Below are 72,089 nucleotides of genomic sequence, written 5' to 3' on the forward strand. Positions count from 1 at the left end.
GTGCCTGGTCCTGTTTTTATTATTCGATCAGACTTTAGGGTCTGAGAAAACCCACGTGGGGTGTTAATGGGTTTGTTTTCACATTTCAGCCCTTGTACTCTGGCACCAGTTTATCCAGTTCTTTAACGTTTAACATATGCATTCATCAGAATTGTAGTGAAGAGTTTTTGGAAACTGGCTGCTCTGGCTGCTAATGGAAACCTGGCCTGCCACAGAAAGTCAGAGTCAGAAAGAGCTTAGGAAGCCACAATAAGTAACCTTTGTGTGGTATCTTGGATGGGATCCTGGGACAGAAAAAGGAGGTTAAAAACTAAGGAAATCTGGATAAACTATGGAGTTTAGATAATAATATATCAATATTGATTCGTTAGTTTTGACACATGTACTATAGTAATATAAGATGTTACAACAGAGGAAGCTGAATATATGGGAACATTCTTTCCTATCTTCAAAACTTTTCTGTAAATGAAAAAAAAACCTATTCTATACTATTCCATAATAGTTTACAAAAAAATTTAAAGTCTATACTTCCTTAATATTGATAAAATATTTTGCTACAAATTTAAAAGCTTAAGGACCAATATTGTTATATAATAACAAATTATTAAATATTTTCATTGTCTCAGAATTTTATACACATGTAGGTACTATTGCCAAATTAACCTTAAATTATGCCACCATGTAACATGACCCTGCGGTGCCTAACTGGTAAACAGCACCCACGGGTGACATACTACATGAGTTTTGCAGTTCCCAAACTAGCCTATCTCCTATGCACTTGTTACTGATGGCGAAGCCATAGGGGTCTGCAGCAACCTCAGTTCTTGCCTCCTCAGAAGAAAGAATTTGACTGAGGGGCATAAGGCAGAAGAAGAGGCAGAGGCAAGTTTTAGAGCAGGAGTAAAAGTTTATTAGAAAGCTTTATAGCAGTGAAGATTAAATTCTGATTTTTCTTATATTGCCCCAGTTCTTATCTAGGGGTTTGGGTAGTCATGTCCTACAAACCTTAAATTATCATCAGATGGTTTTTATTTTACCTTATATATTGTGACTTACTTTCCAATCTGACTCTGGCATAACATTATGTAACAGAAAAAGAAAATCAATCTATTTTACTGTAAAACATGTTTCTTTGCCATATACTGAAATGGCCCTTGAAAGCCATCATTTATGGGGAAAATTTTACATCTGTAAGGAATTTCTATCAATCATAGCTAGATCTTTTTCTTCGAGGCCCTCCCAATCATGAAGATATTAATAGAGAGCCCAGAGCCTTTTAAAAATCTGAATAGGAAATATTTGCCATCTATTTTCTCTAAGGGCAGTGGCTATGAGACTTCAAAAGAATCTTGTTCTCCACAATCTTTTATCTTAACCTGAACATGTCCTTTCTATTGATCCTGAGTCTTTAGACAAATTCAACCAATTGTCAACCAGACAACGTTTAAATTTACCTATTACCTGGAAGTCCCTGCTTCGAATTGTCCTGCCTTTCTGGACCAAACCAATGTATTTCTCAATTGTATTTAATTGATGCCTCATGCCTCCTTAAAATGTATAAAACCAAGTTGTACCCTGACCACCTCGGGCACAAGTTCTCAGGACCTCCTGAGGACTGTGTCCTGGGCCATGGTCACTCACATTTGGCTCAGAATAAATATCTTCATATACTGTACAGAGTTTGACTCTTTTTATCAACAGCAGTAATGAAAAGAAAATAAAGTACATGTGGAAGAGGAGCAGGCAGGCAATTTGAGAGATCAAGATGGCAGTTTGACCTTTTGACTTGAGATTTTATACGTTGACATACTTCTGCCGTTTTGTATTTCTTCCCCCCTGAGTCTTCCCTTGGGGTGGGCTGTTCACATGTGCAGTGGCCTCTGCTAGCATTTGGGAGGGAAGCATGCACAGTGTGTTTACTGGAGTTGCACACAAACTCACTTGAGGTGTTCTTCCCTTATCAGCTGAATGTCTCTAGGAATTATACATCTGTTAAATTCCGCCATTTTTGCCTCTTAGCGCGTGTGGGTGAGCCCACTCACCCAATTCCTGAAGTCTTACAGGGAAGCTACTGATAACCAGCTTTGGATATTTCCTATCTTTTTGGGGGACTACCGTTCCCTGGTGCCAGCTGCGAGCAATTATTATTTTAGATAGACAGTTAACAACCCCTTGACCATCACCTGATCATCACCTGACATTTCTGTTTGTGGAAGGGGCAGCAGGAGGGGGTTTCTCTATTGCCTTGTTCCTGTCTAATTAGCTACCTACTCTAATACACCGAGAGGAATTTTGTGACATCACATTTGAATTTTGAGTCAATGTAAAATTTCCATAAAAGTTTACAAACGAAGTTAACAGAAATCTGATAATTTATTGTCAAGCATCCCCCCACAAAGCCACATTTTGTGACCTAGAAGTAACATATATGACAGAACTGTGAGAGCCAGGTTGGAGGATGTTCCTGGGAAAACTCCAATCTGCCTGCACTCTGGGGTGGAGTCTCAGGAAGTTCATGCCCTTTAAAGCAGGAAAGAGCCTGGCCCCGCCTTTTCCTGTGTAGAACCTGGGATTCGAATGACTAGTCAGGAAGCCCTCTAGCAGGAACTCTGGCCTTGTGAGAGTCCCTGGCTCTCCCCAACAACACCCTGTCTTTCTCACCATTGAAATTGTCTGTGAGGCTAAATTTTCATGGTCATGGCACAAAGGACCTCATCTTTAGCTGAACTAAAAAAAAAGTCCTGCAACAGAACCACCAGGGATAATTTTTTAGTTGTAGGGATCTTCCTGGAAACTTGAATTTGCTTTCTGAACAGTCCCTAGACAAAGGGGTAAAAGGCCCAGATAAGTAGTTAGGCAAGATGGAAAAAATACAGATCCTGTTTTCTACCGGAGTTGATGTTCATGGCAAATCTTAAAGGACTTGCAGTTACTATGGGCATGGGGACCTATGTTTTGGAACAAGATTAGGCAGGAAAAATGCAAAAGTTTAAATTGAAAAAAAATCTTATTGAAGTTGTTCTTCAGAATCTCTGGTTCCTTCTATGGTCTTTAGAGTCTTCCTTCTATTATCATGTCCTCACTGTTCTCCCAGCAAAACTCCAGGTATCAGCACAGAGCCAGGATATGAATAAGTGCTTTCACATGGTAATTGCTTTGCCCTGAGAGGAATCCTAGGAAATGACCATGAAATTTTGTATTTCTGTGTTCCGAATAAATTTTCACTTCTATCTAATCTGGTATTCTATCTTTTAAAATAGAACTGAAGTGTCATTGTGCTGCTTCAGAGAGCTGAACACAATGTAAAAATCATTTGGATACACAACTAGTCATGTTTTGTAATGTAAAAACAAAGCAAAAGGCCCTTTTCCTTCTATTTCTGAGTTTGAGCATTTCGTTGCTCACTGTCAGTGACAGTAATAACATTGTTTATTTTTAAAACTGAAAATAGTTTTAAAAAGTTTTAGGAAAGTGTCACTTATACTACACATCACTAGAATAAATATTACTTTCATGTACAATGGTTTCTAAGCTTCTGATGGATTAGTTAATTGTGCAAATCATCTGAGGAAAAGAGTTAAGATATTTTGAGCACATTGAGCACTTGCATTTATTGTGACTTAAGACAGACACGTGAGGGTTAAAAAAAAAGAATATTATGTTGGTTGGAATTTCAAGTTTTTTTTTTTTTTAATGCTTTGAAAAACCCAATCCCTTTGTCAGGTTCACAACTATGCCAAATGTCATGCTTGGGGTCAGATTTGAGACCTAGCTGAGGTCCGAGGGGAGTGAGTGGATGGGCAGATAGCTGAAAGAAAACTTGGGATATCGTAGGCAGGTGAAATGTAGTTTTATGCAGTAGCTCTCTCATCAGCAGCTCTCTCACACTGTCCACCTTTATCCCAGCTGTCTGCTCAAGCTCTGTGGCTCCTCTCAGCAGCTAGCTTTGTGGCTTCTCCTGCCCCCATGCCTGCAGCTGTACTCCCTGGTTTACAAGGCCAGCTACAAGGTCAGTAACTTAACTCTCTCTGGGCACAAGCTGGTTCCTGGCTCCCCTCTGCTCACCTCCAAGGCAACCAGCTCTCCCTTACAGGAGTCAGTAGCATTACTCTCTCTCTGGGCACCAGCACACACACCATGTTGAGCCCATGCACAGCATCAGCAGGACAGTTATATCTTTTCAAACAATAGTGGCTCCAAGTCAAGTATGAGCTTACACAAACAGGTTACATAACATGTGGAGGTATGCACCTGCACCCTAAACTTGTTGAGTCACTCTGGCCCGAATGTCCACCTTGGCCTATTCCTTGACCAGGTACATCCATGTACCTTACATTCTACCCCCTATGCCAAGGAAGACATAAGTTTCAGGCACACAGGCCAATACACAGGCTTGGGCACACAGGTCTGACGCATAAGCTTTGGGCATGCAGGCCTAATACATACACATAGGCTTGACACATAAGCTTTGGGCATGCAGGCCTGATTCATAAGCATCTGGGTACATATAGGCTTGACACATAAGCTTTGGGCATGCAGGCCTGATTCATAAACATCTGGGTACACATAGGCTTGACACATAAGCCTGACACATAAACTTTGGGCACACAGGCCTGATTCATAAGCCTCTGGGTACACAAGCAGGTGTCACCTCCTTGGTGATCACTATTCACATTGCCCTGAGTTCAGCTCATTAGCTATATTGCCTACACTTTGTTTCAAACCATATGGTTTCAGTGCTAAGTTGAACTGCGACAATCCAGGCAATAGTAGTACCTCAGCTAGACCCACCTATTTGGGTCCCCATTAGGAAAAAAAGGACACCCTTCCCTAAACAGTGAAGGCTCAGTGTCTAGGGGTGCCTCAGACTCCATGGCCTTATGCCCTATGGTCTTATCTTGCATTAGGACTAGAGGTCCCAAGACCTCTTGCAATTCTGATGCTAAGGGACTTGTATGAAGTGTACTCCACTGCTTCAAGTAGGCACCCCGCTCCACTAAAGTAGATGTCTGTGCCACCCCATTCTGGGGGGTCATTACCCATGAACACACTCATCCCACTATTGGCTAAGTCATCCGCACGATGACTGTAATCCATCCTGCCATACTCTTATGAGTCTAAAGAGCAGCATATGCAGTTACTAACAGTTTTCCCAGTCCGAAGGGTCATTATCCGTGAATGCACCCATCCCACCATCGGGCAAATCATCCACACAATGACTGTAACCCATCCTTTCATGCTCTTATGAGCTAAAGAGCAGCATATGCAGTTACTAACTGCATTCCCAGTCCAAGGCTTTGTCATCCATGAACGCACACATCCTGCTATTACTAACTGCTTCTCTATTAAGGAATACCAGAGCTCGACTCCTTTCCATAGTTGGGACTAAAAGCCCGTTGGCATACTCAGATGCTCTGTGTCCTGCTATAGGCCCTAAATAAAAATATTTGTGGTCGCATGAACATCTAGCTTAAATGGGCACCTCCAATCAACTACCCATAGGACCTGTGCCTGCTGAGTAGCCTGCTTGGCTGCCAGGAAAGGCTGTCTCAGCCTCACCATCCAATCCCAGGCAAGGGGCCATTGCCACTCCTAAATCTGACGGAGAATCAGATTTAACATCATTAACAAGGCTACAACATATGGTGGGGCTATGCATATAGTCCTGCGGCAACACTGTGAAAGTCCATTGTCACCCTCCTATGAAGACAAACTGTTCCTGGCTCTCTGGAATGATGTCGATTCAGAGGGATGCATTGGCCAAATCCACCAAACAGTGGCACCCTCCAGTTCTGTTGTTAAATGGTCCATTAAGTCCATGACAGACAGCACAGCTGCCAAGCTGTGCAAAACATCCACCCCCAGAATGTCTTCAGGTACGGGAGAGAAAGACATAGTGCATAAGTGGAGCGCCGAGCAGCCGATGCCAAGATGCAAAGATACAGGTTTTACTTTTACTGACCAATCTTCGTAACAGTTAATAAATGCAGCTATGCCCAGAAACTTATCTGGGCTCAGGGCCCAGTGGATTGCCAAATCCACAGGCAGCCTTTGGTTGTCCAGTGCCCCACCAAGTCAGGCACCTCGGCCATTCTCTCTTCAATCAGAAAAGGCTTTACACTTCCACCAGACTGCAGTAGGTAATCTGTGAACTGGAACACCCTGGCGGGCCCTCACTGTGCAGCAAAGTCCTTCTCCCAATCTTGGAGGCAGGGCAAGAAATGCGTTAGCTACTTCATTCCAGAGAGGGAGTATTCAGGCAGAGGGCTTCCCCAAACACTGCCAACATTACTTGCTTAACTCCTGCAACTCAGCAAGGGCACAGGCACCAAAGGAAGTGTGTTCCACCACAGTAGGGTGTCTCTGGACCACCCTTGGGGCCCAACAGCTGCTCATGTTCTATTTTCTGAAGGACCAGGGGTCAAGACTGCAAGAGAGGTTCTTCCTCCTCCTTGTGCCGCATCCTGCAGGGACTGGGCATGCACTTCCCCCAGCATAGTCACAAACACCCATCTGACTCTGCCAGCAAAGGCATGCTTCCTCCTAGGCGTTGTACACTTCCAGGTACATCAGTGCCATCTCCACACTTGCGAGAGACACATCTATTGCCTTTCATGTTTTTATTGCAGTCCATCCTCACAGCACAGCGGCCACCAGGTACCACAGCTCATGCTGTGGCCACATAGTGGACACAAAAGCCTTGGGTGCTGAAAATCCACTCACTTCATCTTGCGGATGTCGCCAATTGTCAGGATCATGACTACACCAAATGTCCCGCTCAGGGTCAGATTCCAACCCCAGCTGAGGTCTGACGGGAGTGGGTGCATGGGCAGACAGCTGAAAGAACACTTGAGTGGGGGCATAGGCAGGTGAAATGTAGTTTTATTCAGCAGCTCTCTCACCAGCAGCTCTCTCACCAGCAGCTCTTTCACATTGTCTGCCTTTATCTCGGCTATTTGCTCTGCACTGCAGCTCCTCTCTGCCACCCCCACACCTGCAGCTACGTTCTCTGGCTTACAAGGCCAGCTACAGCACAGCAGTTTAACTCTTTCCCTCTGGGCACAAGCCGATGATAAAACTGGAAATGTATATTTGTTTTAGTCTAAAAAAATACGTGAGATTGGCTTTTTAAAGAACAAAAATATATTAGTTCTGGAGAGTAAGAATCCAAGAACAAGTTCCCTGCAGGTTAGTGTTCAGTGAGGACCCAGTCTCTGTTTCCAAGATGGTGCCTTGTTGCATCCTGAGGATGGGACAAACATTGAGACATGACTTGGTGGAAGGCACAGAAGAGCAAATGGGCCTGGTTAGTTCCCTCTATCCATTTACGACACTAATTTCAACCACGGGAGTGGAGCCCTATGACCTAATCACCCTAAAGGCCCTACCTCTTAATACTGTTCACTGAGGATAAAGTTTCAACATGAATTTTGGAGATGACACAAACATGTAAACCATAGCAATAATGCATCTATAGTGCTGATAATGCTGAATTGGAGACAAGAGTATGTATTTTATTGTGAAGTAGCATGAATCAGCCATATCTGGCCACAACCTGGTTTTCTTTTTCTGGCCTAGGCTAATAGGTTCCAAAATTTTGTAAAGTTTTTAAAAATATCAAAAAGAGAAACTCTTCAAGACATAACATTTATATCAAATTAAAATTTTAGTGTTCATAAATAAAGTTTTATTGGAGTACAATCACACTCATTTCTTTGCATATTGTCTCTGGCTGCTTACAAGCCACGATAGCAGAATGGAGTAGATTTGATAGGGGCTGTGTATATTTCTCTATGGCTAAAGTATTTACTATTTGGCTCTTATAAAAAAGGAAAAAGAAAAAAAATTTCTGCCCCTGTCCTAGACTATGTGGACTTATTAAAGATCATTGTCTTAGTTTTGATTCTGGTTCTTTTTTTTTTTTTTTTTTTTTTGGCTATGGCCTAGACTAAATTATTTGGACTTCTCCTCTCCCAGGCTGGAGTGCAGTGGTGCAATCATAACTCACTGTAACCTCAAACTTCTGGGCTCAAGCATCCTCCTGTGTCACCTTTCTGGGTAGCTAGGACTACAAGTGTGTGCCACCATGCCCTGCTAAATTTTTATTTATTTGTTTATTTATTTTTTGTAGAGAGGGGAGTCTCACTACGTTGCTCAGGCTGGTGTTGAACTCCTGACCTACAAATAATCCTCCTGCCTCAGCCTCCCAAGGTGCTGGGGTTACAGGTGTGAACCACCATGACTAACCTTCTCTTTTTCATAATAATAACATAGGGGCATCATTTCCTTAATTTCACTCTTCAATAGTCATAGAAACTTCTTGTTTCTCCTTCTGAAATTATCGAAAGATTTAAAATGTTTAAAGCCTAAGGCTAGGAAATTATATCATTAGTATTCCCAGAGGATTGCTTTCGATAGATCTTCAAAGATGTTTGTGATGTGCTTGAAGCATCTGGCTGCCACAATTTTATTTTATCATTATTTAGAATTATCTTAGTGCATAGAACAATTGGAATTTTCCTTATTTGGCAGAATTGTCAAGAAGCTGGTTTAATTTTAGAGTTCCATGGCTTTCTACAAAGATAAAACACAAACTTTTACTTTATTAGTGTATCTGTACAGCATTTGTAGTCCATTATATTTATTTGCTTACATGTGTTTGGGGAAGGCATGTAATTGCCCCCAAATCCCCATTCTTCGTTTTCTGTACAATGATATGACTTCTAATTTTTAGCTGCCCAGAATAAAGACGACATACCTCTGTCTCTTTTAATGTTAGATGTGACTTAGCTCTGGTCAATGGGATGCAACTGAAAATTGTACGTGCAATTGTCAGGATGTAATGTATCTTTAAGGGAGAGGAGCTTCTTCTTTAAGTTCATAGTTCTGACTACCTATTAGGTCCAATGTGATGTAATGGTTGGAACTCCAGGTATTACCTTGGACTGTATTATACTCTTGGTAATAAAACCCATACTAGACCAATAAAAGACATAAGCCTGAATTTCTTAAATTGTTTATGTTATTGGTTGGGGACTGATTACCTTTTAGTTGTGATGGTCAGAGAGAAATAAGCTCTTGTGTTCTTTAAAGTGCTTGCTATTTTGAGGTATTCTTTTGCCACTTTCAAACATAATTCTAAATCTTACATCCTGTATTGTATTTAAAAAATTCTAAGCATGCTTTGATTATTCTTAATAAAATTCTACCCTAATTATACTCTTTTAAATCTAAATGTTTTGAATAAGGCTGACTTTATTTCCAGAGTTCTTGGATGAGCACCTGACCTTGTCCTGGTCAAACATCACTCCATCCCCTGAGCCAGAGTGATTACTTTGTGAATGTTCCTAAAATCTAAACCATAATAGTGGTTCACATTCTTGGGTCTTTTGCTGAAACTTTTGGAAAAGAAAGGCTCTCTTGCTTTTATAATTGCTAAACTATGAGGGTATATGTTTGGACCTACCCAATAGCTGATAGCACAGCAAAGTGGAATCACACTGGGAAAGAAGTCAACACGTTATCAAAGAGAAAACTCAGCTGAAACAGAGATGGCACAGGGTGAGATACAGACTGTAGCCTCTGGATCTTAAGCCTCTGTATCTAGCCAAGCCCTATGAAGCACTATGTATCTTACTATTCCACTCTCTCCCACTTTTTTATAACAATCCCATGAATTTGGGGATTTATGGGTTGACCTTATTAAATTACAGAGCCCACAACTATATTGTGAGGAGAAGAATTGCTTAACATATGTTTGCAGAATTCAGTTGAGGTAAAACCCAGGGCTGATTGATCATTATCTGATATTTCACTAATTTTATTCAAATAATTCAGAATTTATACAACAAAATGCCTATTGTCTTCATAAATCTTCCAATAAATGATGCTTCTATTGACATCGGGGATTCCATTGACATCTTGTCCTTTGGGACAAGGGAAATCTGCTGTTCTGAAGTTATCTTCAGTCAGTGCTATTTATAACTGATAAAGCTTGTTATATGAAAGATAATGTGAGTTCTGAAAATAGCCAAAATATGGTTGGAGTCAGGGTTGGAAATTGAAAGTACTAAAGGGTATGAAATAATAACGTTGGAAGTGAGTGGGGGGAATATATATTTTTTAAAAGTACCTACAGTGTGCTAGGTCTTTTGCCAAACACTTCACAAACATAACTGCTAATATTACTTAAGTACATGCTGGGCCCAACCATGATGCTAAATGCTGTACATGACGTTTCTTATTTAATCCTCATGTAAGCTTACCTGAAAGACATTATTATTCCATTTACACTTGAGAAATTAATAAATTGTCTGAGTTTGCCCAATTAAGAAGGCATGACAAGTAAGCATCCCATAAAAAAGTCAACAAAGTGTTTTCCTTCACCCCACTCATGGTTCTACCCAACCCTATTTACTGCACAAAAATCAATATGATCTCTACTTTTAGATATCCAGGGCTCCTAGGTCTCTTACTGTTCAGTACAAAGAGGTGCTTGGACACAGCTAGATGTACTATAGAAAATTCTCCCAGAGAAGTAGTTCACTTCTGTGCCACTTAGTATATTTACTAAGAGCTGGCAAGAAACAGAAAATATTAGGCTACAGGAGCTTCCTGTTTATTAAAAAAGTAGGCTTTATAGGGACAATGGAGTGTTCAAAGCCCAGATGGCAATAACTTAGGGAATTTCTATACTAGCAGCAGTGTGGGTTACTGACCTTTTAGCCATTCAGTTCATCTAGCTCCATCTTGCAGTAGAGGCAACAGGGTTATTCAGCAAAAAAAATGGTTTAACATTTTGTTAATAAGTATTTAGCTCCTGAGGTGAAAGCTTTATTTGAAAGAATATGGCTTTGTTTTGTTTTGTTTTGGGCTCATTGGTTCATAGCCTTGCTTCTTCTGTTATTATCTCACTAAATCTAGGATATTCTTTGATGTGCCCTCAAACAGTAACCGATTCAACTTTCCTTTGAAATGGGCTTCTTGAGAGTGCCGTGGGCATATACTCGCTAGGACTCTCATTCTTTCGATCTATTTCTTTCTTTTTCTTTCTTTCTTTCTTTTTTTTTTTTAGGGTTAAAGTAGCAATATTTTTTATTTCTCATTTATATGAAATGAAACAAAAATTTCAACTACATTGCTATTGTAACTGTTCACAAAATCTGTTGGTTTGCCCTCAGATTTTTCAGCAGACTTAAGACACTCTTTTCCCCTTTTTATTAGAGGAATCTATCACTTAAATAGTAGGAAAAAATGGCTAAATCAAAACTCCCACATCCAATTAAAAAAAAATGCCTGATGAACATCGATCTATTTCAATGAAAGTCTCCTATAAGTTTTAACTGAGAAAACAAGCAAGTAGCTGATTGTTACCTTGTGCATCAGTGGTAATAATCAGTATCCTAAACATTACAGGGTCACAGAAAAAGGGCTCCCTGATGGTATTGTATTTTCTCTATTTGCTTCTCTGAAACCAATCCAGATATTGGAGTAGAGGCAATGAGTCATGAGGCTTGATGGATGTACATGCTGTGGTCTGTAAATAGAGGTTGATGTTGTTGTTTAAAAGGGCATCTAACACTTTTGGCAGCAGGCTTTCATTTTATCCACTTCTTCTCTATATCTCAATAGAATTAGTTTTGTAGCAATGACTATATAGGAACACTGTCACATTCTGTAACTCTGTGTGACTGCCTGCTCAAGAAGCGGCTTAAAATTTCCTACCATTACAGCAGATAAAAGTCAGCTCTGTTGTAGTGCTGCAAAAGATAGGATGGACCAGGCTTGCTTCTGGCTTTTAATGAGATCACAGAAAACAATGCCAAGAGCATAATGAGGTGAGGGGTCCAGACACAGAAAATGGGGAAACAAAGGGAGATTAGCCTTATGTGCTCACACACAACTGTTCTTACCTTTGGCAAAACATTTAATCTCTTTATGCCTCATTTTGCTATTGATAAACTTGGAATACAGTAATATAATAGAGAATTTGGGGGAGGATTAAATAATTGAATAAGTATTTCTAGAGTTTCTCTATGAATATTCACCCTATTACCAAGCACCTAATATCAGCTTTGAGGATGATGATGAAGAGGAGGAGGATTATGATTATCTTTAAATGTAAACATGGAAGGGGTTATTTTGAAGTAAAAGTGCCTAAGAGAAGTTGATTCTTTTTTCTTTAATGTTCCGTTAAAATGTAACAATGGTAGCGATACTATGTTCATTTTTCTCCCTGTGAAGTAATCAAGCAGGTTTGTATTATTATATTTACATGTGAGGAATATGGGGCTCAGATAAGAAATATGACTTCCATTACTCACAAAGCTTGTGAGTGTGGAAATAGTATTTATCTCAGATGATGTGACTGTGAGTGCTATCATAAAGGAAGCAAGAAAATGTGAGAAATGATTTAATTTTTTATTATGGGAGTTGAAATGAGGGGTGCCTAGGGGAAATGCACTGTTTCCCAAGAAAGGAGAGTTAGGATGAGACACCAGATTGTGGGTATATTCTGGAGTCTAGGAAATGCAGGGACTGGACACCTCAGAGTGACAAGATAGTCACCTGGCTGATTCCTGCTCACACTACAAGACTCAGCTGCCAACATGTCACTTCTTCTGAGAAGCCTTTTCTGATTCTTCAGTCCAGGTTTGACCACTTCCTCCTTTCACAGCAGCCTCTGCTTCTCCTTGCAGCATTTTCATGTTTATAGTTGGTCTCCCAATGGATTGTCAACTCTGGGAGCAGATGTCCTCACGACTGTGCCTTAGGCTAAGTGCTATACCTGGATTACAGCTGGGACTCAGTGCACACGGTTGCTGAATGAATGAGAAAGAGGGAGGCTGGGGCTCCCAGAAAGGCAGGTTATGCCACGTTATCTCTCAGCTCTCATGCTTCTGTGGTCTTTTGAGGGACCTCCAGATTTAAATATCAGTTTGATTATAGTAAAAAGGGGTCAAATGAGGTACTCAGTCCCCAAGGGAACCAAAGGTGAACAGAAATGGCAAATTTACCACCTTAAAAATGTCATTGGGGTCTTTACAATTCAAGACAGAAGATGGATGACAATGGTCAAAAATTAAGATATGCAGTTTAACATCAATTTCCAAGACACTGAGATGCAGGAAATATTTAGAAGTCTGCAGACCACAGAACAGAGCACGAGGAAATTATTTTCGGTGAAAGCTTTCAGGGCCAGGGAAGCAAAGAAGCATGATGTGTCAGGCAAACACTTCTGCAAATAAGAGCAACCTATGACTGGTGATGAAACAGGTCAAGTCTGTTTGTAAAGACTCTTCAGCTCCTCTTCTGGATCGCTAGACAAGCATTTGGTAGCCTGCCCTGCTTGCCCCTGTGAAAGTAGATCATACAAACTGGGTCATTCTTGTCATACCCAACTGAAGCAGAGTTGAGAAACCAGGGGAAAAAACACTCAAGGTATGAAACATTGCTCCAAAAACTGTAATTTTTTGCAGCTGAAGCTGCCTGCAGTAACCTGAAACCAATTTTATCAAATGACTACTGAAAATACCATCTTTAACTATCAAACTTGTTTTGTTCCACATCATCGCTTACCAATCAGAGCTTGCCAGCTCCTCAAACATTACTAGTACCAATGAAGTTTATCAAAGATCAGTACATAACATTTTTCCATTTTTATAAAACCTCTAATATTCTCTTTCTTCTTTGGAAATAACACTTTCACTTGTACCGGAGACTGTGCCTCCCCAATATGCAGATTGTTTCTTGGTGGCTCATTCATGACTCACTACAGCCTTGACCTCCAGGCTTAAGCAATCTTCCTGCCTTCGCCTCCCAAGTAGCTGGGTCTACAGGTGCATGCCAAGACTCCTAGCTATTTTTTTTTAATTTTTTGTAATATGGGGTCTCAACATGTTGCCCAACTTTTTTTTTAATAGATAATAAATTTCTCCTTTTTTTTTCTCCACAGATCTCATGGTCTTTTGTTAACATCATTTAGTCCAAATAAGTTTGTTGATTTATTTTTAACCCCAGTACATAGATACAATTCACAGAACTCATATTTTTATAAAGTTTTTTTAGTGTAACACTGCCTAGAACTTATCTTTCTTTATTTACTAAATCTTACCCTCATTCATTTATACTACATCTGACATCTTATTTATCTCCATCAATTCAATTTATATAATTCATTTTGATTTTTGTCTGCACCGTTGTGTAGCTTGTTCTTATGTTCTTTGTTAGGTACCATTTGGCAGTTTTATTACTTGATGTTATATTTCAAGTTTCGTATGTATTTTAGTTTTGCCTCTTTTTTTCTTTGCTCCTCTTACAGCCTCTTTAGATTTAAATGCAAATATTTGTGCATAGATGTTTTAGACATATGTATTATACAAGGAATTTAGTACTTTATATCTTCCATATCATGACCTTCCTTCTGTTTCTCATAAGAATTCACATACAGAATGATGTGGAAGAAAATGGATATGGAATAAATGGAAGTGGGTCCTTGTACCCAGAGATTATTAAGCTATGGCTCTGTGTGCATTGTCTCCATTTAGCTTTTCTGAGTGTTGAGGGTACTAATGTTTCAGCACATCCTAGACTCATGTGCAGTACATCTTATGTCTCAGATTGGAAAATTCTGATCTACGTGAACTGCCAAGTAAATATTGCACAGAGTTGAATAGATAAGGAAGACTTCATTCAAGACTATTGCAGTAAGGGAGAGAGTTGAATTCAACTCTACCAAAAATAAAAAATTGAGAGGATTTTTAATTACTAGGATGAGCTATGGAAAATTACTGGAGGATATTAGTAGGGAGATTGGTCAATGTCATTAGGCCATCTGTGTTTGCTAATTAGTGCTTATCAAAGTTAGAATTCTGTCCTCCAAACGTTCAAAAGGATGCTTCCAGGGTCTTGAGAGAGACATTCCTGGGTTGTGAAACTGGCAAGAGGTTAGGAGAAGATTTACACTAGAGGAAGAAAACAAATTTACAATGTAAAGTTTTTTAATGTAAATGCTTTAAGAAAAAGGAGGTCAGAAGCCATAGTCAGAAATAAACTTCTCTAAAGGTTAATAGAAATTAGGGTAATGCTAATTAGGTCCATCTTGCTGAAAACCCATTGTAATAGTACTCCAATGGGGAGACTGTATTCTTGCCCTGGGCTCATCTTGATGTTGGACTTAGCTTGACATATACCCTAAATGAATCCAAATGTCTCTCACATTAATGAGAATCAAATAATTTACTGATGATACATGGACAAGGATTGACATGGAGGAAACACAACCGTCTACTCAAAGTTGTCATTTCGATCTCTGTCTTTGTCTTATTCCTTGTGTGACAACCATTTTTTCCCTTTCCCCTCATAAGCCATCAGAAGCCCTGGTGTTGTCTGAGACAATTCATTTTAATTCACTGTATGAATAATCCCTTCAATAAAACAAGACCTTTGAGTTACCTGGACAACCACTATCTACTGGTATACAAATATGCACCTTGGGGAACTTAGTTTATCTACAGATGAGATTCCTGGGTTTCTTCTGTTTTCTATTGGTCCCATTTTTCTGAGGAGAACTTTACGGCAACTCTATATGTTATTATTTAATTTGTCCTCTGCACAAATGTATGTATATTAGATGGTATCCACATTCTCTCTCATGCTAGCTGGCTGATCTAAGGGCGATTTTAATATTTGACTTTGTTTAAGGTTAGAATACCATTTGTATCTTTGAGCAAGCCACTTATTTTCTATGATGGTCAGTTTTATATGACAACTTGGCTAGGCTATAGTTCCTAATTATTCAATCAAACACTAATTTCAGTGTTGCTGTGAAAATATTTTGTAGTTTTTTTTAATGTTCATAATCAGTTGACTTTGAGTAAAGCAGTTTATTTTAGAAAATGTGGGTGGCCTAATTCAATTAATTGAAAGTCCTTAAAAAAAGAATTGAGGGTTCCTGGATGAGGAAGTTCCACCCGTGGGCTGCAACTTCAGCACGTTCTCAAGAATGACAGCTTGCTCTTTCTGATGGCTCATCCTATATTAATTTTATAGGGCAGCTGTAACAAATTACTACAAACTCACTGACTTGAAACAACAGAAATGTATATTCTCACAATTCTGCAGGCCAGAAATATGAAATCAAGATATTGGCAGGACCATACTCCCTCTGAAGGCCCAGCAGAGAACTATTTTTTTTGCCTTTTCTAGCTTCTGAGAACTCTAGGTATTCCTTGGTTTGGGCCTGAAAAACTCCAATCTCTGCCTTCATCTTCACATGGCCTTTTCCTCTTCTTCCTGTTGTCTCTTTTCTGTGCAATTCTTATAAGGATATACATTATGTAGGGTGTGTCTAGATAATCCAGGATGATCTCACTCTAGGTCATTAACTTAATCACATCCACGAATACCTTTTTTGCAGATAAGGTTACATTCACACTTACTGGGAGGGATGTAGGACTTCAACATCTCTTAAGAGGACACAATTCACCCCATAACATCCCTCAACACATGTCTTCTGCTTGTTCTGTTTCTCTGACTGAATCTTGACTGATATACCCTCTTTGTATCCTGTTTCCTCATCTGTGTAATGATGGGATGAGTAGAAACAATGGTGATCTTCCAGGTTCACTTTAAATAAATATAGTTTTTAAAAAGCTTGTAGGTCAGTTCTTCTAATTTTTAAATTGTTGCTTAAAAATTCTACAATAAGCATAGAATGGGAAATCATTAGTAATACTGAGGCTGATTTTATTTTCTTCAATAATTAATAAGCTAGAATCTATCTGCACCTGACACTACTGTATTGGTAGCAATCTAGCTTCTCAAGTTTACAGAATAAGATTTTCCCCTTTACTTTGTATGCTTTCCTACCCAGATTACACAGAAAAAGTATAAATAGAGAACAACTTTGCCTTGTCAGTTCTGTCAAATATTGGCATTATCTCTATGGTGAGAGATTTAACAAAGATCAGAACTTATTTAGAAAATTCTCCATCTCAACACTTTCATAAGGAAATAACAATTTAGTCAAATTTCCCTCCCTCCTGATGTGTCTAAATTCCAGTCCATTTTTTGTTAAAAGGATATTGAAGAGGTAAGCACATTTTCTGCTGTCTCATAAAGTCATCTAGCAATAAATTATTTGTACTAAAATTGAAAGGACTCAGAGAAATCAATTTTTGATGCAAAAACATTATTTTGCAACTTAGTGAATGAATGTGACTTTCAAATGTTTAAAATTATACTGGAAAATTGACCCTGAGGGCCAAATCTGAGATGCCTGTTAGTAAAATACAGGGGTGAAGTCTCATCCATATGGTCAAATCAATATCCTTGCAAGGGACAATGAATTTTTTTTCTCCAATCAATATGTTTTCTTCCCCTCACACATATGCAGAATGAATACTTCCAGATGCTTATTAAGTCATATTTTGCTTGAAACACACCTTGCTAGGAAAATCAGTATTTATAATGGGAAGTATATGGAAAGATGTCAAGATAATGTCTTTTGTAATTCTACATAGATTACATTCATAGTTACATATGTATATGTATATACATACACAAATATGTGTTTTCCTATATTACTTTTATAGTAAAACTTATTTTAGAAATATTAACTAAGTATTAAGAATATATCATCACTCTTAGTCAAAACAAATACAGAGGAACCAAGTTATAATACATCTTATTATTGCAAGGCATTTTACAGAGATTTAGTTAATAATGACATACAAAACTTAATAGTCATTGTTCCATGACACTAATTAAGATGAATTGGATTAATGCAAACTAGAAGGAAATTTTGACTAAGATAATATTTAGAAAAAATTGCTTAATTTTTTCACAGACCTACTTATATTCAAAATTTCCTATAGGTCTTCTTTTAAGTGAATAGATTAGGATGGTTGGTCACTTGTATATGAAAATATAAGTCTAAGAATATTACTGTCACATTGTTTGTGAGTAAATGGACATTTTAAGAAGATAAAGTAGATACATTTTAAATTGTGTAGGACTGTTTGCTAATGTTCACCAGTCCCAGACTATGTTCATGCAGGACAGTTAATTTTACTCTGTGTTAGTCATATATCTATTCAGTTGAACCATGAAAATCAATAAGAATAGGAATAGAAGAGAACATATCCACCATGGCTGCAGAAACTCTTTTGATATTGTGTCTATATTGTTGTCCTCTTCAACTAAAGAAAAAAGTAGATTATGTAATGAGACACTGGTGTTTACCTCTTAAATGAAGATCTATCTTTTTAAAAAAATTTCAAAAAAATGCTTAAAACACTTTTTAAAAAATTTCTAAGAAAATCGCTCCTACAAATGTCATACAATGTTCTTGAGTTTTCTCAGTCAACTTTTATTTACTATAGCCAAGAAAGAAAGAAACCAACTACTATGTGTGTTTATTCTCAAGTCTAATTTGGCAAAGTAAAATTTGTCATATTTGATTTTATAAAGCTAAATGCTGGTAAAAGATAGTTTCTTTCCTTTCTGTTTTTAAATTGGGTGTCCGAATTCAGTTTTCTTTTTTTAAAATTGAAAGATAATTACTTTAAAACACAGAAAGGCTCTATGGTTTGGCATCATTGTTGTTCATCTGTTTGAAACTCTTTCTTCTTTCTTTTTCTTCTTTGCTACCCAAGGAATGTATTCTGAAACTCTCCATGGGGAAAGGTTAGTTATTAAAAGACTCAGGCTAAGTAGTTCAGAAGGTACATTTGTCCATTATTACTCTATGTGGTTGTATAAAAGGAGATTCTATTTTAAAAATCTGAGCAGTTTTATAAAGTGACAACAAAGTATCTATTTCTACCTGCAGTGTAAATAAAGTCTATATAAAAGGGGCTGACGTGAAAGAGGAGTATGAATGTTCTTTAACAATCATTTTGGAATAGCTGCCATTATTTTTTTTTCTTTTTACAATAATTCCATATAAAATCCACACCAAGGCACACTGGGACAAAGAGCATGTTAAAGTACATGTTTCTGCAGGGTAAAAACCTGCTAAAAAGCAATTTTTGAAAGTTAGAATATAAGATTGTGTGTGTGTGTGAGTGTGTGTATGTGTGTATTTGTGTGTGGTTAAAACAGGAAGCAATGGAAAGGGTGGAGAAAGAGGAAGCAAGTAGAGTATATGGGAGTTATGAGACCTTGCTCCAAAGGCCGAACAGCCAGGTAGAAATTAAATGTGGACTTCATTTTGCTGCAAATGAAGCCAGGTTGGACTATGGTCTTCCTGATGCTTCAGGTAGATCCTAACATCAGCAACTGGACCTACAGAGCAGATGCCTCTCCATCCAGCCAATTGGAGGACCATAGCCTGCTCATTGCGCAGTAGAAGTTTTTCATTTTCATTACGTGTTTAAATGCTATGACATTAAGGCTTCCATTGTTGTTATTGTTACTATTGAGCTGAGAGTAGGCAAACAGACAAGGAGGGCAGGTGATAAAGTTTGAGAGGCACACAGTGACCTCTCTGGGGCCTTAAACCAGTCCTCTCTCATCTCTGTCTTGTTTCTCTCAGCTAAGGAATAGGATATTATGTCATATTGTAATGAGGATTAAATGAGTCACATATATTAAAAATTTTAAATGGTCTTTACATAGTAATTGATAAATAAGTGTTAACAAATATGCTTATTATAAATTACCAGAAGTTTATAAAGACTGCCCAATTCATTGTCTTGAGAATGTGGTTCGTTTTACAAATATCTGTTAATTTGATAGTCAAGGAATTGTATTTTTTGGTGCATTTCTTGGTTTCTTTAGTGAGTTTGAGCCATAAGCACTCTGAAGACAACAAATGAGCTTATTAGTTTTGTATCTCCAGTCTGGCACAGTGCTTTATCCATATTTATTTACTAAATATTTGTTCAATGAATGAACCATTGAAACATGAGAGTGGATGGAAAACAAAGTACTATTTTTCTCTTATTGAGTAAGCCCAATAGGATCGGAGGCAACATGGCAGTCGGGCCACTCTTTCCAGTGTCCTTAGATCATGACATTTAAATTTGATGTGCTTATAAGCCTGACAAGACTATGAGGCCCTTGGGTCTAAAGAAGACCTGTGTCTCCAGGTGAGGTGAGGCTTCCACCCTAAAGCCCTGGTTCTGTCCCTAGCATTACTGCTTCTTCTCTGTATGACATGGGACAAGTCAATTCTTATCTTCGCTTTCATTTTCTTAACTAGAAAGTAAGAGATTTTATAATGTTTCCTTCCAAGAAAGTGTATAGAAACTAAGTTTCCTAATGGGAAGTTTAGTATTGGGGAAAAAAAGTTAAAATGTTCTGATTTAGCATTTAAAGATTTATGGGTATATACACAATCTTAAGTTTCAATAAATATACTTAAGAATTGTCATTCGTTTATTGTCATTCAGTTATTGCCTTATACCATTCATTTCCAGAATATTTAAATCAGGAAACATTAGTAGCATCTCAAATCATGCTCCTAAAGCTATCTCACTTAATATTAATGAGTAATAGTTGCTAAAATCAATATAAAGTTTTAATATGCCCCTTCATGTATCTTATTTATTAATTCATTCAAAACCATTTATTTAAATGGTTTTTAAAAACATATTTAAAAGAACATGCCTTTTTACATTGGTCCCTTGATTGCCTGAGGCATGTCTGAATTGACCATGGTTGTGGGATGTAAAGCTTAAATTTGCCTGAGGTTCTAGAAGTAGCTACTTCTCTCAAGGATGACAGACTTTTCGTGTTGGTTTGAACAGTGGATGACAGAGTGCTCTTCTTAAGATTTGGTGAGTCGCCAGGAGAGCAACTCTGCCCTGACAGAAATTATACTCTGTTAATTAAATTATCATCTATACACGTAAAACCTGGAGAGCATATTTTCATCAATAGAGATATCAACTCTGCCAACCACAGTGAACTTTCTTTTACATTATTGATGACTTGGCCCTGATGTTTTGTTGAGGAATGTCAATTCATTTTAGTTATTGAGTGGAGTCTCCTCAGGGTTTCAACCACTAATTCATCAATGGTAAATGTTGGAAGAAAATATAAAATTTGGATTTTAAAATCTGACAGCATTTTTAAATCTTCAGACCCCAAAACAGCGAGACAGGGTGATGAACTTTTCTGTTGCAAATGTGAAGATATACGTTTCATTGCATTTCATATACATTTTCTGTAATAACCTTATTAAGATATGATTAATATACCATACAATTTATCCACTTAAAATATACCAGTCAATAGTTGTTAATCTATTCACAGATATGTGCCATCACCATATTTTAGGATATATCTGTCATCTCAAAACAAACAAACAAACAAAAAAGAAAACACCGTTTAGCTAAATAACATTTAGCAATCCCCACCCTATTTCCCATTCTCCATATCCCACCCCAGTCCTAGCCACCACTAATTTATTTTCTGTCTCTATAGATTTGCCTGTTCTGGACATTTCATATAATGGAGTCATAGATTATGTGGTCTTTTACAACTGACTTTTATAATTTGGCATAATGTTTTCAAGCTTCTGGGTAATCATCTAATACCCAGAATCCAAGCACAGGAAGACTTCACCACATCTAATGACCACAATGTAGTCACATGGCACTCAACTTTGGCTGTACCTCAAACTTACCTATGTGGCTTTTTAAAAATAAAGGTGCCTTGGTTTAGTCCAGATGTAGTGAGTCAGATTCCCTGGAGATGGGTCAGGCATGAGTCTCTTAAACTTGAAAATCTCCAGAATTCGACCCTTGGAGTGCCATTTGTAATGTTTTAAGCATAATGTAAGTAGACTCTTCAGGATCAGCCTCACATGTAGTAACAACTTTGCGCCAAAGTACCTTAAGCTAAAATGTGACAGTTACATGGAATGTAACCTATTAACAGCTTTTAGCTTTCTAATTCCAAATAGTTTACTGCATTGTCAAAAACTACCAGTAAAGCTCTGAGGGGAACTTGGGAAGGTCTAAGTTTGGTGGGGCACAGAAGTTCACACATTAGATAAAGTTGGAAAACTGATAATTTTAGAAATTTTACCAAGAAATGGAAAACGTTTGATTGGGAGATTTGGAGCAACCCCAAAGCAGACTTGGTTTCACTATTTTGCCTTGGGCTAGCCAAGTTCACTGCTTAGTATGGAGGAAGCAGATGCAAATGTAGTAGTATTAATTTCCCAAAGGCAAAAATTGAGAGACTGAAATTCAGTGATGGAGGACTGGGTCAGATGTTCTCTTTGTGTGGAGATTTTGGGATTTGACAGAATTGCTGCTGAGCTGAGGATGTTTATCTCTGAAACAGAAATGGTGGGTTACAAGGTGAAAAATTCTATCAATCAGATACATTTGTGTGAACCAAATCTATTTTTGATTGCTATTCTTTCTCCCTCTGGGTTGACCTGTTATTTTAGTGTTATGTAGGCACAGGTTGAATTACCAGTCAATTTAAGACAATTGTGGGCAACAGCTCATCAGTTCAATAAAAAAAATCAATTGAACTTGTCTTCTGTGATGGAAAGTACAAAAGCCCTCCAATTATGCGTAACTTTAAATACATGTGTTGTCATTTCATTGCCAGCCAGACTTTGCTGGTTTCAACTATTGAAAAATATCAAGTAAATTTCCCATTTTGGGGAAAACCTCTTTTCTATCAACTCTGAATTAGTTTTCCACCCCCTCCTTTTTAATCAAATTGCACAATAGGCCAGGCGTGGTGGCTCACGCCTGTAATCTCAGCACTTGGGAGGCTGAGGTGGGTGGATCACCTGTGGTTAGGAATTTGAGACCAGTCTGGCCAGAATGGTGAAACCTCGTCTCTACTAATAATGCAAAAATTAGTCAGGTGTGGTGGTGGGTTCCTATAATCCCAGATAATTGGGAGGCTGAGGCAGGAGAATCACTTGAATGCGGGAGGCAGAGGTTGAGGTGAGCTGAAACCATGCCATTGCACTCCAGCCTGAGCAACAAGAGCAAAATTCTGTGTTCAAAAAAAAAAAAAAAAAATGAAAGAAAAAGAAAAAAAATTAAACAGTAACTTTTTTATGTAAAAGTCTCTAGAAATTCATCCTTTATTACACCCCAGGAAAGCACTACTGAAAATCATTTCCTTGCTAGTGACATTTGGTGTTCCCTGGTTGTCCATCTGGTTAATCAATTAAAAAACAAATGTGGAAAACAGCCTTGTTTGACTTTCCATGTTTAACATACTCTTCATTGAGTTCTTCATAAATGATTGCATTTCTTCATAACAAGAAGGATAACAAAATGTGCAATGAGGTCTTTATTCAAGGTAGATCAACATGAGTTTAGGACAATCAGAATCTTTAAGTTTTGCTTGGTATACTTCTGCAGGGTATCTGTTTGGATAAATAAAATCTAAGTGTTATTTCATTACTGGCTGATATTATTCGAAAATTATATAAAAATCAGAAAAAATAATTTAAAAACACAACATATTTCTCAAACTAGACTTTTTAGTACAGCTATTTATGGAGATTGCAAGGATTTCTTAGGGAAAAATGTCATAAATATCCCATTGAGACAAAAATATTTTCATGGGGCTTTAGCTCATAGATGGAGTTTTGGCAATAAGTTTTACTTTTGTTTTTGTTTTACACTTTACGTTGAATACTTTAATATCTTACCCTAACAGGAAACAAGATTCAGGATTTCTGCAATCCTTATTGGAAAGAAAAATTACTCAAATGTTTACTGGATGGTATAAGAGTCACAGTGTGCTGATTTGAAAGATTGGCTTCTTTTAATTTTATCAGGCTCAGTTATGTGCTTTTGGGTGGGACATAATGACTAAATGCTTGAAATCATCAGAGGGTCAGTAAGTCATTGGTAAATAAAGTAGTGTGCATGAGGGGGTGATATATAGATATGCCATTTTATATATATGTATGCATATACATATATATACACACACATATATATACACATATGTATATACACACACGTATATATATACACACACAAACACACAAAATACATTTTAATTTAAAACCCAACCTTTATTCAAGAAAGAAAGAACAAATTTCTTTCTTGTTTTACTGTTTTCAGTGACTACTCTGTTATAAAGAAGTAAGATAATGTGGGGATTACACAATAATTGAATAGATAGAGTTTTTCTTTGCTTTGAGGCTTCACGGCCAGACTCCTCTGCTAACTGAAAGGTGCTTTCAGAGATAAAGTAACTAAAATGCCACATTTGATTTAAAACAATAAGAAGGTTGAGGTATTTGCATATTGCTTCTATTGTTTTGCCTGATAAGTGTGAACAGTATTTATCTGTTTTACTAATACATTAATTTGATACATCTGAAAAACAATTTCAGTGAATGTCCTGAATGCTCTGCATATTATAAATTATCCAGGTAATTACATCTGTTACTTGTTTTGTTTGTAGTGATCAGACCAAGAGTCACTTTTTGAAAAGAAGAACATCACTAAATTTTGAGTGAGAACTAGCAAAGTTGGTTACATAGTGAAGAGATCTTTTTCTCTTTTGTCTCCATTAAATCATAACACAAATAGATTCTGAGAATTAATATGTAATTTTGTTTAGAAGTGAAATCAGGAAGGTTTTTAAAATCATTTTAATTATCTTATTAATTGTATTTAGCAGTTATAAATTGGGGTTTCCTGTGTCAAAATTCTTCTACAAATATATAACCTGTTAAACTGTATTGGCTCTTTCACTAGTATTTTCTTTTTAATTACTAGTCATTTTCAACATTACAAGTTTGGGTATTTCTTGTAAAATTTTATATTTCTGGCTTCTCTTGAAAAATAAGAAGACTTGGGAAATAGTCCCCGTTTGTCTGCATAAAAACAATTGACTGGAGCTGGGTAGGAGACTCCAAATTTAGAAAAGAGAAGACCCCTATTTTGCAATCATTTCTTCCACTCCCCTTTTTCTTCCCTAAATTGAGATTGATAGTTGTTTCCATTTATTTTCCTGCAGCCAAAGAATAATGAAAATTATGGAGCTTTTAATCTAAGAAGGCATTTGTAGATATGACATCTAACTCCTTTGAGCATATGGAAATCAAAAGACAGTTGTCTAATTCCGCTCCTTCAGGGTGGAGTGAGAGAGTAAGGTCAGGAGAGCATCAGAGAAGTCCTGACCACAACTTCAAGGGGCAACTGGCTTAATCCCTGTTTCTGCACTGGAGACGGGGGTGAGCACCTTAACTTCTTACGGCTTTTGTGAATGCCTCTGAGGTCGACCCAGAGTCTTTTTGAGGCTAACCACAAGGCCACATTACATAGTAAAAGAGAAGCTAATCTATTTCTATTTTTGAGTTGAATTTTGTTCTATTGTGTGTTATTTTGAAGAAATGTAATGTACCAATTAAAAGTGTGGAATCTGGGATCAGATTTATTGGATTTAGCAGCCCAGATTCATTAATAGGTGCTTAATTTTATAAATCCTGAGGTTTGGCAAGTCCAAGAATTTCAGTGTGGCCAGCAGGCTGGGCACTCAGGAAAGAGTCACAATTTTGGTCCAAAGGTGATCTGCTTACAGAACTCATTCTTGTTCCAGGTAAGTCTGCTTTATTCAAAATGTACTATTAAAATTTTAATCACATCTAAAAAGTGCCTTCACAAAAATATCTAAAACAATTTTTGACCAATTTCCTGGGTACTATGACCTAGCCAATTTGACACATCATATTAACCCATAACACACTATGAGGTATATTATTTTATTAATTCAATTTTTTAAAATGCAATTTTATTTTTAAATGGACACATTGTAATTTTACATGTTTGTAAGGTACAAATTGATGTTTCAGTATATTATTATATAGTATATAATCATCAAATCAGGGTGGTTAACATATCTATCATTTCATGCATGCCTCATTTCTTTGTTGTAAAAATACTCAAAGCCTCTCTTCTAGCTGTTTTATAATGTATGTACTTTATTGTTAACAATAATCACTGTACTTTTCAATAGAACACCCAAACTTGTTCTTTCTCTCTAATTGTAACTTTGTACCCATTTACCAACCACTTCTCTTACTCCTCTTCTTCCTTCCCTCCCCAATCTGTGATAACCACTTTTCTACTCTCTGCTCTTATGACATTTTTTTTTAAGGTTTAACCTATGAATAAGATCACGCAGCATTTGTCTTTTCTGTTTGGCTTATTTCACTTAACATTATGTCCTTCAGCTCATCCATGTTTTCACAATGATAAAATTTCATTCTTTTTTATGGCTATACCACTGTGTATATGTCATATTTCCTTTATTCATCTGTTGCTGAACATTCAGGTTGATTCCATAGCTTGGCTATTGTAAATAGTGCTACAATAAACATGGGAGTGCAGATATCTCTTCAAAATACTAATTTGTATATAAGAATAGCTACTCATGCTCACTTTTGTTTTTCATTGGCGTGATATATTTTTTCTACCCCTTTACCTTGAGTCTATAAGAATTCTTATGTTTTAGTTGTGTCTCTTGAAGACAGTAGACATTTGGTTTGTGTATTATTAATTTAATCTGCCAATCTGTATCTTTCAAGCAGAGAATTTAGACCATTTACATTCAATGTTAATATTGAGATGTGAGGTATTATTCTAGTCATCATGTTGATTGTTACCTAGTGACTTTGTTTTCTTCATTCTGTTATTATTTTATAAGTCCTGGAAATTTTATGCTTCTGGGAGTTTATATTCCGGTGGGTATCAATCTTTTGTTTCCAGATTTAGAACTCCATTTTGCATTTCTTGTAGGGCTAGTTTAGTATTGACAAATTTCCTCAGCATTTGCTTTCTTAGTAACACTATATTTCTCCTTCATTTATAAAACTTAGTATTGCTGGATATAAAATTCTTGGATAACAGTTATTCTGTTTAAGAAGACTAAAGATGAGACCCCAATTCCTTCTCTCATAAGGATTCTGTGGAAAAGCCTGCTGTCAGTCTGATAAGTTTTCCTTTATAAGTTACATGATGATTTTGTCTCATTGCCCTTAGAATTATTTTCTTCACAATGTCTTTAGATATTCCAATGGTTATATGCCTTGATAATGTCCATTTATTTTGCATACATACCCAGTAGTAAGATTGCTAGATCATATGATGTTTTCATTTTTAATTTCTTTGAAGAATCTTCATACTGTTTTTTATAATGGCTGTACTAATTTACAATTTCACCAAAGGTTTAGTGGGATTGTTCCCATCTTTTCCAACAATTGTTTCCTTGTATTTTTATTATAGTCATTCTAACTAGAGGGAGGTGGTATCTCATTGTGGTTTGCATTTCACTGATGATTAGTGATGTTGAGCATTTTTTCACATACTTGTTGGCCATTTGCATGCCTTCTATTGAGAAATGTCTATCAAGATCCTTTACCCATTTTTAAATAATGCTATTAGTTTTTTTGCTGTTAAGTTCCTTATGTATTCTCTATGTTAACCCTTTGTCAAAATAAATAGCTTGAAAATAGTTTCTTCCATTCTATAGGTTATGACTCTGTCATTTCTTCAGTTGTACAAAAGCTTTTTAGTTTGATGTAATCCCATTTGTCTTTTGCTTTTATTTCCTGAGCTTTTGAGATCTTATTTTTAAAATCCTTGCCCAGTCCAATGACATAAAGCATTCCTCTCATGTTTTCTTTTAGTAGTTTTATTGTTTTGGATTTTACATTTAAATTTTGGATCCATTTTAAGTTGATTTTTGTATGTAGTGAGCGATAAAAGTCCATTCTTATTCTTCTGTATGTGGATATCTAATTTTCCTGGAACCACTTATTGAAGAGACTGTCTTTTCCTCAATGTGTATTCTTGGCACCTTTGTTGAAAATCAGTTGGCTGTAAGTGTGTTCATTTATTTCTGGGCTGTCTATTCTATTTCAGTATCAGGCTGTTTTGATTACTATAGTTTTATAGCATATTTTGAAGTCAGAGAGTGTGATGCTTTCAGCTTTTTGTTTGTTTGTTTGTTTTTGTTTAGGATTGCTTTGGCCATTTGGGGTCTTTTGAAGTTTTATACACAGTTCAGCATTCTTCTTTTCTATTTCTGTGAAGAATGTCATTGGTATGTTGACAGTGATTGCATTAAATCTGTTGATTGCTTTGGGTAGTATGGCTATGTTTACAACATTAAGTTTTCTAATCCACAAACACAGGATATTTTTCAATTTATTTGTGTCCTCTTCAATTTCTTTTATTAATGTTTTATAGTTTTCAGTATAGAAATCTTTTATTTCTTTGGTTAGGTTATCTGGGTGTATTTTTTATAGCTGCTGTAAATATAATTTTATTCTTTATTCATTTTAGATAGTTTACTAGTAGCATATATACATTTTACTGATTTTTGAATGTTTATTTTTTTCCTACTATTTTACTGAATTTATATGTTAGTCCTAACAACTTTTGGGTAGAATCCTTAGAGTTTTCTTTATATAAGATCATGCCATCTGCAAACAGGTTCAATTTGACTTCCTCCTATCCAGTTTGGATGCTTTTTATTTATTTCTTTCGCTTAGTTGCTGTGGCTAGGACTTCCAGTACTATATTAAATAGAAGAGGTGAAAGTTGGCATCTTTATCTTGTTCCTGATCTTAGAGAAAAAAAGCTTCAGCTTTTCCCCATTCAGAATGATGTTAACTGTGGGTTTGTCATACTTGGACTTATTTGTATTGAGGTATATGCCTTATATATCTAATTTGTTGAAAGTGTTCATCATTAAGGAATGTTAACTTTTGTCAAATGCTACTTCTACATCTATTGAAATGATCTTATGGGTTTTGTCTTTCTGTTAATGTGGTGGATCATGTTTACTGGTTTACATATACAAAACTATCCTTGCATCTTTGGGATAAATTCCACTTGATTGTATGGAATGATCTTTTTAATGTGCTGTTGAATTCAATTTGCTACTTTCTTCTTGAGTATTTTTGCGTCTATTTTCATCAGTTATATTTCTCTGTAGTTTTCTTTTTGTTGTTGTTATATCCTTGTTTAGTTTCAGACAAGTTTTGGAGTCAGAGTAATGCTGTCCTCATATAATGTGTTTGGAAGTATTTTTTTTCTCTTCACTTATCTGGACTAGTTTGAGGAGGATTAGAATTAGTTCTTTTTTAAGTGTTTGGTAGAATTCAGCAGTGAAGACATCAGGTCCTGGGCTTCCATTTGATGGAAGACTTTTTCTTACTGATTTTGTTTCTTCAATCATTATTGGCCTGTTCAGATTTTCTATTCCTTCATAATTTAATCTTGGTAGGTTTTATATATACAGAAATGTATTCATTTCTTCTAAATCATCAAATTTATTGGTATATACTTGTTCATAATAATTTCTTATAATCCTTTGTATTCCTGTGGTATCAGTTGTAATGTCTCCATTTTCATCTCTGATTTTATTCATTTATTCTCTCTTTTTTCCTCAGTTAATCTAGCTAAAGATGTATTGATTTTATTTATCTTTTAAAAGACCAATTCTATGTTTCATTATTCCAATATTAAAGCTGGAGAAATTCAGACTTGGAAGCTTTAAGTTGCCAGTTCAGAAGTTTCATAGAATGATATCAAATATATGATTTCAACCTATGTCCAGCTTTTTGGAGCTTTAGTAAGGTAATACCTATTTCCTCACAGAAATTAAATCCATAAGTTAAAGAATATTCTATCCCTTTGTTAGCACAGATAAATGAAAATCTCAAAGTAAGAACAAAACCTGCTCTCTTTTTCTATTTTGTTGTTGTTGTTATAGTTTACAAAGTCTCAGGCAGCAGTTGTAGTTGGATGTTTTATTCTCTTTGGTAACTGTAGCCTGAGCTGCATTCCCATAGAGTTAATTTTTTTTCTTTAGCACCATGAAACACCTCTGAAATTGGATTCATTCAACTCTAACTCTCTCATGCATTGTATTTTATCAGAGGAGTTAAGCAGGATGCTTAAGGCTTGTAGCACCTACTACTTCCACTGTGGCAATCACCAATCTCCATACTAATTTCTGAATGGAGTAGTGTTTCTCCCATAAAAGACATTAGTCTCATAATATGACACATATTTTCATCCTGAACAACAATGTTGCTATGAACCATAAACCATAATAGAGAATTATCTGAGAGAAAACTAAATATAAAGGAAATAAGGTAGAACAAAAGAAAAAGAACAAATCAGCCTTTTCAAGGTTTGGATCAATCTATGCCAGCTTTCCAAAGTGTGGAACCTGTGACCTTAAAGTTATTTAGGATTAATCTTTCATGATGAGTTTTATTGCAGCAACATTACTCTCATATCCTAGAAGGAGAGAATCTATGTCTAATACAATTGTATGCTTTCTGCAAGAAGCAAACAAAACTGTATTTTTGATAAATTGTCAAGTCAGCTATAGTGATCCCACTAATTGTTACATTTTTCTGAGGATTCTGTCTTCCCTTTACTCTTCTTCATGTACATGTAAAATCTCCATTCTCGACTTCTCTTTTTTGCCCCTCTACATTCCTGACACTTCACTGTTGAAATAGGTGGTGACCCATTTTAGGAATACCACTGGTATTGGTTCATTTTATGTTATTTATAACAGAATATCTGAGACTGAGTAATTTATAAAGGAAAGATATTTATTTCTTACAGTACGAAGGCTGATAAGTCTAAGATCAAGGGGCTGCATCTTGTGGGAGCCTTCTTGCTGGTGGGAATACTCCATAGGGTCCTAAAGCAGCACAGGGCATCACATAACAAGGGTGCTGCACATCCATATGTGCTTACATGCTTTCACAGGTCTCTCTTCCTTTTCTAATAAAGCCACTAGTTCCAATCCCATAACCCATTAATACATTAACCTATTAATCTATTAGTTCACATATGGATTAATTCATTCATGAGTGCAGAGCCTTCATGGTCCAATTACTTCTTAAAGACTCCAACTTTCAATAGTGCCACATTGGAAATTAAGTTTCTAAAACATGAAACTTGGGAGACATTTAAACCATAGCATCACTTTAGCTTTTTACTGTAGCCATGTGATCTACATGGTAGCTAGAATTGTTCTGTAAAATAATTTATTGCCATATTTAACATTTTGCATTCTACCAGGATTTTAAGTCTTTCTTGATACTGAATTTTCTGGAATTACTTAAACCTATTATTTTTTTTTTCCAGCAGAAGAGCTCCTCACCTGCTTTCTATTAAACAGCCATTTGTTTTTCCATTTCCAATTAATGTGAACATTAGTTAGTTCTTTTTTGGTCTTCATCACATCTAAGTTTTCATAATCTTGTACAGTAGGTTATATTTGAATATTCTGAGTTAAAAAAAAGTGAGAAGGACTTCTTATAGAAGGAAGCAAAATTCCAGAGTTGTTTGCATTTCATTAGCTTCTAGTAGGAAAGTACATTTAAAGAGACCATGCAGCTGGGCACAGTGGCTCATGCCTATAATCCCCGCACTTTGGGAGGCCAAGGCAGGCAGATCATGAAGTCAAGAGATCGAGATCATCCTGGCCAACATGGTTAAACCCCACCTCTACTAAAAATACAAAAATTAGCTGGGCATGGTGGTGCGGACCTGTAGTCCTAGCTACTCAGGGGGCTGAGGCAGAAGAATCACTCGAACCTGGGAGGTGGAGGTTGCAGTGGGCCAAGATCGCACTATTGCACTCCAGCCTGGTGACAGAGCGAGACTCAGTCTGAAAAAAAAAGAGAAAGAAACCATGCTCTTCTCTCTTCTTTAACAATCATTTTTAAAGATCTACCTCCTGGTACAGTTGTACAGTAACTCAACCAATTTATAGCAACATTCTTCAATTTTTACCATAAAGTAGCGGTAAGGGAAGGAGACGGAGAGAAACTAAATGCTTTCTAAATTCCTCCACTGTATAATACAATCATTGAGCCCATAAATCACTGAAAGGCTACAGCTTTCCTGGATTCATACAAGAGCTCAGGTAGGTACCTTACCTACTGTTGTAACATAGTTTATTTCTAAAACTTTGAGCATCTTTAACTCCATCTTTTAGAAAATCATCTCTTTTCTCTAAAAGTGAGGTGAATTATGCCACTGATTACGTCTTTGACTCACATGATGAAGCTAAGTCTTTTATAGAAAAGGTAGTATAGGGTTAAGTCCACACATCCTAGGTTCAAATTCTGGCACTGTTGTTATGAGCTGTGGTATCCATGAGATCACTAACTTGGATTTCCCTCAGGAGAACTAGCAGATGTCATGCTTATCCTAATCTATTTCTAGTTAATGATCGAGCATGGCTGGGACATTGGTGGCTGCCTTTTCCTGTTTGACACTGAACTAGTCTCAGAGACAATTTTGGCCCAGGGCCACCCTATCAACCTGGATAAGACTTTTCCCAGAATGTACAGGTCCACATGCACCCTGTGACTCTTGCAATTCAATCTCCATTCACTCTTACAGTTGCCATGCCTACATAGTGCTTTGAAGAATCTTCCTGCCCAGTCCTGTTCATTTCTCTTCTATCCTTCACTGGCATCTCCCACCAATAAATCTCTTGAACATATAATTCCATATTGGAACCTGCTTATTCAAGAACCTAAGCTGACACACTAGCTATGTAAACTTCTTCATGTTAACATCTCATTTATCAATACAGAAAGGGGTTGAATAATAGAAACAGCCTCTATGACAATTGGCCATGATTTCAGATGTAGTGTATTAGTGAAATTTAAAATATTTTTGGTTGTGTGTGTGTGTGTGTGTGTGTGTGTGTCTGGAGATTTTAACAGATTAGATGACAATTTCTAGTATGTTTTATAGTGCCTTAAAAACATACTTTAATAGTCTAATACTTTTAATGACTTGTTTGCATGAGTATAGAATATTCTCATTTAATTCTCAGCATAGGCCCATGAGTTAAGTTGTTACTATTCTTAGTTTACAAACACAGACACTGAGACACTGTAGGTTAAATATCATTTCTTTTTTTTTTATTTTTTATTTATTTATTTATTATTATTATTATACTTTAAGTTCTAGGGTACATGTGCATAACGTGCAGGTTTGTTACATATGTATACTTGTGCCATGTTGCTGTGCTGCACCCATCAACTCGTCAGCACCCATCAACTCGTCATTTACATCAGGTATAACTCCCAATGCAATCCCTCCCCCCTCCCCCCTCCCCATGATAGGCCCCGGTGTGTGATGTTCCCCTTCCCGAGTCCAAGTGATCTCATTGTTCAGTTCCCACCTATGAGTGAGAACATGCGGTGTTTGGTTTTCTGTTCTTGTGATAGTTTGCTAAGAATGATGGTTAAATACCATTTCAAATATCTTGCAGTAAATGAGATCTTAACCAGGTCTGACTCCATAACCCATGCTTCTACTTATCCCAAGGTACTACCTTACATATACTGGCATAATTTTAATGGTGCAATTAGCTTAAGTGGCGTAGGGAGATGATAAGCGCACTCCAAAGAGAAGAAAAAGCATTCCCCAAGGCAGAATGGTGGGAGTGCAAGTTGGAAGCAATGACACATTATTTAAGAAACTTGAAGTATTGGAAATGTGTATGATTTCAGGTGGAGGTTAAAGATGGTGTGAGATGAGTAGGTGTGTAAGGCATTAGAAGGAGGCTCTTGTATATCATGGCAAGCCACTGGGTTAACACATATTCTATGTACTTACTTAATTTTTTTATCCACCAGATCTATAAAAAATTGAGTAAATTTCAATAATCTATAATATTATGCTTTTTTTTGGGTGGCCTAAGATGTATGCTTTTATTGATGCTGTATTATTGGTAGAATATGATTTATGGAGTTTTCATAATTAAATGGTGTTTTTATCTTCTTTGCCCTTTTTCTCTTGATTTGGGCCTTGGCTAATATTACTACAACCATTCCAGATTTTTTTTGTTTAACATTTGCCCAATACGCTACTTAACTTCCTTCCCACCTATCCAAGTCCTACTTAGTATTTTCTCCTTAGAGTTTCACTTGGAGATCTACATACTGCATGGTGTTATACCTGCTTTTCTTTCCCCAGAAAGTACGCGATGGGAGTTTTAGGAGATCACGAAGAAGGACATAATTTAGCTGGTTTTTGAACAGTCATAAATGGTGTACTTGGCCTCTGCTTTTTCTTCTGTAATTATGATAAAATGCCTGTAGTCAGAGAGGAGTAGTCTATTCCTGAAAAGGATAAGATAAAGTTTTGGATTATTTTCTGTCAATGTTGCAATACAATTAGAAAGTAATAATTAAAAATAACTTTTAAAATCCAGAACGATCTATTATCTATCTATCTATCTATTGATACCCTGATTCTCATTGGCCATTAAGACAAAAGGACAACCGGGAAATAAAAGTAATGAAAGTACCTCACAATTAAAGTCCAAGAGCCATAGCTAAAGCTGTGTGCATGGAAAGACATCTCAAAGTTTCAAACACATTATTTTAACTAGGAAGAAAAAAAATAAAAAAAATACTTTACAAGCATTGGAAAAAGAACTAAAGACTTCAGTTTGACTACAAATTGATTTTAAGAAACCATAAACATTTCATGTATTTTAATAAATTGCTGGCATATGTAATCAATGATACATAACCTAAAAGGCTGAAACTGGTCATGGAGAATACATACAGGTGTAGCTTATCTTGGTCTTTTTTTTTTTTTTTTTCTTTGTCCTTGGCTTTTCTACAAGGCATGAAGCTGTAGAAAACACTGTCTATACATGTAGGGCTCTAAAAGTGTTAAGAAAAATCTGTGAAATTTATTCTTTTATACTCAGGCTCTGTACATCAATATTCTTATACTAACGATGTAAGTGCTTCTCTTCGATGATCTGTTTACAAATATTAAGCTGTCCTGATTCTTGCATCATACTTAGCACCATGCAGATCCTATTTTTATAGGGTGGGAGTTAGGGAGGTAATCGTGCCCACATGTCCCTAACCATCAGTCCATCCCCAGCTCTCCAGTGGTCCAGCAAGCTTCGATTCCTACATCAAAAACAAAGAAGAAAGTAAATGAAATATTGATAATTTAGAAGACAGGGTTGGGCGCAGTGGCTCATGACTATAATCCCAGCACCGTGGGATGTCAAGGCAGGTGGATCACCTGAGATCAGGAATTGGAGACCAGACTGGCCAGCATGGTGAAAACCTGTCTCTATTAAAAACACAAAAATCATCTGGGTGTGGTGGCACGCACCTGTAACCCCAGCTACTTGGGAAGCTGAGGCAGGAGAATGACTTGAGCCCTGGAGGTAGAAGTTGCAATGAGCTGAGATCGCGCTACTGCACTCCAGCCTGGGTGACAGCAAGACTCCATCTCAAAAAAAAAAAAAAAAAAAAAAAAAGACAGAAAAAATGATATATAAATATAAGATCTAACAGTTTTAATGAACCATATGTGTGTGTGTCTGTGTGTGTGTGTATACATCTCACTAATTTACTCAAGTGTATAAAAAGGGAGAAAGTATAAAGTCTAAAAGGAAAAGGACATAAGAATAGATGCCAAGATAATAAAAAACAATATATAAATAACTTTGGAAGGCTGGATGTAGTAGATGATTTTTTGTTTGTTTGTTTTTTGTTTTTCGTTTTTTGAGGCAAGGTCTTGCTCTGTCACCCAGGCTGAAATGCAAGTGGCATGATCCCTGCTCACTGTAGCCTTGACCTCCCAGGGTTAAAATGATCCTTCTACTTCAACCTCCAGAGTAGCTGGGACCACAGGCACACACCACCACATCCAGTTAATTTTATTTATTTATTTACCTATTTTACAGTAGTAAAGAGGTCTTCCTATGTTCCCCAGGCTTGAACTCCTGGGCCCAAGCAGTCCCCCTACCTTGGTCTCCCAAAGTGCTGGAATTATAGGCCTGACCGTAGATGATTTTTAAGAATATATAAAAATTTTAAGAAAATATAAATAATCATTACTAGACCCATAATCAATAAATTTAAACACTTTCATAATCATGGAAAAATTTAAAGTTATCAGAGATGCCTTTTCATATCCTGAAAGAAAACAAAACATCACACACATACATAATTACATACAGAAATTGAACAAGACAACTTCAAAAAAACCTCCATACGGCCGGGCGCGGTGGCTCAAGCCTGTAATCCCAGCACTTTGGGAGGCCGAGACGGGCGGATCACGAGTTCAGGAGATCGAGACCATCCTGGCTAACACAGTGAAACCCCGTCTCTACTAAAAAATACAAAAAAAATTAGCCGGGCGAGGTGGCAGGCGCCTGTACTCCCAGCTACTCGGGAGGCTGAGGCAGGAGAATGGCGTGAACCCGGGAGGCGGGGCTTGCAGTGAGCTGAGATCCGGCCACTGCACTGCAGCCTGGGCAACAGACCCAGACTCCGTCTCAAAAAAAAAAAAAACCTCCATACTTTACTATTCACTCTTTAAAAGAAAGCAAGCCTTACGTGCTTTTCAAATACCAATTTTGCCATTTACTAGAGGTCTTATTTTGGGGCCTCTGCTTTGAATCTGGAAATACCTGTCTGATGAGCTAGAATTTCTGGCTATTCTTTCTTATTCATAATTTTGCATATTGCAGTCAATAAGCAATCATTTTTTAAAAAGTCTTTCTTTAGGCAGTACTTTTTCCCTTTGGACCTTTCTTCTCCTAAAACCTCAGTGGAAAAATTATCCAATTCTCTCTTTGTCATTATGAAAATAAGGAAATTGTCCCTTTTCACTTTACCTGCTCAACTTTTATTAAAACTCAGCTAGATTTCATCTTGTCGCATAAAGAAATAAGATATTCCAACCTTTTCCTTGAGGAAAATAGAAAAGAGTCTTTGTAAATTTGGAGAACAAGGAATATAATGGAAAAATAATATGGATGGATAGGTACTCATTTTAAGCAATTATAAGCTGTGAGTGACATTAATTATAAGCCCATTAAAGATTATAGTAACTTAAAGTCACATAATGAATCTATGATATTTTACACTGTTTTTTTGGCAAATGTACATATGTTCCAGCACAAATATTTCAGAGTACAAAGGCTGAACTTCCACGAAAATGTTGATATTGCCGAAGTTTATCCTTAGTATTTTCTCTAATTCCTTTTCTGTGCTCTTTTCCCAGAGTTACCTTTCTCTTTACATAACTTCTTTGACCACTCAGTGCCCTCTGAGAATACTGGAAATAATGTGTAGGAATTACTCTAATAATTATGCTCTCTATCTGAAGCCTTTTTAGGTGAAAGAGATCCAAGTCCATTCTGGTTGGCTCAAATAAAGAAGGGTGGATTTGATGTAAGGATATGGAGATGTCACTGAACAAAGTATATGCAGGTAGCCTTTATACAAATTACAGCTGAAACCTGATAAGCTGTCAAATACCAACGTAGAGAGGCTTCCTATGTCTCTCTCACCTTTTTTAGAACCTCTACTCTTTACATCTGCTCCACTCTCCTTACGTGAATTGGCTTCTTTTCCTTAGTTATCTAAATGTACTAGATGTATGGAAATCTTAGAGCCAACATAGCCTTTCACCTTAAGCACCTTCCAATACTAAGTACAGCTAAGATATATCTAATTTCTTTTTTGAGAAAGATACTATCATTTCCTTGATTAGGCAACGGATTGCCAGGTTTTGGATTAAATGTGCATTACTGGGCCAATCAGCTATGTCTAGGATATGACATTCTGTAGTTATGTTACACTGTCCCTCTCAGGAATTTTGGGAAGTGAAGGGACATCTATAATATTACAAAGACATACAGAAGCACTAGGAATGTGACTGGCAAAGAAATCAGGTGGTTTTAAGAAACAAACTGTTTTTAAAACCCTTAAATCACACATGTTATTTTTGTATAAAGTCAATGTCTATCCTAAGAAAAATATTCATAATATCTTTAGAATTTTTGCCTGATATCCTCATACTTTTAAGCCGGGTTTATTTATTTTCTGAACTCATTTTTGTTATTCATTAAAGTCATCCATTAACATTTATTAAATTCAATTGCCCACAATCCTTTTTGCTTGGCCACCAATCCTACTTATGTTCTGTTTTTACTTTCTCTTTGGCTTCTGGCCCTTAAATTTGTTATATCAGTATAATTATAGTCGGCAAGCAGGCTGATTTCAGTGTCTCTGGCTGAACCCTAAGTACGCTCTAAGAATATGCTCTTCTTGAAGGTGCCTTAAGCAGAGTAACTAGCATTAGTTCACTCCTGCAATCACATTCCAGAACTCATTACCTGGCAAGAATTTTTGACCCTTTCAAGGTTTTATGTGGAAGCTGCCTTGTGGAATGTTCCAGTTTTATTCTAAGAAGAGTTAATAGGAGCTTTTCACTCACAGAAACATGTGGTTTTTGTAACTTTATTGATGATGTCTAAAAAGTAGGAAATATTGTTTTCAGATTTATTTTCTGACACATATAAATGAAAACCAAATCAGCATTTAGACAGGTAGGAAGAAAATGGCACTATTAAAGTGAAAAATCTGGGTCAGGAAAATCATCTAGTTGGAAGGTCATCTTAAGTAGAATGACATCTTTACAGGCTAATGACATCACTTACTTGCACACATAAATTCTTTGTGTTCATATTTTTGACATTTTATCTTGACTAGCTTTGAGACCTATGTGAAACTCTAGTTTGAAATGCAGAGAAATCACTCACTTCAAGAATGCTTTCAGGCTTCTTTATAAATTTGTCATTAGTCTTTCTATCCAAGGAGGTGTTAAGAATAAATCTGAGTCTCTTAATGGCAATATTCAAGCACTGATCTTCTTTCTCTCCTGCCTAAGATCTACGCTCTGACACAGGGTATTGTGTCTAATCCTTATCCTGGCACAGTGAGCAGTTATTCAGTTTGTACAGCAGCCTGAATGAATCACTTAATCGGCTTTCGAAGTCAGAGTTATGAACAGAATAGCTTAAGGAAGCTTCAGTCTTCAGCCGTCCTTGCATAAAATTACTTAAACTGGATTCAAAGGGCAAAATTTCAGTTTTGATGTGAGCGATGGAGATGTGTCTTAAAGTGGCCCCCCATTACAGCTGCACAAGGAACTTTGCTAAAATGGATTGGATATGATTAGTTACACTCTGGTATGTTGGGGTTGGTTGTGAGGCATACCGAGAGTAATTTATTACAAATAAAAGTTAAAATAGTAAAGTTTGAGAAATACGTATTTTTAATAGAGTGGATTAAAGGCTTACATTTTACTTGCATTTTCTTCAGCATCTAGATAAGCTCTCTTGACTAAAAGAGAATTGTAGTTTAGAGTTAATGGGCCATAAATTAAGTATGGCCTTGTGTACCTTTCTCTCTCATATTATCTCTCACATCTATTTATGTGTCTTAGGGAAAGGGTAAAATTCTTGGAATAGATGATCCTCTACTGAAATGCCAAGTTTCTAAAAACACATCTACTATCTTCCCATATCGCAATAACTCACCTATTCTCCATTTAAAAAGCTATTAAGAACAAATCAACAACAACAATAGCAACTGATATGATTTGGAACTGTGGTCCCACAGACATCTCTTGTCAAATGGTAATCCTCAGTGTTGGAGGTGGGGTTCGGTGGAAGGTGACTGAATTATGGGAGCAGATTTCCCCTTCAGTGCTACTGCCATGATAGTGACTGGGTTAGCATAATATTTGTTTGTTTAAAAGTGCGTAGCACCTCTCCCTCTATTTCTTCCTCCTCCCCTTCTGCCATGATTGAAAGTTTTCTGAGGCCTCCCTAGAAGCTACTATGCTTTCTGAAAAGCCTGTAGAACTGTGAGCCAATTAAATGTCTTTTCATTTTAAATTGCTCAGATTCATGTATTTATTTTTAGCAGTGCAAGAATGAACTAATACAGAAAATTGGTGCCAAGGAGAAGGGTATTGCTAAAAGATTTAAAAAAATGTGGAAGCAGCTTTGGGACTGGGTAATGGGCAGAGGTTGGAACAGTTTGGAGAACTTAGAAGAAGATGGGAAGACAAGGGGAAGTATGGAACTTCCTAAAGACTTGTCGAACGGTTGTCACCAAAATGCTGATAATAACATGGACACTGAAGTTCAGGCTGAGGAGGTCTCAGATGGAAATGAGGAACTTATTGGGAACTGAAGTAAGGGCACTCTTGCTATGCTTTAGCAAAGAGACCATCAGCATTGTGCACCTGTTCTAGGGATATTTGGAACTTTGAACTTGAGAGAGATGATTTAACGTATCTGGCAGAAGAAACTTGTAAGTACGGTGTTCAAGATGTGACCTGGATGTTTCTAAAAGCCCAAGCTCGTATGCACGAACACAGAAATTATCTGACACTGAAACATTTAAAAGGGATGGAGAGTGTAAAAGTTTTGAAATTTGCACCCTCACCATGTCATAGAAAAGAGAAATCCGTTTTCAGAGGAGGAATTCAAGCAGGCTGTAGAAGTTTGCGTAAGCAAAGAGAAGTCAATTGCTAATAACTGGTTAATGAGAAATAGGCCTAAGAGGCACTTCAGAGACCTCTTCAACAGTCCCTCCCATCACAGGCCTAAGGCCTAGAAGGGAAGAATGCTTTCATAGGCCAAGCCCAGGGCCCCACTGTCCTGAACAGCCTGGGACACTGCTCTCTGTATTCCAGCCACTTCAGCTCCAACTATGGCTAAAAGGGCCACTGCTTCAGAGGGTAAAAGCCATAAACCTTGGCAACTTCCATATGGTATCAAGTCTACTGGTACACAGCTGCAAGAGTTGAGGCTTGGGAGCTTCTGCCTACATTTCAGAGGATGCATGAAAACAGCTGGATGTCCAGGCAGAAGCCTGCTGCGGGACTGGAACCCTCATGGAGAACTCTTGCTAGGCAGTGAGAAGGGAAAATGTGGGGTTGGAGCCCCCATATAGAGTTCTCACTGGGGTACTACCTAATGGAGCTGTGAGAAGAGGTTCAACTTCCTCCAGAAACCAGAATGATAGAGCCACTGACAACTTGCACCATGTGCCTGAAAGGGACGCAGGCACTCAACACCATCAGCTGTGGGGGCTGAACCGTGTAAAATCACAGGGGTGAAGCTACTCAAGACCTCGGGAGCCAACCCCTTGCATCAGTGTATCCTGTATGTGAGACAGGGAATCAAAGGATATTATTTGGAGCTTTAAGATTTAATGACTTCCCTGATGGGTTTTGAACATGCATGGGGCCTGTAGCCACTTCCTTTTAGCTGATCTCCTCATTTTGGAATGGGAGTATTTTCTCAATGGCTATAGCTCTATTGTATCTCGGAAGTAACTTACTTGTTTATGATTTTACAGGCTCATAGCTGGAAGGAATTAGGCTTGGCCCAGGTGAGAGTTTGTATTTTGGACTTTGGAGTTAATGTTAGAATGAGTTAAAACTTTGGGGGACAGTTGGGAGGACATGATTGTGTGTTGCAATGTGAGAAGGCCATGAGATATTTTTTTGGCGGGGGGCAAGGGTAGAATAATATGATTTGAGATCTGTGTCCCATCCCAAATCTCATGTTGAATTGTAATCCCTAGTTGCAGATGGGGCCCGGCGGGAGGTTATTGGATCATGAGGGAGGATGTTCCCCCTTAGTGCTGCTTTTGTTACAAGGAGTGAGTGCTTGCAAGATCTGGTTTTTAAAAGTGTATAGCATCTCACCTTTATCTCTCTTCCTCCTGCTCTAGCCATGTAAGACACACTTGCTCCCCTTTTGCCTTCTGCCAGAGTTGAAAGTTTCCTGATGCCTCTCGAGAAGCCACTGTGCTTCCTACACAGCCTGCAGAAACATGGCCCAATTAAACCTCTTTTCTTTATAATTGCCCTGTCTCAGATATTTCTTTGTAGCAGGGTGAGAATGGACTAATACAGCAACAAAATGCTTTAAGCCCCTATGAAAACTTAAAAACTCATGTAAATCGGTAAATACAATCAATCTACTATTCAATCATTTACTTTCCCCTGAGTTGCTGTGAAGATGCTATAATCTCTTCATAGAAAGATAAGTGAGAGAGTAAGTACATTAATTAACATGACAAATTGAGAATTTAATTTTGTTTAACACCCTTATCTGCTGTTTTCTAAGTTACTATTCTACCTTGATGCCATTTATAAATGATATGTTTAAGATTGTTTCTAAAAAGTCATTAATTACCACGTTCTCATTCAAAAATCCAGTACTATTATATTATTGATATGTCCAGTTTCTTTCTGTTATACTGGTGAATTGAAAGTAGGTATTATTGTTTTACAGGTTTCTAATTTATAAATGCACATTTATCTTTAAATAAAACTGAATATTATTGCATAAAGTGAATAAAAATTTTTAAAATATGATCAAAACTGATCAAAATAGGTCTACAGCCATGATAGCTACCTCAGATTTAGGTGATTCTAAAAATTCTTTCAAATAATGAATATTAGTGACCCCCTCTTTTCCTCTCCTGACTTGAGTACAAGCACTATTTTATAATTACATAAATGAAAACTCATGTTTTTTTCTTTATTTTTTAAAAAAAAAATGTTAGAAAATACCCCCTTTAAAAGAGCAAAACAAGAAGTTATTAAACTCTTAACATTTCAGGTTAAACTTAACATAGTATCTGCACAGAGAACGTAGAGAATGACAGGATTTATTTAAATTTGGGTGCTTTTTTTTTTTTTCTCACAAAGGTCACAGTCATATAAGTAATATGCCTGAAGTCTGATTAAAAACACCATCAGAGAATATTCCCAAGAAACTTGAAGAGATTAGCCAAACTGAGTAATTGCATTATTGTCCACAGATGTCTCTTGCACATTCAGAAAAACCTCCTAGGTTTTTACAGGCTTTAACTATGCTGATAAGTGTGATTATATTAGAGTCCTTTAAGATCTAGTTCTCATAAAAATTTTTGGATGATACAAACATAAGTGATTAGAAAGTTTTGGCAACCTTTCCTTAAAGCCTTCCAGGAAGGGAACTCACACTTTTCATAAATAACAATATTTAAGACTGATATTTTACACTGAATGTAAACTCGTAAATGGTAGGTTAATTTTCTTCCTTACATGATCAAAGGAGATGGAGAACACCTGTTTACATTTTGGTTACCAGGCAAATCATAATGTATGATCTAGGAATTCCAAGTTTCTCAATACTTCACATTATTTTCAGGCACCTTCAGATATTTGGAGAAATCATCAATTTTTTTTTTTTTTTTCTTTTTAAGATGGAGTCTCACTCTGTCACCCAGGCTGGAATGTAGTGGCATGATCTCAGCTCACTGCAACCTCCTCCTCCCGAGTTCAAGTGATTCTCTTGCCTCAGCCTCCTGAGTAGCTGGGATTACAGGCATGCGCCAACATGTCCAGCTAATTTTTGTATTTTTAGTAGAGACGGGGTTTCGCCATGTTGGTCAGGCTGGTCTTGAACTCCTGACCTTGTGATCTGCCCGCCTCGGCCTCCCAAAGTGCTGGAATTACAGGCAAAATTACCTAATTTTTAGTTGCTTAAAATGCTCACTAAAGTACAATATGTGCTAGTATTTTTTACAACACATTATTTATAATTGAGAACAAATATCTAAAACTTAAAAACTTAAACAACTTATTAGGAATGATCATATTAGGTACAATGATCAGATTTTCCAAACTTTGTTGGCTTTGGTGGATATATATTTAAAAATCATGGGGATCTAACAGTTGGTAGCTAATTCCAGGCTTAAAATACACATGCATACACACAAACACACACACACACACAGAAAGAGAGAGAGAGAAAGAACTGACACAAAAGATTTATAGAAATATATTTACCTATGCTATGTGATATTTTTATTGTATTTCATTAAAAATGCTTTTTATAACCCACTAAATTAATTTCATACCACATCAATGGGCGCAACCTGCACTCAGAAAAAAACAAACAAAAATCCCCAAAATAATTCTGAGTTGGAAAGGGAGAGAGGTAGATGTGTGCATGAATATTTACACAAAAATATTATAGGTCCTAAGAAATATACGAAGTACAAGGAGGAGCAGATGGACATATTTATATTTAGGGTGGAAATAAGAAGATTTGCCAAAAAAGATGACTTGTACTGAGTCTTAATACATAAATAAGAACCAATAATGGTGGGTAATATGGTTTGGCTTTGTGTACACACCCAAATCTCATCTCAAATTGTAATTCCCATAATCCCCACATATCCAGTGAGAAAAACGGGTGGGAGATGATTGAATCATGGCGGTGGTTTCGCCCATGCTGTTCTGACAATGAATGAGTTCCCACGAGATCTGATTGTTTTATAAGTCACTTTTCCTTGCTCTTGCTTGCTCTCCGTCTCCTGCTGCCATGTAATATGTGCCTGGTTTCCCTTCTACCATAATTGTTAAGTTTCCCTAGGCCTCCTCAGTCATGCAGAACTGTAAGTCAATTAAACTTTTTTTTTTTTTTAATAAATTACCCAGTCTCAGGTAAGTCTTTATAGCAGTGTGAGAATGGACTAATACAGTGGGAATAAGAATGTGGGTAAGTAAAGAAAGAGGTAGAAACAAATAAGACAGTAGAGAAAAGACAAGTCTTGGGCAGAATCTGGAAGACCAAACAGCTTTCCTAAAAGCCAGCGGTTATAGATTATAAAAAGTCTCATATATCATGCTGAGGAGCTTGGTCTTCATTTCCTAACAAATGGAAATACATAGAACATACACAGTGGTTATTACTGTGGCCTTTGGGGTGAAACTGCCTAGGTTGAAACGCTGACTTCAATACCTACTAGTTATGTGCCTTTACAGAAGTTACTTCTCCTTTCTGCGCCACAGTTTTCTCATGTATAAATAGGGATGATAATACGATTTACAGAGTTGTGAAAATGAAATGAATTGATAATTTACAATTTTGTTTTAGACATAAAATCCACATTAAATATTAGTTGATCTTTATCTGATTAGTATGTTAGAATTCTATGAAAGAATGTGAAAGATAGAGAATTATTGCTGGCTGACTTGTGATACCTGTGTAAACCAGGATTGGCAGACTATGGCCTGAGGGCCAAACCTGGCTGGCGGTTTGTTTTCTTGTGGTCTGTAAGCTAAGAATGTTTTAAATATATTTTGCAGTGTTGTAACAAATCAGGTGATGAAGAGAATATGCAATAGAAACTGTATATGGCCCACACAAAGCCTAAAATATTTACTATGTAGGCCTTTAAAAAAAAAAGTTTTCTGACCCCTGTTATAGATGAATCTCTGTGTAACCAAAATTATAAGGTGATACGTGAAAATAATCATACAAATAAATACAAACAACTCCAAATCTCTCAAACTTCCAAATTTTTCCTTTTTCCTCTATCTTACAGGTGTAGTGGGCCACTGTGGTTTGATGCCTGGATTCCTATTCCACAATAATGATTTTATTACATAGCAGTGGGGAGAGTTGAATGCCGATAGCTCATAGTTGGATACCTCTCCAGAAATTACCCTCAGCAATAGGGAGTAGCCTCACCCAAGGTGAATTTCCTCTGTAGGAGTAGTCAGAACACAATAAATGGTTTATGTAGGGGAACAAAATGTGACTCCCTTACTCCAGGAGGAAATTTTGAAAGGTAATCCAAGTTCCAGAGCTCCCTTTGAGAACTTTATTGCAGCTGTATCACACTTTAATCCCTTTCCCTACTCAGTCTACTTCTTCACTTCTATAGGTGTTGTCCCTGAAAACATTTTCCTAAGAACTTCTTACCTGTGAATCTCATCAAAGAATTTGTTTCTTGGGTAACCCAAACTAAGACTGTGGATATTAATGGTAGTTCAAGGAAAAAAAATAAATATATACACATATATATTTTTTTAAGAGAGGGAATCTCGCTCTTGTTGCCCAGGCTGTAGTGCAATGGAGTGATCTCGGCTCACTGCAACCTCTATCTCCTGGGTTCAAGCGATTCTTCTGCCTCATCCTCCTGAGTAGCTGGGACTACAGGTGCGTGCAACCGCGCCCAACTAATTATTGTATTTTTAGTAGAGACAGATTTTCACCATATTGCCCAGGCTGGTCGCTAACTCCTGACCTCTTGATCCACTTGCCTCAGCCTCCCGAAGTGCTGGGATTACAGGCGTGAGCCACCATGCCAGGCCAAGAAAACACATCCTAAATTAGAATCTTGAAGCTGTATTACGTATCCCCCCACCAGCTGGCAATGAAGCTAACATCAATGACAGTATGTATGATACTGATAGTCCTTAGCTTGCTGTAGTAGTATATTCAACTGGTAAAATTTTCTTTGTGTTGAAATTGGTGGAATACCTGTGTAAAGGAATTCACTAGTTTGTGCAACATCTCAGGTGTTTGAAAAAGTTGAGAAAATCAAGGCAATGTATGGACCCAAGAACATGGGTTTCTAACATCAAGTCTGATCTTCCTCTTACAGCTACTAAATGCTCAAGCAGACAATGAAAGAGATTAACACTGGGTTCCAGTATGGTGTCATCTTTTGAGGAGACCAACCAGTTATCTGGAGGTAAGATAATTACCTTGGACATTTTCTCTCTTGGAAAGCACAGCCATTCATCATAACTGGAATTGACACGTATTCTGAATATGAGTTTTCCTTTTGTCTTCAGACTCTCAGCCAGTACCATGAACTGACAGTTTACAGTGTTTTTAATCTACCAATGCATAACCTCATATTGAATTTGAATTAGAGTGGAAACCCACTGTAAATGAGAGGAAAGTACAGCAATGTGCACTATTAGTAACACACCTCCCACAACCTGCTCACCTAATATAGAAACAGAATGGCCTTATGAAGATTTAGCTGAGGGGTCAGTTTGGAAAAGACTCTATCCAAGGATACCATACCATTCTCTGAGATTTAATGTATATCCCTAAAGACTATTATATGATGTTGTATTCCAACAGGTAGAATACATAGGTCTGGAACTAAGGCTGAAAGTGGAAGTGACCTGCTTATGATTGCTTCTAGTGACTCCCTGGGGAAATTGTGCTTTCCAAATCTACAACTCTGAGTTGTATCTGTATAGAGCCCCTGGTTCCCAGGGTGGAAACACTTCTACAAGGGAACATAGCAAATATCTCACTAAATGATAAGTTCTCGCTGTTTCCCAGTCACTTTAGACTACTTGTAGTAGGCGAACAGCAAGCAAGAAAGTGAGTTATCATCCTGGTAGAAGTTGTCAACCCTGTTCATACTGTGTGCTGTTATGCCTCAAGGACAGGGCAAAACATATTTAGCATACAAGGGTTACCAGAGTGCCTCTTTGTACTTGCTTGCCGAATTTGGATAATAAATGACAAGTGTACCAGCCACAGTTTTAAAATACTATGGTAACTGGGGTCTTAGGCTGCTTAATGGTGGTGTGATTAGTAGAATTATTTACCCCAAGAAGATTATATACCCTAATCCTTTTGACTATAAATATGATGAAACACCACTATTTTGAATACATTGCCTTACAGGGCAAAATGAATTTATCATTTAATTAAGGTTAATGATTACTTGAATTTAAAATAGATTATTCTGGGCTATCCAAGCAGATCCACTCTAGTCACATAAATCCTGAAAAGTAGAAAAGAAGATAAATAATTGGGAAACCATATTGTACACCTGAGTAAGCATGGGCCTACATTTGAACATAGGCCTTGCCAGTGACTAGCTCTGTAACTAGCAATATTTGGTTTCCTTTTCTGCCTTAATTTACTTAGAACAATGGCTTGCAATTGCATCTGTTGCTTCGCAGAACATAATTTTGTTCTTTTTATGTCTGTACAGTATTCCATGGTGTATATGTACCACATTTTTGTTATCCAGTCCACCGTTGATAGGCACTTCAGTTGATTCCACGTCTCTGCTATTGTGAATAGTGCTTCAGTGAACATGTGAGTACTGGTGCCTTTTTGGTAGAACACTTTGCTTTCTTTAGGATATATACCCACTAGTGGAATTGCTGGGTCAAATGGTTGTTCTGTTTTAAGTTGTTTGAGAAAGCACCATACTGCTTTTCACAGTGGCTGACCTAATGTACAACCCCACCAACACTGTATAAGTGTATGAGTGTTCCCTTTTCTCTGCACCCTCACCAGCATGTTTTTTTTTTTTTTTTTTAATTTTTAATAATAGACATTCTGACTGCTGTGAAATGGTATCACATTGTGGTTTTTCATTTGCATTTCTTTGATGATTAGTATGATGAGCATTTTTTCATATGTTTGTTGGCCACTTATATCTCTCATTTTGAAAGTGTCTATATTTGTGGCCCATTTTTAATGGGGTTATTTGTTTTCTTGCTTGTTGAGTTGCTTAAGTTCTTTATAGATTCTGGGTATTTTCTTTCATTCTGAAAGTGTCTGTGTACTCCCTTGATAATTTATTTTGCTGTGCAGGAGCTCTTTGGTTTAATTAAGACCCACTTGCCCATTTTTTTTTCTTCAGATGGAGTCTTGCTCTGTCGCCCAGGCTGGAGTGCAGTGGCATGACCTTGATTCACTGCAACCTCTGCCTCTCGGGTTCAAGTGATTCTTCTGCCTCAGTCTGGGACTACAGGCACATACCATCATGCCTGGCTAATTTTTATATTTTTAGTAGAGACGGGGTTTCACCACATTGGTCACGCTAGTCTTAAACTCCTGACCTCAGGTGATCCACCTGCCTCGGCCTCCTAAAGGGCTGGGATTAAAGGTGCGAGCCACTGTGCCCGGCCCAATTTTTGTTTCTGTGGCAATTGTTTTTAAGGACTGAAAGCAAGCCTTCCGAAAGCTGATAACCAGAGTGGTGTTTCCTAGGATTTCTTCTTGAATTCTTATAATTCGAGGTCTTACATCTTTATTCCATGGAGAGTTAATTTTTGCATATAGTGAAAGGTAGGGGTACAAATTCATTCTTCTGAATATGGCTTGCCAACTATCCCAGCACCATTTATTGAATAAGGAGTGCATTCCTCATTGCTTAGTTTTGTTAACTTTGTCAAATATCAGATGACTGTAGGTATGCAGCTTTATTTCTCTGTTCTTTATTCTGTTGCATTGGCCTATGTATCCCTTTCTGTACCAGTACCATACTGTTGTGGTTATGACAGCCTTTTAGATTGGTTGAAATTGGGTAATGAGATGCCTTCAGCTTTTTTTTCCTTTTTTGCTTAGGATTGCTTTGGCTATTTGAGCTATTTTTTAGTTTTAAGCTATTTGGGTTTTTTCTAGTCCTGTGAAAAATGACACTGGAATTTGATAGAAATAGCATTGAATATATAGATTTCTTTGGTCCATATGACCACTTTAACAATATTGATTCTTCAAATCCATGAGCATTGAATGTTTTACCATTTGTTTGTGTCATCTATGATTATTTTTAGCAGAGTTTTATAGTTCTTCTTGTAGAGATTGCTTGTCTCCTTGGTTGCATGCATTTCTAGGTATCTTTTTTTGGTCTACTTTAAATGGAATTGAATTCTTAATTTGGCTTTCAGCTTGAAAGCTATTGGTGTACAGATACACTACTGAGTTTTGTACATTTATTTTTTTATCCTGAAACTTAACTGAAGTTGTTTATCAGTTCCAGAAGGCTTTTGACAAAGTCTTTAGGGTTTCCTAGGTATAGACTCACATCATCTGAGAAGAGAAATAGTTTGACTTCTTTTTTTCCTATGTGGGTGGCTTTTCTTTTTCTTGCCTGGAAAATATTTTATTTCTCCTTCACTTATGAAGATTAATTTGGTTGAATATGAAGTGCTTGTTTGGAATCTCTTTTTTTTAAGAATACTGAAAATAGTTCTACTTGATGTAAGGTTTCTACTGAGAAGCCCACTGTCAGCCTGATGAGGTTCCCTTTGTACATGATCTGAGTTTTTTTCTGTAGCTTTCTTTAAGATTTTTTCTACAGAATTGACCTTGGACAGTCTGGTGAATATATGCCTTGGTGATATTCATTTTGTATGGAGTAATGCAGGTGTTCTCTGGATTTCTTGTACCTAGATGTCTCCCTCTCCAGCAACATCAGGGAAATTTTCTTAAACAATTTTCTCATATATATTTTCCAGGTTCTTTGCTTTTTCTCCTTCTCTCTCTAGAATGCTAATAATTTGTAAAGTTGGTCGCTTTACACAATCTCATATTTCTTGAAGACTTTTGTCCGACTTGGTTAGTTTGGAAGAGAAAACTTCAAGCTCTGAAATTATTTATTCTGCCTGGTCCAGTCTACTGATAAAGCTTTCAATTGTATTTTGAAGTTTCTTAAGTGAGTTTTTTAATTCCCAAAGCTCTGACTGATTTTTTAAGCATGTTTATCTCTTTCTTCATTTCCTGGATTAGTTCGAAAGTTTCTTTGTGTTGACTTTCAACCTTATCCTGAATCTCGTTGAACTTATTTGCAATCCATGCTTTGAGTTCTTTATCTTTCATGTCTAAGTTTTCATTTTGATTAAGGTCCATTGCTGGAGAGATAGTGGGATCCTTTTTTGGTGTTACATATTCTAATTTTTCATGGTGCCCAAATTCTTGTTCTAGTTTCTTCTCAACTGGAGAAACTGTCACTTCTAATTTTTGTAATTATTTTCTTTCAAGGAGGATTTTTTTCTTTTTTTCTCTGTCCCTAAAATATTATTATTTTTTCTTTCTTTTCCTTCCCTTCCCACTCCTCCCTAAGTGGTGTGAGTGTAGAGAATCCTGGATAGTGTCTTTTCACTTTGCTGCTGTAGCCATATGCCCTTCTTTTGACAGGTTTTATTTAAGCTGTGCGGTTTGAACTACAAGCTCGTAGGTCGCACTTATGGGTAAGAGTCAGCTGCAGTCAATGTGGCTGGGTGTATACTTGATCCTTGTTTTCTGGGAGAAGTTCTCTGCTGCCTCTGGCAATGGGTTGATTCGTGAAGTGAACAATGATTTGAGTTCCCTGCTCAACCCTAAGGGTGAGCGGGTTGTAGGTCAAGATGAGCAGGCCAGACCTGTCAGTTCTGCTTACAGATCTCCTGATGGCAGGCACCAGCACCAGTGCCAAGGGAGAACACAGTGGGCAGATATCAAGAACCCAGAGGTGTGTGTAGACATGGAGCTGGGAAACCTACTTATCCCAAGTTGTCTAAACAAGATTGGAGGGCAGTCTATACTCCTAATCCAGAAGATTAGGAGTCTAGATGCTCCAGATGCCTAGAGATCTGCCTGGGCATACAGTGGAGACGACTCCTCTGCACCAGGATCTCTGCACAGGAAGGGCGTGGTGGCTTAGGTTGCTGAACTGGGTGAATGGATGGTCCTAATGCCTAGAGATCTACCTGAGTGTGAAGCAGAGAGGGCCACCCTGCAACATGATCTATGCCAGAAAGGGTGGAGAAGCTCAGGCTGCAGAACCAGGTGAGTGGGTGCTCCAAATTCCTGGAGATTGGCCTTGCCATGGAGTGGACAGGGCCTGCTCTCCTTCAATCTCTGCCCATGAAGAGTGGGCTGGCTCAGGCTGCTGGCTCAGGCAAGTGGGTACTTCAAATGCCTGAATTTCTTCCTGAGGGTAGAGCAGAGAGGGCCCTGCTTCACCGGGGGAGCAGCCTGGGGCATCCAGCAATGGCACATGCAGACCTGTTGCAGGTCTCCAAAGTGCCCCTGGCTGTAAGTCTCACCACCCAGGGGATACTGTAGCTGTAGCAGCTTTCTTCCTGTCCCAGGCTTGCAACAAGGAGAGCACAATTCCAAGACCTACTGCTGAGTCACTTTCCATAGTTCTAGCTGTGAAGACCCCTACTCCACTGCAGAGCAGGTGCTCCAATCTCTGACCTAAGACTAAAATGCCTGTGCAATAAAGCTGCCCACTCGCCAAAGAAAAGCAGTGTTTTTAAGTCAAGTCTCTCCCCATGTTAGCCACAGGACTTGGGAGAAACAAAGTGCTTTCCCTGAGCCTGGGTTACTTGAATCCCCAGTGGAACGGAAAGGTGAGTCATAGAGGGAGGCTGGCTCTCTGCCTCTCTTACATACTGGGCTTCACTCACTTTTATCAGCTGGATGCTGTCACGGGGGCTGTTTTCCAGTGTTCTCCTTCCTGGGATCTGGGGTGTCACAATTCCGGTGGATTTTCCTTCTTGAATTAAGTTCACAAACCTGATTTTTATGCACTATCTTGTTATTGTCATGTGGCTGACATGCATTGAAAGCCTCTAATATGCCATATTCTAAACAAAAAGAAAGCATAAAAGTTTCATGAACTGAAAAAGTGTGCACCCTCTCCCCTCAGCCTCTCCTTCACTGTAGTTGTATTGTGTGTAATGAGCAGATCTAGGTAGAAGTATTTGTCTTTCCAGCATGGAGTTTTCTCTCTGCACCTGCTCTTCTGTTTCTCTTCACTCCCAAACACAGATAATCTCCCCTATGGCGACTGTTTCCAGAATGAGTCAAACACAAACAGCCAAATAAACCCACTTAAGATGAATAGAAAATCAAAGGAATTGGAAAGGAAATTGCCTTACCAAGTTTACCCCATCTGCATGGACAGGAAGGTCCAAGGGAGCCCCGAATACAGGATTTTCCACATGCGCTGTAATTATATTGCCACTGGGCTCTGGGCTGCAAATGCTGACCTATGTGTGTGGCTCTCGAGATTCACATTCAGATCCTCTTAAAAAGGTTTTATTTCTCAACTCTTACCAGACATCTGTCGAGCTGCCCATCTGAGCTAGATATTAATGCTGCAATGGAGACTATACATGTAAATTTGAATTCTGCTTGCTGTGGTAGTGAGGCTTGCCTGCAAATTCTTTGCCTAGCTCTGGCTGTGAAAATATTTCAATTTCCAGGCATAAAACTGAAGTCAGAGCACTCAGTAAGCATCATGAATATTTTGTAGACATCTCACCCGAACAGAGAGAAAGTGACTTAGTAGCTAATGCTTGTAAATAGGTCACAGTAAGGGCTGTCCTTTGCCCAACCAGGAGAGACATTTTCTTTTTTTTTTTTCTTTTTTTTTTTTTTTTTTTTTTTTTGAGACGGAGTCTCGCTCTGTCACCCAGGCTGGAGTGCAGTGGCGCGATCTCGGCTCACTGCAAGCTCCGCCTCCCGGGTTTACGCCATTCTCCTGCCTCAGCCTCCGAGTAGCTGGGACTACAGGCGCCCGCCACCACGCCCGGCTAGTTTTTTGTATTTTTAGTAGAGACGGGGTTTCACCATGTTAGCCAGGATGGTCTCGATCTCCTGACCTCGTGATCCACCCGCCTCGGCCTCCCAAAGTGCTGGGATTACAGGGTTGAGCCACCGCGCCCGGCCGAGACATTTTCATTCTAGCAGTCAACTTTTGTAGATAATAACTGCCATAAGATTAACTATTTAATGGTTTTTTGGCACTGGGAAAGACCAGTGTTTAAGAGAGATATTTTGATAATTTTTAAAAATTGCATTATAATCGATTATACCTTTAAAACTTTTCAAGAGCTGTTATAAACTAAGATTTCACTTGGAAAAGAATGGGACAAAAGAAAAACAATGTCTTAAAATAGAGGCCAGAATTGCTAACAGTCACCATATTGTACAATATTGCCCATATGCCCAGATATGGGGTAATGATTACTCTGGTTTGAATACAAACAAAACTGAGTAAGACAAAACTATTTCAAACCCATTTTTAAATTATTTTATTATGCTATAAGCATTGCATATGTTCCTTAGGGAACATTTATTATAGAAAATATAAACAGACATTAAGAAAAAACATTGCCAATCATAATCCCATCATCCAGAGATAACCCTGTATGATGAATCTGACTTTAGAGCAAAGATCATTTGTTTTATGCTTTGTATAAATTAGGTCAGCAGTTTTCGAATTTGATTGACCACTAAATTGACCCTGCAACTAAAACACAGATATAGCAGCTGAACACATGTCTATGGTCCACCCAAAACCTACTAAGTCAATAGATTTTTTCCAGATTACTGTCCTCACTGTATTTTCAGAAGACTGCCTAAGTGATTCTGATGCACAATCACAACTTAAAAAATTATTGCATTAAATAATAAAATGATAATAAAAAATGTGAATAAAAGAATATTGAATTGAAAGAAGTGGTTAAAATAGGAATCCACAAACTGGATATATTGTTTATTCTTCTCAACTACAGAATATACCTACATCCCTTAAAACCTTAAATCAGCATCAGAGAACTCTCATACACATATTGCTTTTGTATGGAAGGAGAGTTCCAGCCTGATTCTTCTTGAAACTGTCTGCTTCATGCACCTCCAACTCTAGCTCTAGACCACAAGGTAATTGTCAAATGTGTGTATTTTGTCTGTGGATTCAAACTTCCCCATTACCTGCCAATGTTCTTGAAACTGTTTGCTTCATGTACCTCCAACTCTAGCTCTAGACCACAAGCTAATTGTCAAATGTGTGTATTCTGTCTGTGGATTCAAACCTCCCCATTAACTGGCAATGTGTTGGCTAGTATATTAATTTGCATAGCATTCAAACTCTTAACTCTAAGTCCTAGACTGAGAGTTTCTTTTGCATTATAATTTCTTTTAACAAAAGACCATGAGATCTGTGAAGGAAAAAAGGAAAACTTTCTTTTTCTATTTAAAAAACCAATCTGTAGATCAGAGAGGGAGGTATAGTCGTCAATACAAGTGAAAGTATACTCTCCAAAGAACAAAGTGTTTGGCTTAAGTAGAGAAAATTCCTATTCCACTTCTCAATCAGGTCCATTAATGCAAAGGATGGATTCATGCTTGTTGAATTCTGATTGGTTGAGATACTTGACCCCTGATTGGCTGGCTTTCCAAGCCCCAAACCAGAAGTTATTTGTCAGATTTATTTTTTATTTTTTTTTCCACACAGCCTGTGGGGAAGTTTCTGGTGGCAATTTATCTTGGCTTTGGTTATAGGAACTGTCTGGCTCAGGTACATGAAGTAGGATGTTTGTCAAGAGCTGCCTTTCCAAGACCAAAGGGCATATGACCATTCTCTCACTCCCACCGCAGACATTTGGATCTATTTTTACAAATGTGGGTGTCTCTATCAGCTATAGGGATATCTGAGCTAGAGAGCATGGGGTCTTATTTATAGTTTCATTTCACTTTGGGAACTCGTCTTTTTTTTTTTGTTTAGGCGTCTTATTTTCTTCTTCTTAGAAATTCACCCCTCATCCCCTAGCCTAATGGAACCACTGGCTAGGCTAATCACCTTGGGTTAACCCTAGGCTAATGTTGTTGCCCATGTTGTTCCTTCAAACTCAGATTCTAAGGGATAAGGAATAACTCAGTAAAACTGACCTGTTGTACATCCTTTTTGGAGGTACTCTTTTATTCTTCCTCAAGGCTGTGTGCATATATTTATATACACTAAAGTGTACCTTTTTGTTTATTCATTATGCACATATTGATCAAGCACTGATTATGTCCAAGGTACAGTGAGCCCTCATTAACATTGTGGATAGGTTCTTGGAAACTGCAGCTTTAAGCAAAATGACAAATAATGAAATCAATTTTACCGTAAGTTAATGGAGGTAAACAAGAGTTAAGTTTCTAATGCATTTTTTTTTTCTGGTCACAAAAACATCACCACACTTCAAAATAAAGAGAAAGATGTTTCTATTATTCAACACTGAATAAAGGTGAGCTATATACACATTTCAGAAAAGTGAATAAAAACAAGTGAGATCATTATTTACCTACTATTCTAGCTCAGGGTTGTGAGTGCCCCGAGCCTATTCAAGCAGATTGGGTTCGCAAGGCAGGAACCAATCCTGATAGGTCACCCTTCAATCACAGAGTGCACTCACACACACACCCACAGTCAGTCAGACTGGGACAATTTAGATGCACCAGTGAACCTAACATGCACATCTGTGGGATGTGGGAGGAGAACCTGGGGGAAAAAAACCACACAGATATGGAGAGAGCATGTAAACTTCACACAGCCAGTGCCCCAGCTGGGAATTAATTTTTCCCCTTCATCTACATTATAACAAAATGATATTGAAAATAAGTTATTTGAGGACCTACTGTACTACCTGGGCCTTAAGAATACACCAGCCAATAGAACATACAGTGTCCCTGCACACGAGACCTGCAATTTAGAGGAGTAATGCAGAAAAGAAAGCAACCAATATGTAATATGTCAGATAGTGATTAGTGCTATGAAGAAAAATAAAGCTGCTTAAGGAGATGGGATATGTTGGCAATTTTATTTAAAAAATCATGATAAAAAGGCCTCTCTGAGAAGTACATGATAAAAAGACTGTTGTTAATAAGAGCTACAGATACATATATGGATGAGGAAAGCAATGTTTGTGTATCTGGAGCATACTAGCAGGAAGAGGGGTAGGAGCTGAGGCTAGTGAGATATTGGAGATAGCAGTTTAACTACAGCCTTGTAGATCTTGGTAGTACTACAGAATTTACTCTTAATCGAAGAGTAATTGAAGGATTGTAATTCTGGGAAGCAATCAAAGGATTTTGAACACAAGGGAAACATCTGACATATTTATACAAGGACACTACTATCTGCTGAAAGAAGATCCTATAGAGAGGGAGAGGGTGAAGGCTACTGCAAACATTTAGGTGAAGGTTAACGAGCACTTGGATGAGACTGGTGGGAGTGGGAGTGGCGATGAAATGTCAGGTTTTGAAGATAGACCTGCCTGGATTCAGAATGGAGTAGAAGAAGGTAGGTATAAGAGAAAGAGAGGAATAAAGGATGACTTCAAGATATTTCCTATTTTTATTTATTACAAATAATGCTGTATAAAATATTTTTGAACATATCTCTCTGAGTGAATATGGAGTGCCTCTAAGATGTACATTTAAGAATGTAATCTTTAAATGTAAGTTCATGAATCTTTTCAAATTATTAAAACTTTCGAAATTACTATCTAAAGTGGTTACAATTGATATCCAACTGTTTAATCGTATGTTGCATTGCTCCAATTCTTCACCAACATGTCTAAATATTGTACATCTTAAGTTTAGCAGATCTGATAGATATGATAAAATATTTCATGACCTTCCTAATTTTTGCTTCTCTAATAGAGAAGTGAGTTTTTTTTTTTTTGAAGGAGTTTTATTATTGTCACCCAGGCTGGAGTGCAATGGTGCAATCTCAGCTCACTGCAACCTCCACTTCCCGGGTTAAGCAATTCTCCTGCCTCAGCCTCCCAAGTAGCTGAGATTACAGGCGCCCGCCACCACGTCCAGCTAATTTTTGTATTTTGAGTAGAGACGGTATTTCACCATGTTGTCCAGGCTGGTCTTGAACTCCTGAGCTTAGGTGATCCACCCATCTCAGCCTCCCAAAGTGCTGGGATTACAGGCGTGAGTCATGGCGCCTGGCCTTAGTAAGTGTTTTTTATATTTGTTTACCTTTTATCTCTTTTTTGTTCATATCTTTGATAAATTATTTTTATTGGACTGTTATTTCTTTTTAGTTAGCTAATAAAGAATGTGGGTGTGCTTGTGCATGTGTGGTGTGTGTGTGTTCACTTAATTTATGGTATATTTTGTTGTAGAGCCATGTTTAATATTGATGTTTCCCAATTTACTTATTTTTTGTGTGTTTTAATTAAAAATTATTTTATGCTCTGAGGTTATAAAGATATTCTGTTCATCTTCTAATTATTTGAAGGTTTACTTCTTATTCATGGTATGTGTCTAACATAGTGGAGTGGGGCCCTGTTCGACAAGTATCTCAAAGACCTAGCCTATGTTAGCTCTTCTTTCTTTCAGCTGTACCATCTGGAACATTCAGACTCTTTCGTTAGTGTTGTCACGGAAAAAACAATGGAGAGCTCACACCCACTCTTCACGTTACTTCCACTCACAGCTCATGGGCTACAATTTTAGATGGCTTGATTAACTTCAAGATGACTTGGAAGTGAAATCTTCAATTTGCCTGGGCAGAGGGAAAAACTTGATATTTACAAGAACTATTACGGTACACAACATAAAAATTTTTCTAAGACTATTTATTAGTCCATTTGTTCCTCACTCATTCGTGATTTCAGAAATAAGTCCCATTGAGATATATATATATCTCTCTCTCTATATATATATATATAGAGAGAGAGAGAGAGTGTGTATTTGCCTATTCATTTTATACTTTTTTCCATTGCTCTATTTGGCAAATTTTGCATGATAATATTACTATTCTTTTAAAATAAGTTCTTATATGTGAGAGGGTGGATAATCTAGTTTGTTCTTTGATGTTTTCTTCTTGTCTATAATTGGCTCTTAACTAATGTATACATTTTAAAAGCAATATGTCAAGTTCCATGAAGAATCCTGTTGAGGTTTTGACTCAAATTGCATTGACTTGATGGATTCATTTGAGAATAAACTACATTGCTAAGATATTGAGTCTTGGCTAGGCATGGTGGGTCATGCCTGTAATCCTAGCACTTTGGGAGGCAAAGACAGGTGTATTGTTTGAGTTCAGAAGTTCAAGATCAGCCTGTGCAACATGGCAAGACCTTGTCTCCACAAAAAATCAAAAAATTAGCCAGGTGTGGTGGTGTGTTCCTGTAGTCCCAGTTACTCTGTAGGCTGAGGTGGGAGGATCAATTCAGCCTGGGAAGTGGAGGTTCCAGTGAGCCAAGATCATGCCACCACACTCCAGCTTGGGCAAAAGAGCAAGACCCGGTCACAAATATATATATATATATATATTTTTTTTATATGAATATATATATATTTTATATATATTATATATATATATAAAGTCATAATACATAAACATATGTACCTCCTTCCATGTATATATTTTCTTTTAAATTCTTCATAATGTTTTATGTTTATCTCCATACACACCTGTCAAATCTTTCCTCAAATTTATTTCTACGTACCTTACAGTTCCTTATGTCCTTCCTTCCTATTTTAAATGGTGTCTTTGGTGTGTATATAGAAATGCAATTGATTTCAAGTATTGATTTTTGAGTTCATCAACCTTGCTGAACTCTTGTAAATTTCTAAATTGTTTGCAAAACTTTCAGATTCTTTGTATATGTAATTATATCATCTTCAAATCTATGTCTTTTCTCTCCCCAATTCTTAAAACTCTTATCTCATTATTTATTGTCTTGATTCACCAGCGAGGATCTCCAGTATGGAGTTGAGTAGTCATTGATACTATGTTTTTCCTGGTTATAAACAGAATGACATTAGGGTATTTCACTGTTCAGTGTGTTACTTGATGTAGATTTTTCGGTACATCCTTTTTATCAGGTTAAGTATTTCCCTTTCTGGTTATATTTACTTGAAAGTTTTATTACAGATAGTTAAAGTTGAATTTATTACACCAGAATTTCATCTGAATTTTTGTATCTCTTTTCTCTCTTTTCAAGGATGAGACAAGATGTGTTTTTTTTTTCTTCTATAATTTGTTTTATATCTGGTCTTTATTATCTTGTTGTTAATTTCCTGAAAATATTTTCTGACACTTAAAGCACATGACATCTTAATGTTTTTCATTTTCTAAAAAGGGAAATTTCCATGTATTTGTTGATGGCCATAGATTAGTGCTTTTTAAAATTGATATGTTTTTGTGTTTTATGCTTATAAATCTGTATATATGTGTACAATACATGCATACCCTGCAAGTTTTGGCTGATACATTGCTTGTTAGAGAAATAAATTCAAAAGCCAGAATTTTAAGTTATGCTAGTAATGCCCTGTTAATTTTGATTTCATTATAATTTGATAAATTTGAGCTCAGATCTTCAAATATTCAGAAGACAATCTTGCTAAGATGGTATGAAGCAATGAAAAGCAAGCTACATTAAGAGCAGCAGCTAATTACTTCTTTTTCCTTTTTCTGTAGTTATAAATGCCTCTCAGCTGCTTCGCCACAAAGGTTGTCGATTAATTGCAGTTAATTCAAGGTGAAGACATTCTTTTTGGAGTTTTGCTTGCTGAGGCAGACAGCATCAGCCTCTTTTTGGCTACTCACCCATCAGAAACCCTCTCTCTCTCATCAAGCTTTCCTAATTAGCCAGATGCCTGTTGAAGCTCTTTGGAAAAACAAAACAAGAAAAACAAAAAGTGGAAAGGAATTTTTTTGTACAATAAGAAGATAAAAAAATAAGTTTAAGCAAAATCAGTATACTATGGTATTTTCTCAGCAAAGTTCAGCTAGGAAGTTTCTGGTGTGAGGGACAGAACTTTATTAGACTCTTAGTCTGGAATTCGGTTTATGGTTTACTGATTGCTAAGGATCATGTTGTTGATAACCTGCCACTGTCATTTTATCACTGAGAGTAGATTCTCTCTCTCCATGTAAATTAGTGACTGGACATTAAATCCTAAGAATTGCCTCGGTGGTATAAACTATGTCTGAAACAGAGTCAAATCTCCATTAGTGCCATTGCCTCACTTCCTAAAATTCTTGTAGAAATAATAAATATGGTATAATATGAAATAAAAGCTTCTAAACATGTCAGTAAAACATCCGTTTTCACTTAAATTCTTTAGGAAAAAGGGAAAATAACCACTTATTAATCACTTTTTTTTGTGAAGTGGAATTTTACTCTTGTTGCCCAGGCTGGAGTGCAGTGGTGCAATCTCGGCTCACTGTAACCTCCACCTCCCGGGTTCAAGCAATTCTCTTGTCTCAGCCTCCGAAGTAGTTGGGAGTACAGGCACCTGAACCCACAAAGCTAATTTTCGTATTTTTAGTAGAAACGGGGTTTCACCATGTTGGCCAGGCTGGTCTCGAACTCCTGACCTCAGGTGGTCCATCTGCCTCCTCCTCCCAAAACGCTGTAATTACATGCGTGAGCCACTGCACTCGGCCTTGTTTGTGTAGAAGTTTCAAAACGGCCATTAAGGGAAATGCAACACCATGAACGCTGTTAAGAGTTAACAAATCTCCACTACCACTATCCCAGCTATTTATATATATCTTTTATCTCCTAGATAGAGAGTGCTTTCAGAACAATTTCCTGTGCAGAATCTCCCCTAAGATACTTTTATTCTAGGCCAATTTGACAGTAATTGCTGGTGACACCATGCAAGGTAGGGTCTTGCCAAATCTGAACACTTTAATTATTGCTACATCATTGTCTCTATTTTCTTAAAATTGTCATCACTATTCCAAAAATGCTTACTCTGGCAATCTATTTTCTTCAGTTTGCAAAAGTATTTATAACATTTCTGATTATGAAAATAACATCAGTATGGAGACCTTCCCAGTTTTCACTGTGAGAAGGTGGTGTCAATGCCCTGTAAATACTATCTTTTCCTTAAATTTTTCAGCCTATTAGAATGTCAACTTATTTGCTTATCACATTGGTTGAAATTAATCGTTTGATTTCATAATCTGTAAACTCCTACAGGGAAAATACTTCTTTGTATTTAACTTTATATTTCCAATTCTAGTAATCTAGATGACATTCCATGAGTCTGTTTATACCTTAATCTAATTAATCATTATAGATAACCCAATGATATCTTATATTTAGTTTTCCCAAGACAATTAGTTTAGGTCAGTGCCCTAGTGTAATTATTAGTAGTGATCTCTTTCTTACTCAAAAGTGTCCCAATTCAAATGATAAATTATATTGTCTCAGCATTTATATATCCTTTACTGCTACTTGACTAATTTCCCTCATGGCATAATCCATGTGTTATATACATCTTTGTATCCTTAGCATTTAGCATAGTATCAAGCATATAGTAGGCATTCAATTAAGGTTTATGGAACTGATTAGGTAAAACAAAATGTTTAAAATATCAAAAGCAACTTTCTTTTGATAAACATATGAAAAATACATGACCAAAAAAAGAAAAAGGAATTTATATTATTCATAAATCTGACAAAAAACAGAGAGAATATTCAAAATGAGTGATTTAAAGAGAATTTAATAAATGAACTCTACAACGATTTGGGAAAACCATAACTGAAAAAATAAAAGTAACAGAATTATTACAGCAATTAACAAGGGAAGAGAGATATCTCCTCACCTCTAGGCTAATGGTGGGAGGGGTGGAAACAGTTAAATCCTGGAAAAAGGGAGTTGCATGAAGAGGGCTTCATTGCAAAAGCTATGGTCTTCAGTCAGAAATGCGGTCAGCCAACGTTGACGCTGCTGCTAAGGAGTGAGGAACTTATGTAACCCATTTTTACTCTTCTCCCTTTCTTAACCCTCTTGCCAAATGTTTTCTATTGGTTAAACCCAGTTTGAAGGCATAGGGTAAAGGGAGCCTATTGATCCATTTATGTCAGCCTCTTGGAAAACAGAGCATTGGTGGACAAGGGTGAAATTGGATCTGTCGGAGGAAAAAGAAGTCATGCACTTAGCAGTACTGGGAGAGGAAAATGAAATGTCATTAGAGATTCAGCATGGGAGTGAAGGATTTTCAAATAATCCCTAAAGTTAGGAGATGTGACAATGCCAAGGATTATAGTACACAATGCTTGAAATTCCTGAAGGCAGTGTTCATATCCCACACTTGTAATTTTATGGTAATAAATCCCCATTAGGCTGCTGGCTGCTGTAAAGGCACTAGCACCTAGCATAAGTCTGGAAATATAGTGGGCTCCACTAGTTAATAGTTCAGAGAATACTGGGCATATAGAAGACACTGAAGTAAGACCATCTAAATTAGGTCACATGGCAGTTGTTTACAATAAATGTGATGAATGAATAAACAAATTAATGGTTGGATGAACAAATAGAAAAAATTAAGGGAAATTAAGCCTTTTGTGTTACATCAGGGAATATATCACAAATCTAAGAAGATTTTCACAAGTCAGTCACTGTGAACACAGTTAAATACTTTTTAAAGGATTGAGTTTATTACTGATCTAGACAGTGGAAATTTGAATCCAATGCTTGTCCAGAGGAAAGAGAGACAGTTCTGCTAATCCAACTTTTTTTTTTTTAAATTCCGAACAAATACAATCTACTATAGGGGAATAAAATATTATCTTGGCCCTGTCATATGTGCTGTATCTCTGGACAACCTACTGTAGGTTGGCTATTTCCATAATCCTCAAAGGACATTCTGATTACAAATTTCACTTTAAAGGTGTACTTAAACTTCGAAAGGGTGGGCTATATGAGACAATGGAGCATTTCAGTCAGTAGAAAGTCTTATCCCTATTGTGGGTTAGAAAAGGGAACTTATAATAATGTTGCACTGTTTTTAGTTCCATTTACAGATTTCATAAGTGTTATATGTCATTGATATAGTTTGGCTGTGTCTCCACCCAAATCTCTCTTGAGTTCCCATATATTGTGAGAGGAACTCAGTGGGAGGTCATGGAATCATGGGGCAAGTGAAATCAGGGGGAAAATTGCTCCAAGAGACAAGAGTAATAACAGTGAGTGTAAATAATTGTAAAATATTTATTAATAATTGGCAATACTACATTACATGCTGCATATGTGCAATTTAGTTTAATCATTTCAAGAAGCCTGAGGATTTGTCATTTGCATACATAGATGTAAAATTAAGGGCAAGAGAAAATTCATTGAATACAACTACCTAAATAACTCGGTTAAATAAGGCTCATTATGTCTATTCAGTGAGGAAGATAAGCTACTCTATACTAATTTGACAGTGACTAAGTGTAAGAGCAAGGATGGGACCAAGCACTGTCCATGCTCCTTCCTAGAATACCTAGTGTTATTCATTGAATAAACATTTCTGAACATGGATTTCAGGGGTGATTTTCTAAGTGCTGGAGATACAAAATTGGACATGACCTATTGAGAACTCCATAACCGACTTATGTTAATGATACAGTTTGGCTGTGTCCCCACCCAAACCTCATCTTGAATTATAGCTCCCATAATTCCCATGTGTTGTGGGAGGGACCCTGTAGGAGGCAATTTTTGATGTGGGTGTGTTTCACCTGTGCTGTTCTCATGACAGTGAATGAGTCTCATGAGAACTGATGGTTTTATAAAAGGGCAGTTCCCTTGCATGTACTCTCTTGCCTGCTACCAAGCAAGACATGACTTTTGCTCCTCCTTTGCCTTCCACCGTGATTGTGAGACCTCCCAAGACATGTGGAACTATGAGTCAATTAAATCTTTTTCCTTTATAAATTACCCAGTCTCGGGTATGTCGTTATTAGCAGCGTAAGAACAGATGAATACGGTAAAGCAAAATAAAATCATTGCCTTGTCCCATTTGACTACAACACACCATTTTTGGGATGTGTAGTCAAGCCTGGACTTCCTACATAGAACAGTATCACCTGTGTGCAGCTAATTTCTAACAAAAGTCATGATACATGAGTCAGGAGATACTATCATTTACTGCTGACTGAGGAAAGATTCTCTCTGGTTTCTTCAGATATTCTTAGAGAATATATCAAAACAATATTCTGACTTTTTCTACATTTAACAATTCAATGATTTCCCTGAAGCCATTTCTGACATTTGAACATGTAAATATAGTAATCTAGAAACTCCTAAATATGTTTGCTTTGGGGATGAAAATATTTTTATTTCTTGGTTTGGTAAAGTAATATGTTTTAAAAGGATAAAAGTTAAGTTTAGAGAGTAAGTAATCAGCTATAATTCCACTATTCACAGATAGATTTTCTATGCATGTGTCTGCGTATGTATATACCCCATATTTATATGGTTATATGAACATGTATATATTGTAAAACATTTTATTACTTAATATATGTTAGCCCGTAACCATTTTTGTTTTTGTTTTTTTTTAAAGAAATATTACCATACAGGTCTTATCCTATTGTGCCTAAGAAATAACTAGGATCAAAAGAAGTTACATGGCAGCTCACTCAATGGCAGGTCTGGGGTTTAAAATAAGACATCTGATTTTAAGACATGACACACTAAGGAGTTGGTCATTGTATTATTATTTTTGAGATGGAGTCTTGCTCTGTCACAAGGCTGGAATGCAATGGCACGATGTGGGCTCACTGCAACCTCTGCCTCCTGGGTTCAAGTGGTTTTCCTGCCTCAGCCTCATGAGTAGCTGGGACTACAAGTGTATACCACCACACCCAGCTGATTTTTATATTTTTAAGTAGAGACAGAGTTTCACCATGTTGGCCAGGATGGTCTCCATCTCTTGACCTTGTGATCCATCTGCCTCGGCCTCCCAAAGTGCTGGGATTACAGGCATGAGCCACTGTGCCTGGCCTGGTCATTGGATCTTTAACTTCAAAATCTTATATTCTGCAATGAAGGAGGTTCCTAGATGCACAGGCTTTAAAATGGTACTTTCAAGTAACCTAATTTTTGAGAAATGGGATTGGATGCTGTGACTCAGTAATTGGTCAGGTTTGAGCTCTGTGATAGAGCTGGTATGCAGCCAGGTTCAATCAAAAGACCACATATGCAGCAAATGTACCAAGGTACATTTGCTAGAATAAATTGGCATGATTTGGAATGCATCAGAAACTCTGCAAGTTATCTTCAATAAAAACATACAGAATAGAAACAATCTAAAATTTAAAAAAACAAAACAGAAAAACAGTCAAAATTATGAATTTTTCAATTAGACCTTTTGGATTAGGTACACTTTGTATTTCCCTTCCAATTATTATTTTATCAATGTCTCTTTCCTCCTCTGTTCTGATTTTTAAATACCGAGGAAGAAGTACATAGTGGCCTGTGTAACTTAAATGATATACCAGCAATGTGTGTTTCAACAGGTACATACACTGAGTTAGCTTAATTGTAGGAGTGCAAGTGGAAAACTGTGCCAGAAACTACTTAATTAATAAAATATATGTTTGAAATAAAATGGTAAGAATTTGATAATAGGTTCTTTCTACCCTAGCTATTGTATATAACTTTCATTTGTGGTAAATTAATTGTCAAGATATGAGTTGAATTCCTTACTTTAGTCATGCTTTTATGAAGTCTAATTTATGACTAGAGAAAGTTGGAATTATTTGCTCTACATTGGTTGTAATTACGTGGTAATATTATAAAGAACAAAAAAAATCAACTGAAAAATCAGTAAAACAATGTTTTGGCAGGCTAAAACTCCTGAGGTCTCAGTTTTCCCAATCTATAAATGAAGAGGAAGAATCAGTCATCCATAGTTCCTGTAACTGGAAAGAGGGAATCAGTGACTATGAGAGTAGGATTATACATCTGCTGACATGCCATGGCTTCACTATAGCTGGGGAATACTTCTCTCCCCTTGACGTGCAGTGTGACCATTGTGACTTGCATTGATGAATGGGCCAGTGTGGCACAGGACTCAAGCAGAAGTTTGAAATGTGCTTTCACTATTGGGCTTGTTTTCTTATCATCTCTACAAGAACCACATATTGTGGAAAGCTGTTGCTCCTCTATTCTGGCACCTGAGAAGAAGAATGAAACAAAATTGCCCTACTCAACCCACAGATACACATCTTTAAAGAAAACCATCTTAGCTGACTGTTGCGGAAATTCAGGGACCCCAAACGGAGGCACCTGCTGAAGCCATGGCAGAACATAAATTGTGAAGATTTCATGGACACTTATCACTTCCCCAATCAATACCCTTGTGATTTCCTATGCCTGTCTTTATTTTAATCTCTTAATCCCATCATCTTCTTTGTAAACTGAGGAGGATGAATGTCACCTCAGGACCCTGTGATGATCGTATCAACTGCACAAGTTGTTTGTAGAGCATGTGTGTTTGAACAATATGAAATCTGGGCATCTTGAAAAAAGAAAAGGAAAACAGCGATATTCAGGGAACAAGACAGGTAACTTTGAACTGGCCACCGGTGAGCTGGACAGAGCAGAGTTATATTTCTCCTCTTTCAAAAGCAAATAGGAGAAATATCGTTAATTCTTTTTCTCAGCAAGGAGCATCCTTGAGAAAGAGAATGCGCCCTGAGGGTAGGCCTATAAACGGCTGCCTTAGAAGCGCACTGTCTTTTATGGTCGAAGTCAAAGGGATAAAATAAGCCCCGGTCTCCTGTAGCGCTCCCAGTCTTATTAGGAGGAGGAAAATTCCTGCCTAATAAATTTTGATCAGACAGGTTGTCTGCTCTCAAACCCTATTTCCTGATGAGATGTTATCAATGACAATGCGTGCCCGAAACTTCATTAGCAATTTTAATTTCGCCCCATCCTGTGGTCCTATGATCTCACCCTGCCTCCACTTGCTTTGTGATATTGTATTACCTTGTGAAGTATGTGATCTCTGTGACCCACACCCTATTCATGCAGTCCCTCCCCTTTTGAAAATCGCTAATGAAAACTTGCTGGTTTTATGGCTCGGGGAACATCACGGATCCTGCCGACATGTGATGTCGACCTAGGACACCCAGCTTTAAATTTCTCTCTCTTGTGCTCTTTACCTTTGTTTCTTAAACCAGCCAAGACACTTAGGAAATAGAAAAGAACCCACATAACCATCGGGACCAGGTTCTCCCTATAGCTGACCCCTGGAGACAAACAAATGTTTCTTTTCACATGCCCCTGAAATGTCAATGTTTTTCATGCAGCAAATTTGAGCAATATGGTAGGAAAAATGAATCTCAGAGTCTATGGATTCTCCAAGGTTTGAAAGCTACTCCTAAATGTCATCATTTTGAGCCCCTAGTCACTGACTTCTGTGATATCACCAACAATGTCTTCTCACCTCTACATTCTATATGAAAGGAATGGAAAGGCCCATCAGCCCCATCAAATAATTTATACTTAAGTAAACAAAGGGCAGGCTGTCTAATAGAATGTCATAAGAAACCATTTTCCAAAAAATTGATAGAATGGAAAATTACTCTCACAAACAAATAAACTGTACCAGACGAAGCCATGAAAATCTGAGAACATCAGAGAAAATCTAAGTTCGAACTCTTTGAAGGCTAGCTCACTCATACCTAGGTGTTTCGTGAGAAGATGACAAATAAATGATCTAACAGTAATTCCACAGTGTGTCAAGCTGATTTGCATTGCTATAAAGAAATATCTGAGGCAGGATAATTTACAAAATACAAAGTTTAATTGGCTCACAGTTTTGCAAGGCTGTACAGGAAGCAGGGAGCAGCATATCACATGGCAAAAGCAGAAACAAGAGAGAGAGGAGGAAGCTGCCATACACTTTTAAGCAATCAGATCTTGTATAAACTCAGAAAGAGAATTCTCTCATCACCAAGGAGATGACAATAAGCTATTCGTGAGGGGTCTGCTTCCATGATCCAAACATCTCCCAGCAGGCCCCATGTCCAACAGTGGTCATTACATTTCCATATGAGATTTGGAGAGAAGAGACGTCCAAACCATATCATTCCAACCCTTGGCTCCCCAAATCTCATGTTCTTCTCACATTACAAATTAAAATCCTTTCCTCTTGGTAGTCCCTGCAAATCTTAACTTTTTCCAGCATCAAGTCCAGAGTCCTAAGTCTCAGATGAAACTCATCTCCTTCTGCTTCTGAGCCTGTAAAATCAAAACAAGGTATTTGCTCCCAAGATACGATGGTGTTATAGGCATTGGGTTAATATTACCATTCCAAAAGGGAGAAATTTGTCTGCAAAAAAGGGATGATAGGCCCCACACAAGTCTAAAACCTAGCAGGGCAGTCATTAAATCTTAAAGCTCCAAAATGATCTCCTTTGACTCTAGACCCTGCATTCAGGGCACACTGGTGTGAGAGCTGGGCTCCCAAAGCCTTGGGCAGCTCCACCCCTTTGACTTTGGTAGTTCCACCCCTTTGACTTGGGCAGCTTCACCTTGACTTTGCTGGATGGAGCCCACACAACTACTCTGATGGGCCGGAATTCAGTGCCTGTGGTTTCTCCTGGCTGACAATACAAGCTGCTGGTGACTGTATCATTCTTGGGTCTGGAGGGCAGTGGTCCCCTTCCCACAGCTCCACTATGCTGTACCCTGGTGGGAACTTGGTATGGGGGCTCTAATCCCACATTTCCCCTTGTCATTGCCTCAGCAGAGTCTCTTTGCAGGGGTTCCACCCGTGTGGCATGCTTTTGCTCAGGCAACCAGGCTTTCCCATATATTTACTGCTATTGAAGTAGAAGCCAGTAAGCCTCCCTTACTTTTGCAAGCTGTGCACCCACAGGCTTAAAACTATGTGAAAGCTGCCAAGGTTTGTGGTTGTGTCCCCTGAAGCAGCAGCCTGAACTATACATGGGTCTCTTTGAGCTGAGGCTGGAGCCAGAGCAGCCAAGATGTGGTGAATAGTGTCCTGAAACTGAGAAGGCAGCAGGGCCCTGGGCCTGGCCCCTAAAACCCCTTTTTCCTGCTATGTCTTTGAGACTGTGATGGGAGGAGCTGTCTTAAAGACTTCTGCAATGCCTTTGAGGCCTTTTCATTGTCTTGGATATTAGCACTTGACTCCTTTTTAGTCATAATCTCTCTAGCAAACTGTTTGGATTGCAGCCTGTTTGGATTGTTTCTCTACCACAGGGCCTGGCTGCAAATTTTTCAAATGTTTATGCTCTGCTTTCCTTTAAAACATAAGGTTCAACTTTAAGTCATTTCCCTGCTTCTCTATCTTATTGTTGTTAGAAGCAGCCAGACCACATCTTTAATGCTTTGCTGCTTAAAAATTTCTTCCACCAGATACTCTAGTTTATCACTCTTAAGATCAAACTTCCACAGATCCCAAAAGTATGAACACAGTGCAGCCAAGTTCCTTGCTAGGGTGTGGCATATAGGACCTTTACTACAATTTCTGTTAACTTTCTCATTTCCAACTGAGATCTCTTCAGCCTGACTTTTACTATCCACATTTCTATCAGCATCTCAGTCACTATCATTTTACCAGTCATTAAGAAGTTGCAAACTTTCCCTTATCTTCCTATCTTCTTCTGAGGCTTCCAAACTCTTCCAATCTCTGCCTGTTACCCAGTTCCAAAGCTGCTTGGACATTTTCAGGTATATGTATAGCAATACCCCACTCCTGGTACCAGTTTTCTGTGGTAGCCCATTGCTGTGTTGCTATAAAGAGATACCTGAGGCTGGGTAATTTATAAAGAAAAGAGGTTTAACTGGCTCATGGTTCTGCACACTGTACACTACAGATGTAGTGCTGGCATTTGCCTCTGGTAAGGGCCTCAGAAAGCTACAATCATGGCAAGAGGTGAAGAGGACCACTGGGAAGAGGTGAAGAGGACCACTGTATCACATAGGAAGACTGGGAGCAAGGGAAGGGGAAGTGCCACATGCTTTTGAACAACCAGATATCATGTGAACTCAGAAGGAGAGCTCACTTATCACCAAGGGGATGGCACTATGCTATTCATGAGGGATCTGCTCCCCATGCACCAAACATCTCCAATCATTGCCAACCCCAACCTCCAACAACGGGAATTACATTTCAACGTGGGATTTGGAGGGGACAAATACCCACATCATATCACGGGGGACTCCCATATTCTAATGTTGAGATCACTGAACTCTTCTAACCAATCTCCAATTTACAAGCTCTAATTATTCTCTGCCAAGACCATTTTAGGACTAACTCTGGACCCACAAGCCATGTAGGTACCTCTCCCTAACTCCCCTCTTTTGAGATACCTTGAGAATGTCCATGGTCTTTGTTGAAACATCAATTAATAAACTTAACTTTGTTCCCTAAGTGTATTTTTTTTGTGGTATTTGACTGATGGCATCTACAAAGTAAAACAGCAGTTTATCCATGCCACTTTTTAGTCTTGAATTTTTAAAGCTTGAGCCCAGTGGGACTAATCTTTAGATCAATCATTTCCATAGGGTAAGAAAGGTCTCAGGGTCTTTCACCCTTACTCAAGCATTTCCCCACATGCATTCTTGAAAAAATTAAGTTATTTAACAGAAAAATACTTTTGAGAAATTTAACACAATATAGTCCATTCATAAAGAGTCACAATTCATGTTAGCACAAACAACTGCCAGAGAAGTCCTGCAGATATTTTTTAATGTAATATTACCTTTACACCAAATTATGTCACCAATAAAGCATGTTTCTAAAGCAACATCGACCAACTTTTCAGGTCCATGAAAATCAACATCTACTCGTGTCTTTGTTCCATGGAAGTTTCTGAGATTTTTCAGTGTATTGATTCACAGAATAATGTCCACTCTATTCCCACTCACATTCCAGGCATGATCCTCCTTTAGTTTTACACAGGAGATTCTGTACAGGTGAGTAAGTAGTCACACTGTCAAACATATTTTGGAGCATTATAATACATGTTGTGCATTAGCTGTAAGCATATTGCGCTTTACATATTTCTTTACAGAACATAATTCATACAAGTAGAGTTGGAAAATTCTAGCCCCAAACTAACTTTAACACAAATATAATGACTGTATTGTAGAATTAACCAAAACACCCACGGAAACTAAATTGAGAATGATGATATGGTATTATATTAATAATAATTTATAATTGAAAATAACAGCAATGAAGGCCTCAAGAAGACACTCAAAATTTATTGATAAAACGTCTTTTTACAATTTTGTAATTTCCCAAAGTTCATGTGCATAGTAGAAACCTTGCTAGGCTGTTAAATGTTGCCAAGACTTAACAGTAAGTTAATGAAATAGGTTCATTGTTAAGTTCTTGTCAAATGCAACTTTCAGTAACCATTCTTACAGTTTACAAACAAACTGGTTTCAGTTCCACTTATAAATGAAAACTCATGGTTTGCAGTAACTTAACTCATAGATACTCTGGCTTTCTTTACCAAAATAATGTATCTTTATCTCCCTTGATTTGAAAATAAAATAAGTAAAAATGAATCATAAAGGCTTTCTAGGGACTTATAATTACTACAGTGCAAACTAGGCTACAGTTAGCTAAAGATCAATTAATGGGTTCAATGCTTCACTAAACTAGGCCAAATGACACAGAGTAATTCATCATTTCACAGTTAGACAGTTGTACATAAATATAACATTTACTTTAACTTAGAGTTGCCAGATAAATGTAAAATTGGGATATTAAATAGTTGTTAAAGGGAAACGAAAAACAAAAATGGAATGGTTGCTTTCTATAAAGTAGGTTTTGCTGAGACATCACTTTGACAAACAAAGGTCAGTTCAGATCAAACCGCTTTTGACTTCTAATCTTATTAAAATGGGAAGCCAAAGACCTAGTATCATTGATAAGTTTCACAAGGCTCCAAAAATGACTTATCACATGAGCCAGGCATTCAAGTGCAGTCCACTTAGTAATGTTTTCACGGCAGGATCTTGCAGGCTTTGAGTGATATTGCCATTTTCTGGAGTTCTCAGCGGTGCAGCTCTTCCACCCAGTTGTAACCAATTTCACTGATCAGTAGCTCAGGCTTAGCTTCACCC

This window comes from Theropithecus gelada, chromosome 9 (genome assembly GCF_003255815.1).
Source record: "Theropithecus gelada isolate Dixy chromosome 9, Tgel_1.0, whole genome shotgun sequence".
In the NCBI taxonomy this organism is placed as follows: domain Eukaryota; kingdom Metazoa; phylum Chordata; class Mammalia; order Primates; family Cercopithecidae; genus Theropithecus; species Theropithecus gelada.